This window comes from Salmo salar, chromosome ssa19, assembly GCF_905237065.1.
Source record: "Salmo salar chromosome ssa19, Ssal_v3.1, whole genome shotgun sequence".
Taxonomy (NCBI): Eukaryota; Metazoa; Chordata; class Actinopteri; order Salmoniformes; family Salmonidae; genus Salmo; species Salmo salar.
In genome coordinates, this window is record NC_059460.1 from 53,755,523 (window position 1) to 53,826,936 (window position 71,414).

At 42.8% G+C, this 71,414-nt stretch overlaps 1 protein-coding gene and 1 pseudogene across 4 annotated transcripts; one reads left to right on the forward strand and one right to left on the reverse strand.

Moving 5' to 3' along the window:
- Positions 1-29,021: 29,021 nt before the first annotated feature.
- LOC106579328 (ETS translocation variant 4) lies at positions 29,022-60,507 on the forward strand. 4 transcript variants are annotated; one of them, XM_014159147.2, is made up of 13 exons: positions 29,022-29,248; positions 29,813-29,920; positions 30,573-30,663; positions 30,998-31,045; positions 36,237-36,290; positions 51,701-51,821; positions 52,140-52,340; positions 52,468-52,853; positions 55,510-55,578; positions 56,824-56,871; positions 58,070-58,242; positions 59,736-59,837; positions 60,039-60,507. In XM_014159147.2, exons 2-13 carry the CDS (start codon positions 29,864-29,866, stop codon positions 60,264-60,266), a joined length of 1,578 nt encoding a protein of 525 aa, XP_014014622.1. In that variant the 5' UTR covers positions 29,022-29,248; positions 29,813-29,863; the 3' UTR covers positions 60,267-60,507. The 4 variants fall into 4 exon arrangements, with proteins under 4 accessions (XP_014014622.1, XP_014014623.1, XP_014014625.1 ...); XM_014159148.2 differs by lacking the exon at positions 29,022-29,248 and adding an exon at positions 29,669-29,693; XM_014159150.2 differs by lacking the exon at positions 29,022-29,248 and adding an exon at positions 30,161-30,292 and having other exon boundaries at positions 29,780-29,920.
- A 3,744-nt stretch (positions 60,508-64,251) lies between these two features.
- LOC106579355 (ATP-dependent RNA helicase DHX8-like) overlaps positions 64,252-71,414 on the reverse strand; it is an 8,566-nt pseudogene continuing 1,403 nt past the window's right edge.

Sequence of the window (71,414 nt, forward strand, 5' to 3'; positions counted from 1 at the left end):
TCGCATGAGAAACAAACTTTTGGCACCGCTTTCTGCCCTAAACCAATAAACCAGGGCTTTGCGGAAGCAACACAAACAAATGCAAAAACGAAGAAATTTGAAAACAAATATCTAAATCCCAAAACTGATCCTAACTTGCATTACATTGGATACATAAGGCACTTCCAGGCATGGAAGGTAGTTGTGTTGAACAAATTCTGGGAAATTGTGATTCTGACTAGCCTAAATAAATCCAAATTCCAATGTGCTATTGGCAATTAAGTTGTTTTCTCAGCATAAGTAATGCTTTTTGTGACTCAATATCTATTTTCGTTAACCAGCCTGTCAAGACGGAGCGATTCAGAGATCAATCTTAAAGCTCGCTGCCAAAGGAAAGGCTCTAAAAGAATTTGGTCTTGCTCTACACAATACACATTGAATTCAAAGCGATAAATAATCGTACTATTTACATCCAGAATGTAATAATTTCCCCCAACATTAATTGATATGTCTTCAGTATATGCCTTGGCACAGTAATATCTGTTGCGGATCAATTAAAACCAAGTGCAACAAAATGTTATGTGCAACAAGTGCAACAAAACATATTGAAAGCAATCCTATAAGGATCTGCCTCTACCCTTGCTTCTTCTGATTTGTGGTGCACCTTGGTTTGACAATGCACCCCAATATGTTAGATGTAGGTATGGTCATGTAGCCTTTGAATTAGCACGTTGGGTGTGATTGGATCTTGTTTAGTACTCTAAAAATGTAATGTATTCATGCTAGATGCTCTTATATGTGCATACTTGTGTGTGTGTGTGTGTGTGTGTGTGTGTGTGTGTGTGTGTGTGTGTGTGTGTGTGTGTGTGTGTGTGTGTGTGTGTGTGTGTGTGTGTGTGTGTTTTCTCTGTTGGCTGACTACCTGTGGGCAGGCAGGGTAGAATAAAGCCGGTTGCAGGGAGTAGAGGGTGAGTCGGGGGACAGAGGGAGGCTGTTTACTCAGCTGTAGGGCTCCCCAGGTCCAGCCAGGGGAAAGAGGCTGTGTTTAGGGCCTCATTAATCATGGCCGCTTCGGAAAAGATAAACAGGCCTAGCCCAGCAGGGATGCTGCCTGCTGCATGAAGGGGGGATAAGACAGAGGGGTGGAGGGTGAATGGAGGGGTGGACTCACACCAGGGGCACACGCCAAAGCACTTGCTGTCCTGTCCACATCTGCATGGTCGCTCATAAATCTGCATTCCCAACTCGTCTGGACAAACGAACAAACTGGACACAGACGGACAGTACTAGCCTGGCCTAATGTAATACATGTTCATACTTCTTGTGGAGTGTTGGATTGCTCTTTTCTTTCATTAGATTATACACAGGCAAATCCAAAACAAATTTACTGAAAGAACTGTCCAGATGCAAAGTTTGGTAACAGAATTACGGTAAAATCTCCCTTAGTTTTTTATGCGACCACGTTTTTCCAAAACTCTCTTACATATCTGCTCCGAATTAAGATTCACAGATGTCTGCAGAAAGAATGGGGTATCAACTATGACATGACATCTTGAGTTTGAAAAAAATCTATTTTGGTTATTGAACTACAGTAAGTGAAGTGGATTTACACCCAGACCTGGTAACAGTATTATGGTAACTAGAGGACATCATGGGTCCCTGATCTGTACTATGCAGAAAAAGTGATGCATAATTATAGAAATGAATGTAATTCTCTTCATGGTGATGTATCCTTAATAGGTATACACAGATAGAAATATGCAATATCCTTCTTTGCATATTTGGGTATTATTCTAATGAACTCCTCCCCCAAACAAGACCAAATGTGGTTGGTCCGGACTGGATCAAATCTGAACCAATCATAGAAGTCTGTGTTTCACAAGTTTGGAATTCACAGTAGAGCACAGTAGAGTAGAGTAGAGTAGAGTAGAGCAGAGTACAGTACAGTACAATACAGTACTCTACTCTATTTTGTCTTTACTGTACTGTACTATACTGTGCTCTACTGTACTGTACTTAACTGTGATGTCCAAACTTGTGAAAGATAGACTTCAATGACTGGTTCAGATCTGAACCAATCATGGACATGTACGTTTGGACAAAATCAAGGCCGGTCTGGACCAGACCAAAAAACAAAATCAAAGCCAGGGCAGACTGACAAAATTTCAACTACTTGTCATGTCAAAGGCCATGGACATCCGGTGTCAGTCGGTGCTCAGTGGGTGAGGATGCTTTTTAGAAAACAGTTATGACAGTTACGATCTGAAGAACAGTATGCCAGTGGAAGGACAGTAGCAGGTGACCCAACTGTGGTTTGTGACTACTATGATTCCCCATTGTAGCCAATTCAATTGCAGTAATTCCATAAAAAATACATCTGTAATTCTGTTACTTATTTGGAAAACAGAATAGAGTTTTATTCACTTAATAATTCATAAATAAAATTAATAGAATTAAAAACACTATAACTAATTGACAGATATACCTTTACTTGTTACTTATGTGAACTTTCATTATCCTCCCTTCTCATGAGGGAGAGATATTTTAAACTATAAAATCAAATCAAATATTTTTTGTCACATGCGCTACTTGTCGTGCGGTAGCAGAGAGAACAGTGTATGACTAGGGTGGCTGGAGTCTTTGCCAATTTTTAGGGCCTTCCTCTGACACCGCCTGGTATAGAGGTCCTGGATATCAGGAAGCTTGGCCCCAGTGATGTACTGGGCCATATGCACTACCATCTGTAGCGCCTTGCAGTTGGAGGCCGAGCAGTTGCCATATCAGGCGGGGATGCAACCAGTCAGGATGCTCTCGATGGTGCGGCTGTAGAACTTCTTGAGAATCTGAGGACCCATGCCAAATCTTTTCAGTCTCCTGCGGGGGAATAGGCATTGTCATGCCCTCTTCATGACTGTCTTGGTGTGTTTGGACCATGATAGTTTGTTCGTGATGAGGACACCAAGGAACTTGAAGGTCTCAACCTGCTCCACTACAGCCCCTTCGATGAGAATGGGGGTGTGCTTGGCCCTCCTTTTCCTGTATTCCACAATCATCTCTTTTATCTTGATCCCGTTGAGGGAGAGTTTGTTATCCTGGCACCACACGGCCAGGTCTCTGACCTCCTCGCTATAGGCAGTCTGATCGTTGTTGGTGATCAGGCCTACCACTGTTATGCCGTCGGAAATCTTAATGATGGTGTTGGAGTCGGGCTTGGCCATGCAGTCATGGGTGAACAGGGAGTACAGGATGGGACTGAGCACACACCTTTCAAGGGCCCCCGTGTTGAGGATCAGCGTGGTAGATGTGTTGTTACCTACCCTTACCACCTGTGGGCGGCCCGTCAGGAAGTCCAGGCTCCAGTTGCAGAGGTATGTGTTTAGTCCCAGGGTCCTTAGCTTCTTGATGAGCTTTGATGTCACTATGGTGTTGAACGCTGAGCTGTCGTCAATTAATAGCATTCTCATGTAGGTGTTCCTTTTGTCCAGGTGGGAAAGAGCAGTGTGGAGTGCAATCATAGCATCATAGCATCATATGTGGATCTGTTGGGGCAGTATGCAAATTGGAGTGGGTCTAGGGTTTCTGGGATGATGGTGTTGATGTGAGCCATGACCAGCCTTTCAAAGCACTTCATGGCTACAGACGTGAGTGCTATGGGTCGGTTGTCATTTAGGCAGGTTACCTTGGTGTTCTTGGGCACAGGGACTATGGTGGTCTACTTGAAACATGTTGGTATTACAGAATCGGTCAGGGGCAGGTTGGAAATGTCAGTGAAAACACTTGCCAGTTGGTCAGTGCATGCACAGAGTACACGTCCTGGTAATCCATCTGGCCCTGCGGCCTTTTGAATGTTGACCTTTTTAAAGGTCTTACTCACATCGGCTACGGAGAGCGTGATCGCACAGTTGTCTGGAACAGCTGGTGCTCTCATGCATGCTTCAGTGTTGCTTGCCTTGAAGCGCACATAGAAGTAATTTAGCTCATCTGGTAGGCTCGTGTCACTGGGCAGCTCTTGGCTGTGCCTCCCTTTGTAGTCCGTAATAGTTTGCAAGCCCTGCCACATCCGACGAGCGTCGGAGCCGGTGTAGTAGGATTCAATCTTAGTCCTGTATTGACGCTTTACTTGTTTGATGGTTCGTCGGAGGGCATAGCAGGATTTCTTATAAGCGTCCGGGTTAGAGTCCCGCTCCTTGAAAACGGCAGCTCTGCCCTTTAGCTCAGTGCGATTGTTGCCTGTAATCCATGGTTTCTGGTTGGGGTATGTACGTACGGTCACTGTGGGGACGACGTCATCGATGCACTTATTGATGAAGCCAGTGACTGACGTAGTGTACTCCTCAATGCCATCGGGAAGAAACCCTCAACATATTCCAGTCTTTGGTAGCAAAACAGTCTTGTAGCTTAGCATCTCAGTCATCTGACCACTGGTAATTCTTGCTTTAGTTTTTGCTTGTAATCAGGAATCAGGAAGATAGAATTATGGTCAGATTTGCTAAATTAAGTGCGAGCTTTGTTATGCGTCTGTGTGTGGTGTAAAGATGGCCTGGAGTTTTTTTTCCTCTGGTTGCACATGTGTCATCCTGGTAGAAATTAGGTCAAATGGATTTAAGTTTGCCTGCATTAAAGTCCCCGGCCATTACATTTACATTTACATTTAAGTCATTTAGCAGACGCTCTTATCCAGAGCGACTTACAAATTGGTGCATTCACCTTATGATATCCAGTGGAACAACCACTTTACAATAGTGCATCTAAATCTTTTAAGGGGGGGGGGTTAGAAGGATTACTTTATCCTATCCTAGGTATTCCTTAAAGAGGTGGGGTTTCAGGTGTCTCCGGAAGGTGGTGATTGACTCCGCTGTCCTGGCGTCGTGAGGGAGCTTGTTCCACCATTGGGGAGCCAGAGCAGCGAACAGTTTTGACTGGGCTGAGCGGGAACAGTGCTTCCTCAGAGGTAGGGAGGCGAGCAGGCCATTAGAGTACCGCCTCAGGATGAGCATTTTGTTGTTTGCTTATGGCCTTATACAGCTCGTTGAGCATGGTCTTACTGCCAGCATCGGTTTGTGGTGGTAAATAGACAGCTATGAAAAATATAGATGAAAACTCTTGATAAATAGTGTCTACAACTAATCATGAAATGTTCTGCCTCAGGCGAACAAAACCTTGAGTCTTCCTTAATATTAGATTATTGACAAATAGACACAGACCGCCACCCCTTGTCTTATCGGAGGCAGCTGTTCTATCTTGCCGATGGACCGAAAACCCAGCCAGTTGTATGTTATCCATGTCGTCATTCAGCCACGACTCGGTGACATAAGATATTACAGTTTTTAATGTCCCGTTGGTAGGATAGTCTTGATCGGAGCTCATCCAGTTTATTATCTAATGATTGTACTTTGGCTAATAGGACGGATGGTAGAGGCGGATTAACCACTCGCCGTCGGATTCTTACAAGGCACCCCGCCCTACGTCGCCTATATCTCTGTTTCTTCTTCATGCGAATGACTGGGATTTGGGCCTTGTCCAGTGTCTGAAGTAAATCCTTTGCGTACAACTAGTTAAAGAAAATATCTTCGTCCAGTACGAGGTGAGTAATCGCTGTTCTGATATCCAGAAGCTCTTTTTGGTCGTAAGAGAAGGTGGCAGAAACATTATGCACAAAATAAGTTACAAATAACATGAAAAAACACACACAATAACACAATTAGTTAGGAGTCCGTAAAACGGCAACCATCTCCTCCGGCGCCATTTCTTAAAGATACGTGGGGTTTTTGTAACAGAATTACAAGACAATGTTTCTTAAAGTTACAGAAGGCAAATAATTCATCCAAAACGAAATATACTGTAAGTGTTTATATTAGTTGTCAGAGGTCTTTACTTCAACATTACTGTGTTTTTTATGCACTTCGAATATCTTTTACTTTTTCTGGTAGATGTTTTCTAAGACCCCTGTTCCATCTGACAAGAAATCAAAGCCTAATTTTGAATATGGAAATAAATAAAAAATGTCTCAATGCCTTCATTTCCCAAAAACATAGACTCTTAGGTTTCATTTGACACCCATTTGATTTACTATGAACTTCATGCATGGAAATGCACACAGGATTTCATGACGATTGGATACCTCAATCGCACATTCAAACGTGAAGATCTTGTGATTTGAATACCTCTTTTTTCAATCTCTCTACACCTTCTTTCTATGTGATCAGTGGACATGATGCACTGAGAACAATATTCATAGACAGTATGTAATTAGTGTCCAATGTTCTTCACAGATCTCCAATAGCTACCTATTTTTTGCCTTTTTGCTGCCACTGATGTACTAAAATTCATCACGGTGTCAACCAATAGATAGGTTTTGCCCCTGTTCAGGTATTTTCAAATTGACAACCAGTTGTGTTCAACGTAATGATTCAATTAAATGTAGCATGCCTAAATCGACCAGACTCCTAAAAACAGGCAGGATGAATAAAAAAAATCAGGTCTACTCTACTCCAAAAGGCTTCCATTATGCTGCTGCAGCCTGTCTCTCCTTCCCCTCCAGACCTCTCCTCTAACAGCCCATGTGTTTCACAACAGGCAGACTTTCAGTCATCTTCCTGCACCATATTTCATCAACGGTGGGAGACGGAACGAGAGAAGGAGGGTGGAGAGGGGAAGAGAGAGAGAGAGGGAAGAGAGAAATGACAATCAGTTTGAGAGACCTGACAGATGCAATAAGAGAAAAGTTTATTTCACTTCTCCCCACTAAATGGGTTTTAAGATATTATATTTCTCTGTTTATTTAAGTGTGTGTGTGTGTGTGTGTGTGTGTGTGTGTGTGTGTGTGTGTGTGTGTGTGTGTGTGTGTGTGTGTGTGTGTGTGTGTGTGTGTGTGTGTGTGTGTGTGTGTGTGTGTGTGTGTGTGTGTGTGCTCCGTAGTGTGGAGAATAAAGTGGATTCATGCCCAATATGTGCCCTGCGGCCTTGCCTGCTGCTCCACACCCTACCAGTACCAACTATCTATCATTGCCCTGTCTAACTAGTAACAGAAATAGGTTACAGTTGTTACTAGGCCAACTACAAAATAATGGACCCATTGCTGCAGGTCCAGCAGGGAAGGTTTACACCACTTACAAGACAAATCAAATTATCAACAAAAAGGCAAATAGTAAGCAAAAAAAACAAATGTGTCTTTTGCCTTCCAATATGCCCGTCATTTGAGTTTGTTTGCTTTTGTTCATCTGCTCTGCCCGATCCATCAAGCAGACCATTTTAGCTGCTTACTCATTATCAGATGTGTATTAAAAATGTTTGAATTCACCGCAAGGAGTTGATGGAGCGTTAGTGTGAAGATAGGTAGGCTGTGTGGCTGTAGTCACAGGCAGGCAGTCGATATTAGAAAATAACTCATGATTATCAGGTTTAGTGATCAGTCAGTTAACAACATCACATTGTAGTTTTGCCACAGCAGATTTTAGGTCTTTACTGCCACCTAGTGTAAACTGAGAGTGACTCAGTACTATGAACAGATGGTTTTCAGCGCTTGAGCTGTACCAAAAATGACCACATGGTGGCGAAGTTGACAACAAAATGGCAATTTGCATTCCTGAAGTGATGTTCTCTGAGTAGAAAAACAACTCACAAGACATAATGAATAATGATCTATGACTCATTATAAACTGGGTGGTTCGACCCCTGAATGCTGATTGGCTGACAGCCGTGGTATATTAGCCATATACCACACCCCATCGTGCCTTATTGCTTAATTATAGTTAATTTGAGCTCACTTTCATGAACACAGTTAAAAGTAGTATCCTGGATTGAACAGCACTGATAAGGACCTATTTCACTTTACTGCATCTCAATGTGTCTAACTAACTCTTAATATGGAGCCATTAGGTGCTTTCCAGCAAATCCCCTTCTAGGTCACCAAAATACTGACCTCCAACAAACACGGGTCCAGATTTGAATTTAATCTATGTCATGTTGCTGAGAGATATCGCCACAAACCTTATCTGCTCCTCTAAGTTCCCCCACTGACCCATCAGTTTAGGGCCACATCCACCTACAGTATATGGACACTCACCGGAAAGAGAAAGACAGAGAGAGAACTGACAATGTGGATATATCTCTATCTATATTCATGTATCCAACCTTTCATTTCCGGAAATGTCCATGAGGTGGCCTGATTTTGCTACACTGGTTTCTATTCGGTTAATATGTGGCATATGATTTACAGTTATGACATCACTGACCATTAAGAAAACAAAGAGGGTCAACGTGATGCACTTTACCAAGAATGCTTGGCCTTTTGGTTTTGGGCTTAGCTGCAATACCAATAGTTTCCTAACAGGCCTACAATAGAATAGTACTGAAATATGAGTTTTACACAATACCCCATAATGTCAAAGTGGAGTTGTGCTTTTCAACATTTTTAAAAGGTGAAATGTCTTGAGTCAATAAGTATTCAACCCCTTTGTAATGACAAGCCTAAATAAGTTCAGGAGTAAAAAGTTTCTTAACAGGTCACATAATAAGTTGCATGGATGTAAGGGCTGTCGTCGTAATAAAACCAAGGTGCAGCGGAGGATGTGTGTTCATTTTGATATTTAATGAAAAAAGGAGAACACTATACAAAAATAAACCAAAGACAGCAAAACAGTCCTGTCAGGAAAACTCTCAACAGAAAGCACTAGACAGAAACAATCACCCACAAAAACCCAAAGGAAAAACAGGCTACGTATGTGTGACTCCCAATCAGCAACAACGAACTACAGCTGTGCCTGATTGGGAGCCACACACACGGCCCAAAACAAAGAAATACAAAAAGGAGAGACACATGAAACGAGGGGTTAATACGGTAATAGGAAGGGAGTTGTAACCTATAACACACCTTATCCTCCTCAGGACTTTGAAGGGCCCTACACACTGCGGCCCCAGCTTCATGACAGTTGTGTTACAGCTTGAATTAAAAATATATTAAATATCGTTTTTGTCTCTCACCTATCTACACTTAATACCCCATAATGACAAAGTGAAAACATGTGCATCGAACATTTTATACAGAAGCATCTCTAAGATGTATCTAAGTCTCTAAGAGCTTTCCACACCAGGATTCTGCAACATTTTCCCATTATTAATGTCAAAATTCTTCTAGCTCTGTCAAATTGGTTGGTAAACATTGCTAGACAACCATTTTCAGGTCTTGCCATACATTTTCAAGTAGATTTAAGTCAAAACTGTAACTTGGCCACTCAGGAACATTCACTGTCTTCTTGGTATGCAACTCCAGTATAGATTTGGCCTTAAGTTGTAGGTTATTGTCCCAGTGTCTGGTGGAAAGCAGACTGAACCAGGTTTTCCTCTAGGATTTTGCCTGTGCTTAGTTCCATTATGTTTATTTTTTATCCTGTAAAACTCCTCAGTCCTTAATGATAACAAGCATACCCATAACATGATGCAGTCACCAGTATACTTGACAATATGTAGAGTTGTACTCAGTAAAGTGTTGTATTTGATTTTCCCCAAACATTTCTTTCCCCAAACAAAAAAGTGAATTACTTTGCCACATTTTTTACAGTATTACTTTAGTGCCTTGTTACAAACAGGATGCATGTTTTGGAATATTTTTATTCTATACAGGCTTCCTTCTTTTCACTTTGTCAATTAGGTTAGTATTGTGGATTAACTACAACGTTGTTGATCCATCCTCAGTTTTCTCCTATCACAGTCATCATTGGCCTCATGGTGAAATCCCTGAGTGGTTTCCTTCCTCTCCAGCAACTGAGTTAGGAAGGACACCAGTATCTTTGTATGACTGGGTGTATTGATACACCATACAATGTGTAATTACTAACTTAATAATGTCTGCTTTTTTATTTTTACCCATCTACCAATAGGTGCCCAGGCTTCCTTCTTTTCACTTTGTCAATTAGGTTAGTATTGTGGAGTAAGATTCTTTGTGGTTGAATCTTACGGATGATTGTATGTGTGGGGTACAGAGAAGAGGTACTCATTCAAAAATGAAACACTATTATTGCACACACATTGAGTCCATTGTAACGCCCTGGCCATAGAGAGGGGTTTTTGTTCTTTATTTTGGTTAGGCCAGGGTGTTACATTGGGTGGGCGTTCTATGTTCATTTTTCTATGTTTTTGTATTTCTTTGTTTTGGGCCGTGTGTGGCTCCCAATCAGGCACAGCTGTAGTTCGTTGTTGCTGATTGGGAGTCACACATAAGTAGCCTGTTTTTACTTTGGGTTTTTGTGGGTGATTGTTTCTGTTTAGTGCTTTCTGTTGAGAGTTGTCCTGACAGGACTGTTTTGCTGTCTTTGGTTTATTTTTGTATAGTGTTCTCCTTTTTTCATTAAATATCAAGATGAACACACATCCTCCGCTGCACCTTGATTTTATTACGACGACAGCCCTTACAGAATCACCCACCAAAAAACGGACCAAGCAGCGGAGGAAGGAGCAGCGCAAGGAGAAGAACCAGGAGAGGAGCTATCTAGAATCGTGGAATTGGGAGGAATTGCTGGACGGTAAAGGACCATGGGCTCAAGCTGGGGAGTATCGCCGCCCGCAGTGGGAGATCGAGGCGGCGATAGCTGAGAGGCGCTGGTATGAGGAAAGGGAGCGCAACAGACATGAGAGGCAGCCACAAAAAATGTTGGGGGGGGCACATGGGGAGATTGGCGGAGTCAGGCGGTAGACCTGAGCCAACTCCCCATGCTTACCGGAAGCAGCGTGGTACTGGTAAGGCACCGTGTTATGCTGTGAAGCGCACTGTGTCTCCAGTGCGCGTTCATAGCCCGGTGCGTTATAGGCCAGCCCCCCGCAAGTGCCATGCGAGTGCAAGCATCGAGCCAGGACGGATTGTGCCAGCTCAGCGCGTCTGGTCTCCAGTGCGCCATTTCGGTCCGGGTTATCCTGCACCGGCTCTGCGCACTGTGTCTCCAGGGCGCTGGGAGGGCCCAGTTCGCCCAATGCCTGTGCTCCGCCCGTGCTGGGCCAAAGTGGGCATTCAGCCTGGAGTGTGGGTAAAGAGCCTACGTACCAGAACTCCAGTGCTCCCCCACAGCCCGGTTTATCCTGTGCCTCCTCCTCGGACCAAGCCTCCAGTGGGTCTCCCCATCCTGGTCAGTCCTGTGCCTCCTCCACGGACCAGGCCTCCAGGGGTCTCCCCATCCTGGTCAAGCCTGTGCCTCCTCCACGGACCAGGCCTCCAGGGGGTCTCCCCATCCTGGTCAAGCCTGTGCCTCCTCCACGGACCAGGCCTCCAGTGGGTCTCCCCATCCTGGTCAGTCCTGTGCCTCCTCCACGGACCAGGCCTCCAGTGGGTCTCCCCAGCCTGGTGAGTCCAGTGCCTGCGCCCAGAGCCAGGCCTCCTTCATGTCTCCCCAGCCTGGTGAGTCCTGGGCCAGAGCCGCCAGAGCCCGCCAGCCGGGCGCAGCCAGGGTCGCCCGCCAGCCGGGCGCAACCAGAATCGCCCTCCAGCCGGGCGCAGTCAGGGTCGCCCTCCAGCCGGGCGCAGTCAGGGTCGCCCACCAGTCCTCCGGCGCGGCCAGGGGCGCCACCTAAGTGGGCGACGCCGAGGGTGGAGCGGAGGCCACGTCCCGCACCTGAGCCGCCGCCGTAAGAAGGCCCACCCGGACCCTCCCCTTCAGAGTCAGGTTTTGCGGCCGGAGTCTGCACCTTTGGGGGGGGGGGTACTGTAACGCCCTGGCCATAGAGAGGGGTTTTTGTTCTTTATTTTGGTTAGGCCAGGGTGTTACATTGGGTGGGCGTGTCTCTCCTCAGGCCGGTGGTAGCTGGTCCCCTGCAGGAAGGTGAGGTGCCAGAGGTCCCTCTGCCCCCTCTGGACATCGGGGGGCCCCCTGCGTACACCATACGGGCCATTCTGGACTCGAGACGCCGGGTGAGGGGCCTGCAGTACCTTGTGGACTGGGAGGGGTACGGCCCGGAGGAGAGGTGCTGGGTACCGGTGGGGGACGTCTTGGACCCATCCCTGTTGAGGGATTTCCATCGCCTCCACCCGGATCGCCCTGCGCCTCGCCCTCCGGGTCGCCCTCGAGGCCGGTGTCGGCGCGCTGCAGGAGCCGCGTGTCGGGGGGGGGTACTGCCACGACTCCTACCGTAGGTAGCTCCCCCTCCTGTTCGGGTGGCGACGGCGGTCGTCGTCGCCGGCCTACTAGCTGCCACTGATTCCCTTTTCCCCCTTTTCGTTTATTGTGTGCACCTGTTTTTGTTTTGGGCTGATTAGCTGGGCTATTTTAGCCAGGAGGCCCGCCTGCTCTGTGTACGGGATTATTTGATCATTGTATAGCTTGTGAATGCACGCTCATTTGTATTTGGAGGTGTGAGTACGTATTTTGCGCCGACCCGTTCTGTCCCATGTGTTTGGGCACTTTGGTTATTCTGTGCGCTCTAGTTCGCTGTTGGGGCGGCTTGTGTTTTGCCGTTGTGTGTTGAATAAATAACACTACCCTGCATTCTCTGCTTCCTGCTCCTAACTCTGCACCCACTACGCCCAAGCGTTACAACAACAAAATGTGGAATAAGTCAAGGGGTATGAATGCTTTCTGAAGGCGCTGTTGATCCTTGCCCAGATAGACTGAGATTGCTGCAGAGAGCTTAAGTAACAAGTGTCTGAAAGTTCCATGTACAACTCAAACATGATTATGCAACGACGTGTTACAGGCTAGCATAGGGGAAATGTTTTCATTCGTCTGGCCAGCCCCAGCCAGATCAGTGCACTGAGCGTCTCACTATAACATTTGAGCCCCGGGGAACAGCAGGTCTCTTCACATGCAAGTCAAAGAGTTGGGGGTTATAAGGGGCTTGATATGGCCAGTTTTTATCTGTGATGCTACTTGCCTAGGCACTTAGCTATATATTCTCTTCAGTGGGTACATGCCTCTTGTCTCAGCCAGGGAGATAGAGAGTGGATCTACGAAGCACCTCCAAGATCGACGGTATCTATGATGTTGACTGCACCACCCTAGCTAGCTAGCTCCCAAGAGAAAGTTGAGAGAAATACAATCTACCTCTCAGCTCATGGCGCCCCTGTATGAGCATGTGGTAGGAATGAGTTGGGACAATAAGTCAACATAACAACATGCGCAAAAACACAAACAATATACCCATACTTAAGAGCCTTGAAGAGTACAGGATGGCATTTAGCATGAAAAGAGAGAAAATTCAAAGGGGAAATGGCCAAATAATGTAAGGTGCAAAATAGATACTGTTATGAGGTCTTTCAAACATTTTCACTATGAAAGTCAAATCTACACTTTCATCCAACTGCTCGTTTACAATTGTATTTTCACTGCTTTACAGTGTGCGTCAGATTTCCTTGCATTCTTTCTGTGGTGTTGTTGTTCGCAGTAAGGTGATTACTGGGCTGTCATTTCCTCTGTGGTGGGAGACCATTTTCTGGGTCAGTGAACCTCACCATAGGATTGATTGAGTCTTAAACGGGGCTCCCTCAAGCATGTGCCCTCTCCCCTGTCCCCTTGTTCCCCAGACAAAGGGCCCATCACACCGGCACCACAATAACACCCTCACAACATCCAGGACACATTACGGCAACATTCAAAAACGTTACACGTGTCTTGTGAGAGTAGCAGGAAGTGAACAAGGTACTATGGAATAACGTTAGATCATTACTAATCTCTATATTCTTTTACCACACCATCTCTCTCACCTCTCTAAGATCAGTGTTGTTGTGGAGGGAGCTGGTTTCCGCTCACCTGCCTGGGTTTATGGGCCTGCTCATGCAACTGTCAGTGGAGGCGGAGAGGAAGGGAGGGATCCATTGCTCCAGTGTAACAAGATTCCAGGATAATCAGTGACTTATCTCTGCCATCAGGACACTCAGGAGGCCGTGTAACCCGGGACGGATGATGTCATGCTGTGATGAGTAAGGTTGTGGGGGAGGGGGTGTGAGTATGTGTGTGGAGGAGGGGTGTGTGTGTGTCATATTGCTTCTGCAGTGAAGGTGAGGGGGTACAGGCAGAAAACCACATGGTAGTGACTAACTGATGGTTATAACCCCAGCCTAGACAATAGGCTACAGGATTAGAGGGGCCTGGTTTGAGAGAGAGAGAGAGAGAGAGAACTGCATGTGCGTATAGGGGTTGGTTGATGAGGGGGAGAAAACATCAGCAGACCTGTGTTGGGCTCATCTAATGATCTCGAGTGAAGTGAAACTGTAGCATCTCGCTGATTGCCAAAGGTGTCCCTTACACACTGGCCCACTCTGCAGTCAATGGAAAAATGATCTCATGACTTCAAATACGACTGACTTCATTCCCTGCCTGACGTTAGGCAGAGAGTGCTGACATCAGTAGGGCCATACCTGAAAAGAGCAAACCTAGCATGGTATTAGCGGGGAGGGTTGTTCTGATACCTTTCATAAAAGCCTAGTATTATGAATGGTGTATTGTTTTCATGTGATATAATATACGACTATACCCTCATTGATGCTTTTGACTTGAGCAGGCACGTGCACAGATAGCAGTTTGCCAGCCATGAGAACATGCCCCTTGGCCCTCCCATTCGCCAAGTGCCCTTAAAGCACGTTGTCAAGTTCGCTACCGATGTCAGTCATGTCTTTAGGAGGCACTGTACTTACCTTGCTTACAAGTTATGATGAATGTGTTGTTGCAGAAATAAATAGGCCTATGCGATTTAAAAAATAATAATTTTGCTACAGAGGCAGTTGGTACAGTATGTTATGAATTTTGAGACATGAATTAAGAAAGTATGTTTTTTTTCTTCATTTTGAGCACTTGCCCTCTGAAACGTCTGTGCACAGCCCTGGACTTGATCCAGTGATAGATGAGGTGGGATAGTGTAATGATGATATGACAAAGTATGATCTTTTGATGCTTTTATCCAACGTATTATGTGGTATAGAGCATTTGGCCCATGCTGGAATTACCAACTCCCAACCAACTGAGCCATCAAAGCCAGATAAATGCAGTGTACAGTCTGCTGCTGTGGTATATTGGCACCCTTGCACTTTCCAATGGAGCAGAATGTTTTGTTTTCTCTTTTCAAAACTGGTTGAATGGCTATTTTTACACTATGGGCACCTACAATTTACACTTCATGACCAAAATGATGTGGAAGCTGCTTGTCGAACATAATGGCCCAACGCCCCATTATATTGTTGTTTCTATTATTTTGGCAGTGACTTGTAGATACAGTGGCTTGCGAAAGTATTCCCCCCCTTGACATTTTTCCTATTTTGTAGCCTTACAACCTGGAATTAAAATTGATTTTTTTGGGGGGGGGGGTTGTATCATTGATTTACACAACATGCCTACCACTTTGAAGATACAAAATCTTTTTTATTGTGAAACAAACAAGAAATAACACAAAAAAACGGAAAACTTGAGCATGCATAACTATTCACCTCCCAAAAGTCAATACGTTGTAGAGCCACCTTTTGCAGCAATTACAGCTGCAAGTCTCTTGGGGTATGTCTCTATAAGCTTGGCACATCTAGCCACTGGGATTTTTGCCCATTCTTCAAGGCAAAACAGCTCCAACTCCTTCAAGTTGGATGGGATCTGCTGTGTACAGCAATCTTTAAGTCATACCACATAATTCTCAATTGGATTAAGGTCTGGGCTTTGACTAGGCTATTCAAGACAATTAAAATGTTTCCCCTTAAACCACTCAAGTGTTGCTTTAGCAGTATGCTTAGGGTCATTGTCCTGCTGGAAGGTGAACCTCCATCCCAGTCTCAAATCTCTGGAAGACTGAAACAGGTTTCCATCAAGAATTTCCCTGTATTTAGTGCCATCCATCATTCGTTCAAGTCTGACCAGTTTCCCAGTCCCTGCAAGATGAAAAACATCTTCACAGCATGATGTTGGCACCACCATGCTTCACTGTGGGGGTGGTGTTCTCGGGGTAATGAGAGGTGTTGGGTTTGCGCCAGACATAGTGTTTGTTTATTTTTTTCTTTAAGCAATAGCTTTTTTTCTGGCCACTCTTCCGTAAAGCCCACCTCTTTGGAGTGTACGGCTTAAAGTGGTCCTATGGACAGATACTCCAATCTCCGCTGTGGAGCTTTGCAGCTCCTTCACGGTTATCTTTGGTCTCTTTGTTGCTTCTCTGGTTAATGCCCTCCTTGCTTGGTCCGTGAGTTTTGGTGGGCGGCCCTCTCTTGGCAGGTTTATTGTGGTGCCATATTCTTTAATTTTTTAATAATGGATTTAATGGTTCTCCGTGGGATGTTCAAAGTTTTATGTTTTTTTATAACCCAACCCTGATCTGTACTTCTCCACAACTTTGTCCCTGACCTGTTTGGAGAGCTCCTTGGTCTTCATGGTGCCGCTTGCTTGGTGGTGCCCCTTGCTTAGTGGTGTTGCAGACTCTGGGGCTTTTCAGAACAGGTGTATATATACTGAGATCATGTGACACTTAGATTGCACACAGGTGGACTTTATTTAACTAATTATGTGACTTATGAAGGTAATTGGTTGCACCAGATCTTATTTAGGATCTTCATAGCAAAGGGGGAGAATATATATGCACGCACCACTTTTCAATTATAATTTTTTTGACACAAGTTATTTTTTTCATTTCACTTCACCAATTTGGACTAGTTTGTGTATGTCCATTACATGAAATCCAAATAAAAATCCATTTCAATTACAGGTTGTAACTCAACAAAGTAGGGGGATGAATACTTTTGCAAGGCACGGTAGACCACTAAACACTTGAACTACTTTATTCAAACCAAACCTATTCAAATATATTTCCTGTTCAAATATATTTCCTGTTCAAATATATTTCCTGTTCAAATCTTGGCTACAGCTACAGCTATGTTAATAGTGGAATACCAGTGAGAGGCCACCACTTTCACTCTTAATAATTCATTAGTTAGAGTCCTCCCATTAACCCACTGGCATTTCCACTCCTGTCCCCTGGGCACTTCTCCTATATCTCCTATGTCTAATGGCAGTAAACGCCTGTCCACACTGCCACTGACCTGCCAGTCCCACATACCCAGTTCATCCCAACGGGAGGTTGTTCACATACCAGGCCTCGCCAATGCCCAGATGGTGAAACGGTCGTCGTATGTAGTAGACCAAGGCGCAGCGGGTTGAGTGCTCATAGTTACTTTATTAGAGACACGTAACAAAAATAAGAAAACAAACGAACGACAAACAGTCTTGCAGGCTACACACAGCAATGCAAAAACAACTAAGTATGACTCCCAATCAGCAACAACGATGTACAGCTGTTCCTGATTTAGAGCCATACCAGGCCAACAAAGAAATACACAACATAGAAAATCATAGAAATACAAAACATAGAACAATACCCAAAAACCCCGGAACACATAAAAAAAACACCCCTCTTACATAAGGACATATCTCAACAAACCCCAAACCACATAAAACAAACACCCCCTGCCACGTCCTGACCAAACTACAATAACAAATAACCCCTTTACTGGTCAGGATGTGACAGATGGCACTGAATGGCTCTAGTGCCAGTGCCCTATCAATCTTCAAAGAGAGAGGTGGAGTGCCAGGCATTCTCCACGTGTGACCTATAAGCCTGGTACACTTACAGGTGCAAAAGGTCACCTCTGTCTTCAGTGTCTGTACAGTGGCGTAGCTCAGTTTTACAAGGTGTGACCAAGACAGACCAAAGTATCAGCTATCACACCATATAAAATAACAACCTCCATATGTACTTTATTTGTTTCAGAAAATGCAACTAACTGGATTCATGTGAACTCCGTCAGACACCGTAAAAGGCATTTCATTTTTACAATTATTGTCCAACAAGTGTATAAGGCCTTGATTGTTTAATTCTAAGATGAGATTATTCAAATATCTAATACAAATCCCCAAACTTATTTTTGTTTTCATTGATAGCACTGTTAAATGCTCCAGGCCAATTTTCTTCAGCATTTTGGCATGCTTTCCAGATTTAGAACACAAAACAACATTTATAAATAAAAAATGATCCCTTAGCACAGCAAATGCTTCAATTGTTTAAGTATATGTTGCAAAAATGTATCTTAAAGGAGATAGCCATCAGAGTTGACAATAGATACTCAAAACAGACATATTTTTGCCTCTAAAAATAAAAGTTCAATACAAATATTTGTTTAATATGGAAAAGACTAATTTGAAAATCTCCAATAAAAACATAACCGTTCTATCAGATCTTTCAGCACTCTGACGGAGTTGACGTTAGACACAAATCTGATGGAGTTTGTGTTTTACAGAGTTCAGAATTACATTTTTCTTCTTCATTCAAGTGGTATTCACAGTAGCAATTTCTTTTTTCTCAGTTGTTTTATGACTTTAAGACCTAATGAAATGTAACATATGTGAACCAAAATTCATATTTTAATGTGGTTGTGTCCATGGTGATTTCAATATTTTGTTTAAGTCTATCAAAAGTGGAGAACCATGAGTGGTCTTGTTGCACTGCATGTTATAAGGACATGAATAAGGGGTCCTTATGGTATAGCTGACCCTGCTCATTCCTGATTAATTTAGGATTTTAGACAAATCGGAAGGAGTTGACCAAATCCCTCTACACATCTATTAGGAATCAAAGTTTTGAGAGAAATATTATTTAAAGTCACAGAGGGCTATTGCAAGAAACTACATTTTTGGGAGAGTTTGAAATTGTGATCCTTTGCTCCAGACAAGGGCATTTCAAGGTATAGAGACAATGTGGAAATGAAAAATATTGAATATATTTCGAAAATTCCCAAAACAAATATTTTCCCTTATAAAATTCCACTAAATGTACATTTTAAAGTCAAATAATGCATCATAATCTTTTTTTTCCAACTTTAAAAATAAACTTTCCCTGCCGGACAAGGATTCTCCCAACTTTTAAGAATCCCTGAGATAATTTCCTACTATTATACACGGTTTGCAATGAGGCTGCGAGAAAATGTTGCAGTTTTAAAGCTAAAAACCTGTCATTCAAAAAAAAAATGATGACGTGTTCATGTGCTATCTGGGAAGCCTGACCTCCGGGGGCCCGAAAGCCAAAAAATACAGAATATAATTAAAATAATATTGTGGAGGTTGATCGTGTGGTCATAAGATTCATAAGAGCATTTAACTGATAGGTCCTCTTTCCATTGTGGTCCTCTGTAATGGCTGTCTGTGGAAGTAGACCAAGGTGCAGTGCAGTTAGTGTTCATCTTTGAATTTTAATAAACGTAAGAACACTATACACACTAAACAAGAAAACCGACAGCCAAACAGTCCTGTCAGGTGCAAAACACTAAACAGAAACAATCCCCCACAAAACACAAAGGAAAAACAGGCTCCTTATGTGTGACTCCCAATCAGCAACAACGAACTACAGCTGTGCCTGATTGGGAGCCACACACGGCCCAAAACAAAGAAATACAAAAACATAGAAAAATTAACATAGAACGCCCACCCAATGTAACACCCTGGCCTAACCAAAATAAATAACAAAAACCCCTCTCTATGGCCAGGGCATTACATCCTCTTTCATGATAGCACTTTGCAAGTTTGATATACACTACATGACCAAAAGTATGCGGACACCTGCTCATCGAACATCTCATTCCAAAACCATGCAAATTAGTATGGAGTTGGTCCCCCAACTCAGCCTCCACTCTTCAGGGAAGGCTTTCCACTAGATGTTGGAACATTGCTGTGGGGACTTGCCTTCCACTAGATGTTGGAAACATTGCTGTGGGGACCCACAAGAGCATTAGTGAGGTTGGGCACTGATATCAAATTAAATCAAATCAAATTGTATTGGTCACATACAAGTATTTAGCAGATGTTATTGTGGGTGTAGCGAAATGCTTGTGCTTCTAGTTCCGACAGTGCGGCAATATCTAACAAGTAATATCTAACAATTCCACAACAGATACCTAATATACACAAATCTAAGTAAAATAATGGAATTAAGAATATATAAATATATGGACGAGCAATGTCAGAGCGGCATAGACTAAGATACAGTTGATAGTATAGAATACAGTATATACATATGAGATGAGTAATGCAAGATATGTAAACATTATTATAGTGAAATTTTAAAAGTGACTAGTGTTCCATTTATTAAAGTGACCAATGATTTCAAGTATGTGTATGTAGGCTGCAGCCTCTCAGTGCTAGTGTTGACTATTTAACAGTCTGATGGCCTTGAGATAGAAGCTGAGAGATTAGGCCTGGTGTTCCAATTCATCCCAAAGGTGTTCAATGGCGTTGAGGTAAAGCCTCTGTGTAGGCCAGTCAAGTTCTTCCACACCAATCTTGACAAACCATTTCTGTATGGACCACGCTTTGTGCACAGGGGGCATTTTCATGCTGAAACAGGAATGGGCCTTCCCCAAGATGTTGCCACAGAGCTGGAAGCACAGAATCTTCTAAAATGTAATAGTATGCTTTAGCGTTAAGATTTGCCTTCACTGGATCTAAGGGGCCTAGCCCCAGACCATTATTCGTCCTCCACCAAACTTTACAGTTGGCACTATGTATTGGGGCAGGCAGCGTTCTCCTGGCATCCAAACCCAGATTCATCCGTCTGACTGCCAAATGGTGAAACGTGATTCAGCACTCCAGATAATGCATTTCCACTGCTCCAGAGTCCAATGGCAGGCTTTACACCACTCCAGCCGACGCTTGGCATTGTGATCTTAGGCTTGTGTTCAGCTGCTCGGCCATGGAAACCCATTTCATGAAGCTTCCGACAAACAGTTCTTGTGCTGACGTTGCTTCCAGAGGCAGTTTGGAACTCAATAGTGAGTGTTGACAGACGATTTTTACTCGCTTCGTGCTTCAGCACTCGGGCATTTCCCTTCTGTGCTTGTGTGGCCTACCACTTCGTGGGCTGAGCCGTTGTTGCTCCTGGGCGTTTCCACCTCACAATAACAGCACTTACAGATGACGGGGCAGCTCTAGCAGGGCAGAAATTTGAAGAACTGACTTTTTGGAAAGGTGGCATCCTATGACGGTGCCACATTGAAAGTCACTGAGCTCTTCAGTAAGGTCATTCTACTGCCAATGTTTGTCAATGGAGATTGCAAGGCTGTGTGGTCGATTTTATACACTTGTCAGCAACAGGTGTGGCTGAAATAGCTGAATCCACTAATTTGAAGGGGTGTCCACATACTTATGGTGATGTCGCTTATGCGGCAGGATCAACAAAAAAAACAGAAGCTAAAATGGAAGGTCAATTTGGTTATTTTGTCATAAATACCCCAAAAGCGTATACATACTATACATAAAGGAACGCTATTTGGTCATCATCAATGGGCTAGGAGGGAATTCTCACAGAGGCACACACTATCCATAAACCAGGATTTCACCTTCCTTTTAAAGCTACACCAAGTGGGAATAGTTTTAACAGACTGAGGCAGACTATTCCACTCAGAGGCTCCTGAATATAAAAACGTATCATTCCCTGAATCTATACACACACACGTTAGCTACAGTGCCTTCAGAAAGTAATCATAAACCTTGACTTATTTCACATTTTGTTGTGTTACAGCTTGAATTCAAAATGGATTAAATAGATGTTTAGATTTTTTAGCAAATTTATTGAAAAATGAAATACAGAAATATCTAAGTATTCACGTCCCTTTGCTATGACACTCCAAATTGAGCTCAGGTGCATCCAATTTTCTTTGATCCTCCTTGTGTCACACCCTGATCTGTTTCACCTGTCTTGTGATTGTCTCAATCCCCTCCAGGTGTCGCTTATTTTCCCCACTGTATTTATCCCTGTGTTTCCTGTCTCTCTGTGCCAGTTCGTCTTGTATGCTTTTCAAGTCAACCAGTGTTTTTCCCGTACTCCTGCTTCTATTCTCTTTTGCTAGTCCTCCCGGTTTTTGACCCTTGCCTGTTTTCTGGACTCCATACCCGACTGCCTGACCATTCTGCCTGCCCTGACCTCAAGCCTGCCTGCCACTCTGTACCTCCTGGACTCTGTACTGGTTTTGATCTTTTGCCTGTCACGACCATTCTCTTGCCTACCCCTTTTGGATTATTTAATAAATATCAAGACTCAAACCATCTGCCTCCCATGTCTGCATCTGGGTCTCGCCTTGTGCCCTTATACCTTGAGATGTCTCTACAACTTGATTGGAGTCCACCTGTAGTCAGTTCAATTGTTTGGATAGAGTGTTGAATGTTTCCAAGAGCACAGTGGTCTCCATCAATGGGAAATTGAAAGAATATGGAACTACATAGACTCTGCCTAGAGCTGGCTGTCTAGCCAAACTGATCAACCAGGAAAGAAGGACCTTGGTCAGAGAGCTGACCAAGAACCCAATGACCACTCTGATAGAACTACAGAGTTCATTGGCTGAGATGAGAGAACCTACCAGAAGGACAACAGAAGCCACTCCTGAATAAAAGGAACATAACAGCACCCTTGGAGTTAGCAAAAAGGCACGTGAAAGACTGAGTGTAAGGCAAAAAAGTATGTGTTCTGATGAGACAAAAATGTCTTACTTTGGCCTGAATGCAAGGTGTCTTGAGAAAACCAGGCACAAGCATGGTGGTGGCAGCATCATGCTATGGGGATGCTTTTCAGCGGCAGGGACTTGGAGACTGGTAAGGCTAGAGGCAACAATGAATCGAGCCAAATGCACGCAAATCCTTGATGAGAACCTGCTTCAAAGTGCAAACGGCCTTAGACTGGGGTGAAGATTTACATTCTAACAAGACGATGAACACAAGCATACAGCCAAAGCAACACTGGAATGGCTTCAGAACAAGAATGTGAAAGTCCTTGAAAGTCCTTGATTGGCTCAGCCAAAGCCCAGACTTCAATCCCATTGACAATATGTGGAAAGACTTGAAGATTGCTGCTCAACACTGCTCCCCATCTAACTTAATAGAGCTTGAGAAAATCTGCAAGGAAGAATGGGAGAAAATCCCCAAATCCAGATGATACAAACATACCCAAGAGGACTCAAAGCTGTAATCACTGCCAAAGGTACTTCTACAAAGTATTGACTCAGGGGTGTGAATACTTATGTAAATGAAATATTTATGTATTTCCTTTCTAATAAATTAGCAAAAATTTCAAAAAGCATGTTTTCACTTTGTGATAATGCGGTATTGTGTGTAGATTTGTAAGTCGATCTGGATAAGAGTGTCTGCTAAATGACTTAAATGTAAATGTAGATTGGTGAGAAATATATTTAATAAATGTTGAATTCAGGCTGTAACAAAATGTGGAATAAGTCAAGGGGTATGAGTTCTTTCTGAAGGCTATGTACATACTGACGTCATACGCATGCATACAGGATGTTAGATTGAGCATAGTTGCTTTGCTTGAGTCCATACCTCTGTTTTCCTAAGAGTGGCTATCTAACAAACATGGGATATCAAGTTGCATAAACATAGAGAATTGAGACAACATGAACTACAGTAAAATATACAGTATGAAGAAACTAAAAACTACCAGCTGCAATAGTCCAAGCCAGAACTATTTCTTGACAATCCAGTTTTATCAACTTTATGAGACTGCTCTGTCGTACATTACATCTTCGGTCAAGCTGAGTGACCTTGTGTTATGAGGTCGGCCTAAACTGGATGAACCAAAACTAAACACTACCGGACAGTTGTTTGGAATCCCAACACAGGCCTGAGTCGTTTTGAGGGGTCTCAGGGCATTGTTTATAATGATCCAAATGAATTACAACAAGGATTTTGACTGAATTAGCGAGGCTCCCTTGTGAAATCAGAGCAATGGAGTGTTGCGAAGCCATGAAACCTCAAATATGTGATTTAGGAAGAGAGAAGAGGTGAGGGTGGGTGAGATGACTGGTTAACTCTGAGACATTGAATTAGTGAGAAGTCTCTTCTCTTACCAGCATGCAATAGCGTAGAGCTTTGATGACTGTCTGAGTAGCGATGAAAGTGGAAAGAGCACAGCAGGGGTTTACTGTACCTTACTAATTTCTTTGCTTTAAAATGTATGATAAACATTCTACAATAACAGAATATGGAAAATATGACCTTGGCATCCTGTAATCCAAACCATCAATTTATATATTTTAAGTTTGTTCACAGACTGTATTTAACACCAAGTAAATGTTTTTACGATGAATTTGACCCCAATTCCCAACTGTTCACTGTGTCCCCCAAATCAGGTAGGGAACATTGCTTCATTTCTTTGCTTTAAAATTCATGATAAACATCCCACATTAACAGAATATGGAAAAATATGACTTTGGCATCCCATCATTCGAACCATCAATTTATACATTTTTAGTTTGTTCCGAGACTGTATTGAACACCAAGGAAAAGTTTTACAATGAAATTGGTCCCAACTCCCAACTGTTTACTGTGTCCCCTAAATCAGGTAGGCACATTCCTTCATGTGATGTGGGAGTGCCGTGCTGTTAAATGCTTCTGGGACAACATTATCAAATTAATTTCCAAGTGCATGAATGTAAATATTCGGTGCTTTGCATCTATTATGTTACTTAACTATGATAGCTCTTTGAATCTCTCAATCAATCAGAGTAGATTACTGCTGGCAGGCAGCACTGCTGCAAAAAAAGTTGGTGGCTCTTAGATGGCAATCACCTCACTCTCTCCCAATTCACCAGTGGATACAGTTACAATTAGAAGTTGTAACGTTAAAATGATTGAATGAATGAATGAATGTGTTAGTCAAGGAACAATTGAGGCCTGGACATATATATATGACTATGTAAAGAATAATCTGTTAAAGCCCAACACACGCAAATAAAGAATCTATGAAGCCCAACACATACACAAAAAAAAAAGATATATGTATCTTTTTTCATATTTTTTACTGACTTTCTTTGTTCAGGTCCATGGGGAAGTGGTGGTTGGGGGAGGGGGGGACTAACAAGCAACTCTAGTTGCTAGGGGGGTGGGAAGGGATGGAAAACATGGTTTCCAGGTGGGGGGGTGGGAGGAAGTCGTCGGATGGGTGGGGTTGGGGAAATGGGGGGAAGGTTGTGGTTGGAGGAAGACGTTGGAATGGGTGGGGTTAGGGAAATGGGTTTTTATTTATTTATTCTATTTAACTTTTATTTAACTAGGCAAGTTAATTAAGAACAAATTCTTATTTTACAATGATGGCCTACCCCAGCAAAACCCTCCCCTAACCCAGACGACGCAGGGCCAATTGTGCGCCACCCAATGGGACTCCCGATCACGGCCGGTTGTGATACAGCCCGGGGTTGAACCAGGATCTGTAGGGTTGGTTGATTGTGGTTGGAGGAAGATGTTGGATGGGTGGGGTTGGGGAAATGGGGTGGGACGTTGTGGGTGGAGCCTCAATTCTTTATTATAATTTTTTTTTACTTACTAAATGTATTGTTACTTTTTGGCTCTGTGTCATGATCATAGTGATCAATGCTTTGTAGTTGTGTTCCTTTTTTAAAAATGTATTCTTCTTTTTGAGTAGCAGCCCATGGGTGGATGCGAGCTAACTATTAAATGATCTACATTTATGTATCGTGCATGTAGCCCACCCCCCCAACAAGACAAAATATATATATATATATATATATATATATTGGTCACCCCCAAAAAATCCACAATACTGAATAGTCCTTCTATCCACATAGCATTTTGATTAGACTGAAACAGTGATGATGAGGCACAGCGCAGGCCCCAAAGCCAAACCATTCGCTTTTCCCCATGCGCCTAGATGATACAGATGGATTACCATAGTAGAAGTACATGGGATTTTGTTTTGTCCCAAAAGTAGCATGGAAATGAAGTGGAAAATGGGATATAAATGAAAATGTGGGCGAGTCGAGTGACAATAGAGTGTTTACACAGTGACAGAGACAGCAACAAGGCTCCTCTATGTCTCCTCATCAGAGCCATCCCACGCTAGAACAAAATAACTTCTCCCAGTCCCAGCTCTTCTCTATGGGCTCCTGATGAACAGTCTTGCGTTGCGGAGAAAACCGGAGCGGGCCGGTCTAAAACTGTATATAAAGGGGGGTTTGCTTTGTGTCTTGTTTGGAGTGTCAGCAGGCCAGTGCAGCTGCATGCAGACTTTCAGGCGGCATCAGAAAAACACCCCCATAAACGAAGAGGCTATTGTGTTCACCCGATTGATCTTTCATAAGGCAGTGGAGGCTAGACAGGCTGACTTTGGTGGGGCATGGATGGTGGGGTTGACAAACAAGCAAGCCAGTGTCTGTGGCAGGGGACTGTGGCTGCAGGTGCTGAGAGCACACTTGGGTTGGCGCGCTAGTCCTCCCTCTGATGCCAATGATGACATTTCCTGGCTGTGCCTATACACAAGGAGGCATCCCAGCAAAGGGGCTATGTCCTGGGAGAATGAATAATAGGCCACCAGAGGGTACAGAGCATGCACGCGCACGCACAGACACACACAGAGTCACACAGCAGTTAAAGATCATCTGTTTTTGTGGGGGAGGCAGGCTGAGCTGAGCCTGTCTGGGGTCTGTGTGAACTGCAGCGCTAGGCATTCCACAGGGGTGGTGGAGGGAAATCCCTTTATGTGTCGCGGGCTAAGCCAGCGACAACCACATGCACCAAGCCCGAGCCAGGGGACGTTAATCAGCCACTGCGTGAACTCATGACTTAAAACTGTTCATATTAGAGAAAGTTTACTGCAAGTAACTCTCACTACCTTCTGGATTTGAGGAAAATCTGTTTATTACTCAGGTGTTTTCAAAACAGGACAAGTGCCTGTCTGATGAAGACAGTTTTATTGAACAGACAGTGGCAGGCAGTGACTCTGCAGACCTGTCTGAGAAAAAGCACAACTCTGAAGGATGTGGGTTAAAAACCCTGATGTGTATGAAATGTTCTGACCTCTTGGCCTTAATTATCAGAATTGGCTCAGCTTTTTCTTGAGTTATTTTCAGGTGTGCATTGTTTGCTGTCCAGGAGGATAGAGGAAGTCCTGGAGTCCTTTCCTGGACTCGGAATAGGCGTAATGGTCTCAGGGCAGTCAGAACATAATGTTTGGGGAGGGCAGCCTGGATCCAAATTTGGCAGCCAGGCAGAAAAAGGATGTGCGATAAGTCAAAGGCCAAATAAGTAACCCGTGTTTTTAGTAGCACACACACACTTCACACACACACTTCCTTTCTCACACACACACTCACCCAGGCCAGGCTGCACCTCTTTTCACACGACCGCTGTTTGGACTGGGAATCATCTTCCAGTTGATATGGCACGTGAGAGCAAGCTGCTCTTCGTCGAAAGCCTGTCCCCACTGCAAACAACCAGGGCTGCCTGTCTTGTCTGGCCTCTGCCCGCTGCCCGAGAGAATATGTCCTGTTTGTTTTAATGGCCATGGAACCATGGATGTCATGCACAGGTCATCTCAATGAATGGGCACCCTCATGTGCATTATGTTATAGATTAACCATTCTAAATGTAGCGTTATTAAATTTGTCACTATTTTTGGGAGAATGAAGATTGAAGAATGAAGGATAGTACATATAAATGGTTAATAATAATCTTCAATTAAATCGTAAATGCTTAGCGTCAACTCTAAAGAATTATGAATGTAAAATGTATAGATATTATGTTTATTATTACACAATAACATAAATGACTCCTTGACATATGATCAAGGAAAAGCAGATATATGGGGTGAGGGGTAAGATATTGTCAGAGATCTCTTGAGTAGCCCACATGGTTTGGTTCTGGCATGGCTCGTCTCTGGTATGGGAACTCATTAGATTCCCAGTGGGGCTAGGGGCAACCTGCCCCACCATGGAGCCACTGATGCGACCCAGGGCAAGCTGTCTCATAGACACAATAGAAATACATGGTCAGGAACTGCTTGAATTAATAAAGATTGGTAAAAAAAAAAATATTAAAAAGGGGAATAAAGGGCAATAAAAATAAACGTTTTACAAGCACACCACTTCAGGACATCATCAGTGCTCTATTGAGCATTTTCAACAGTACTGGTGGGGTTGTGAGCTATTTTCTATTAAAAACAGCAGAAAGGTATACATACTTTTCAGTAATGTGATGTCCGTGGGTCTTCAGGGAGCTTCAGGGGTTTATCAGTCACCATCAGACTTATCAGGACAGAGGAAGGAGGAGGGAGGAGAGGAAGGGCTGATAGAGCTCCAGAAAGAAGACGAGAGGGAGAGAGGGGAGTGGACAGCGGTGTTGGGCACTTCTGCTTCCCCGTCTCTGTTCACAACAAGCACTATTGAAGTACGGGCAGAAAAACAGTCATATTTTATCCTACAAACAAAGCCCCCTTTTATCAAAAAGCACTCTTATCTACCAGGTTCCATCTACTACCTCCTACAGAAAGCTTTATAGCATCTATTTTAGCTCCGTGTAGACTATTCTTAAACCTGCTGAGCCAGCTATTAGACACAGGCAAACATACAGTACATGGCTATTCACTTCTTTTGGAAGTGAAGTAGGTGTACTTTGAGTTAAATGAAACATCTCCATTAGTTTCAGAAATAAACAACCACTTTAATCCACAGAAAGCTTACTTTTCAACCCAGTTCTTTCATTTTAGAGAGCATGTGATAGAATGGAACAGAATAAGATGTAATTTGTTTATCATCATAAAACATAATAACGAGATACCTTTTCCCTCAGTTTGTTTTCTTTAAAAGCTACCTGTGACATTTCATGTAATTTATATTCAAAAGGTGGTTCAAATAGCCAGCCTCTGACTCAGTCAGTGAACAAAGTAATTGCTAGTTGTACATTACATAAAACATGTTATTTAGTCATTATAAGTGAGGAGAAGAAGTGTAAGAAGGTAAACAAACTAACTTATTTGACAGAGTCTGGGCAGGCAGGGAAAAACAAGTTGGGACATTCAAGCTAGGGCAGGTTTTTATGAATGGACGTTTTTTTTTCTAACTTTCCCCCTCTCTGGCTTTGTGAATGAAAAACAACTGGAAAATCTAGTATAAAGACTCTTTGAGTCCAAAACTCTGATTGGCTACTACTTTTCTAACTCCGCCCATGGTTGCTAGGGACCCGAACAGTCTCATAGCGGATTGGTTCAAAGAGGGAGCCTAGATTTCATTCATAAGTCAGGTCATTCATTAAGACAAAGGAAGAAATTCGAGCCCTTGAAAGAGGAAATCCACGAATCAGCAAGTCATTTGGCCAAGCGAGCGTCAGAGAGCAAGAAAAGCAAGTCTACGTAGTCCAAATCAACACTCAAGTCTGGAAAAGAATTGACAACAACAGTGTTTTTTGGGGCATTACTGTCTCATGCTTATAACACACGCATTAAGCTTTCAATGTTCTTATTGTTGACTATTATAAGCAAGGTGAGGTTAAAGCAGTTATTTAGTTGCCCTCTGTAGCCTATACAGTTGAGACGCGACATCTGTTCCTTTTCACATTATCCACGGTTCCATTTTCTCTTTGGGCATTGATGGAGCCTAAATAGAAAGTATAGGCCTATACTTTTTAGTAAGAAAAGCCTATACAATTTGTCTATTGTAGTTTTATAAGTGCATGTCCTATAAAATCACAATTTATTGGTTTGCCTGACGATTTTACAACTGCACATTCTACATGATTACTCTATTTAACCTACATAAAAACCTAGATGGGCCACATTTCAAATAAAATGTTTTAACTATATAAGAGCAAATGGCACATTGCATAGGCTTGTTTATTGAGTTCATTTTTGTGTGGGATCTGATGACTGTCTATCGCGAACCACAGACTACAGTCAGGCTAGCGGTAAAGGTGGCACCAGCCCGCTGGGTAATCGCTCGCCATAGCTTCCCCTCTGCATTTTTTTGTGAATGGAGCTCATTATGTATGCAGCTTTCTCCCAGCTCCATTCACAATTATCGCTCCCCCTTGTCCCTCTCTCCCTGCAGGCTGCGTGGATCACATTCAACTCAGCCTAAATGATCACAAACGGTTAACGGATGGATTATAAAATGGATGGATATTTGGACCAGCAAGTGCCTTACACTTTAGCAAATGTACGTATGTATAAAGTCATGTATTATTTTAATGCTTTACTCAGTTTTAGGACTTGGCTACCGGGCTTTCTCTTTCGATCGCCCGTTGCATGCGATTTGTTTGAAGCAACTATGTGCGCGATGAAAACTATTTTCTGTTCGGTTCTAAACTATCAAAAGGTCTGCACATTTTTTTTTACTAAATAATATAAATTACAGCTTTTATTTTACACTGTTTATTAACATATTTCTTGTCTCTAGACAGGAGATGTTGACAGTGTAACACCGAAAATGGGCTAACATTTTGAGAGGGCAAATGGAACGATAAAGCCGCGTTTGAGTTGCAACACTATTGCAATTCACAGAGACAACCAGCATTGTTGTTCTGTTGTGGTATACATTTTTTTAGTCTGGAATGATAAGAAAAAAATAAAAACACAGAAAGTTACAACTATAATGATAATAATTAGGCTACTGATAATAAGAAAATAATAGCCTTGTAATATCCAAATGATAATGTAATATGTACTTATTTTAGTATTTATAGCCATATTGACTAATTAACTAAACCAATTAGTGACAGTGGGCATGTTCTATGTAGCTTGTGACATCAAAGGGTGTACTACATGTTTGACTGTATTTTCCACTTCTGTAATATTTCTGATGCTTGCAGAAGTCACAAGGAAATGGACCCCTAAATAGACTGTTGATGGCAGCGAAAAGGAAATACATGGACACGGAATTACCCCCTCAGGAATCTGAAGGTAAAGTTAGAACTCCAAAGGAAGCTCGCAATGGCCTAAAGCCCCCTTTGCATGACACCTTTACCTCGTCAATGCTTTGCTTACCAATCCGGCAAGCAGATATATCACTTCTACTTATGGATTGATATATATGTCTTAACTTGTCTTAACCTGAACTAGCTGACATGACATGTGCTTAATGATCTTTGATCTTGTTGTTCTGTTGTATTCATGTGTGTGTGTGTGTGTGTGTGTGTGTGTGTGTGTGTGTGTGTGTGTGTGTGTGTGTGTGTGTGTGTGTGTGTGTGTGTGTGTGTGTGTGTGTGTGTGTGTGTGTGTGTGTGTGTGTTTTTAGACCTCTTTCAGGATTTAAGCCAGCTTCAGGAGACATGGCTCACTGAAGGTAATGTGTTTTTTATTTTTTTATTAATTGTGTATGTTTCAGTGGCATTGGCAATGATGAAAACATATGAGTGGTTTGGCAAAATACCAACATAAACGGGGGAAATGTCAACAATATTTCTACATGCAAGATACTATGTTAAAATATGCATTTGATCTATTGAACATTAGTCGTATTGATACCCTGGTTGGACCAGCCTTGGCCAGACAGATATGAACATGGAAATGGTCCATAACAAAGTCTATTGATATAGTTGTGTGTGTGAGTGGGTTTGATCCCAATTGCTCAGTTAATGACTTCTTGGTTGATGAGAACACTTGGATCAAATACTTAAACTATGCTTATAAATCTGTCATACCACCACTAAGCAGCAATGGCTTCAAACAATTATTGGTCATGATAGAGCTCATTTCTCCAGAAGTATATTTATTCAATTATTCATTCAATTTCGACAGATGTATTAATGTAGAATGGGACTGAAATAATCTACAGTATGATAATTACAATGAATTGGTATATTAGTTATACACCAGGAAAGGCCTAATATTGTGTGCTAGACAGACAGTACACAGGGTAAAGTACCAAGACTTTGTTTCTTAAAGTAAGACGAGGATGTTTAGGAAGTGAAGAAACGCTCGGGGAGTTAAAACATGCTGATGCAATACACATGGCCATTAGTGACAGAAAAAAAAGTCCTTTGTGAACATAGACAGGACATGATTAGCTGTAAACATGCCCTATTTTGGCCATGCTGGCATGTAGTATGCTTGCGTGCCAATACGACCAGCCAATACAAACAAGCAGCATGTTAAGCCTCTGTCCCTCAACACACATAGCGATGAAATGGACCCAGGCAGGCAGCAGCAATTGTCAGCAGTGTGGAGTTTAAAAGTACAACGTGACGTACGCTCTGAAGAAGCAATTATATGTTAAGACGGGACAACAAAACCAAGGAATGACTCACGCTTGTTTGGTAATGTTTGGTAAATCTGGGGCCCAGAAGTGGCAAGGCAATATGTAGTGTGTTAGCAATCTCTAAACCAGAAATGCAGCCGGCTACAAAATGTTTGCCATCTTGAACCAGCCAAATTGATACCCTGTGATTTAGAGCAGACCTGGGTCAAATATATGCTGGAACTGTGCTGGAAAGGTCAACGTGAAAAGAAAATACCCGGGGCAACACAGTATGGTTCGGGTCAGCACGGTAGTGTGAAAAAGGTCAAATGGGCCTCCCTTTTAAGAAAAACTACTGTTTATGAAGCCCGGCAAACAATTCTCTCACTGTATCTCAGCCTAGGTGCCTATTCTCATGCAGCGTCAAACTGGCAAGTTCACACCACCACGCTCCACAGACAAAGACAAAGCCAACACCAATAAAAGGGACAACAATGAGAACCACTCCGAAGTCTGATCCTTTTGATGGACATTTTATTTGAATTCAGTCAGCCATAAAGGTAACATGCATAGCAGTAGATATGGGGTGCTGTTGAACTGCATTAAGAGATTGGCTAGAAGAAGAGGGTCTCTGGGCCAAAGAGAGAATTAAAAAGCCGAGCTGCCTGGGTGGAGGTTGGTGGTGTAACTATCAATGTGTTTTTTAACCCTAAATAATATATTGTTTTGAGCTCTTCTGGCAGAACTCCTCTTTCCTTCTACATTAATTACAGGCCTGTCATTGTGACTGATTGTGGTTACAAGGGATTCACCCGCGTAGCAGGAGGGAGTTTTCTGCTAGAGAGAGCGGGAGAAAGGGAGATGGGAGACAGGAAAGTTGAGCGAGAGCGAGTTCAGGAGCTTGTCTCGTCTTGTCATTTTCCTTTACGTTTATGACTGAAAGTTCTGCGATCTTCTCAGGATCTCCCATTGAGAAAAAAAAGTCATTCAAGGTGTCTGGAAGAAAAAAGGGAAACATGCATCTGTGCTCATATAAACACACTTTCTGTCTTGTGCTGACTTGCATCTCAAAGACTTTTGACGAGGTGTTCCTGGAAGCAAATCGGATACACACGCGCACTCACGCATTCACGCGCACACACACACACACTCTCCCTCTGTCTGCCTAAGCACAGGGGTTGTGCTCTTGTCTACGAGCCAGTCGCACTGACGCTCAGACATCCTTAATGGGGGTTTTTCTCTTCCCTTTCTGAGCTCGATCCAACGTGTTCCATTTTAGACATGTTGAAACTAGTGGAAATGATTTATTGTTTGGTCTGGTGGACTAAATATTGGCCTCTGCTCTTTCTCATAAAACAGCTTTATCCCTCTCCTTAGGGCAAAAGACTGCAAAGTTAAAAGGGGGTAATAGTATTACCGTATAGCAACAAGGCACAGTATTATATAAGAAATCAATGTAATTTATCTGAACATGCTCCAAGACGCCATCATCCGGTTTCCTCCTCACAGGAAGCATGGAAGAAATACGTGAAAGTGGATTTTGAATTCTTATTTTCTCTTTTCACTCCGTTTTGGTTTCCAAGCTAGGTTTTATGGTCTGGTAGCTGGTGGATGAAGTGAGAGGGGACCTTTCGGATAGTTTTGGGTCTTTACATGGCTGGGTGATGTCACAGACGCTGGCACTTACTCACTCTCTCTTTGTGGGTTCTATGGACTTGCTCTGTGTTTGAGGGAAAAAAGTGGAAGTAATTTTTCTTACGCCGTAGTTTCAATTTGAGAGACCTTTTAATGTTCATTGTAAATTAAACTTCAGATTTGGTTTCCTATAATACTATACAATCGCATGTTCCTTATTCTGGTTATGTTAAACAATTTCAGAGTGGAGAGTGGATATGTGCTTGCCATGTGGTGGAAATTTGTTTTCACTGGCCATTATGGACAGATTGTTGTCTCAATATTTAATGATAACCATCAACTTTTCCTAAGTATACCGTTGCGTAAGTGCAAGACCAAAGCAATGGAAAAAGCAGGAACCTTTCAAATTGGACTGATGCTAGTTGTAAGGGTTTCTAGCCCTGGCTGCAGGCGAGGTTTAGGGTTAGGCCATTCAGCCGCATGTAGCGAATCAGATGCCATTGTGCTCATGCATGGCTCACTGGGTAAATTTGACCTTTTCACCCTTTTGGGTGTTGGCAGTCCACTAATCTGGCTTTCCTAACCTGTTTGTGTAGTTCAATGTCCAGTGCTTGGGAAGACAATTGATATCGGAAATGTATTTGGATCTGAACATCTTGGCAAACAGGATAGTACAATACTACCAAGCCCCGTTGCACCTGTACCCAATGGGCTGAATTTGCATAAAGACTATTCAGAATGTTAGGGCCTAGCTGGTAGGATCCGGTTCATTTAAATATAATATAAATTATAAGATTGTAAATTAAACTTACTCCAAGTTAAGATCTAGTATGAATGGATGAATATTTATTTCACCATGTCTAGTTTTTGGATTCATTTGGATAATTTCAGCTTTTTGTGATTTAATTATTCAACAAAACATCACTCATTCTTACTAGATAGTGGCATTGTGACCAAGATCTAACTCTAAATAGTGCTAACCTAAACTTGTTCTCAGCTCCCCCAACTTCTCTCTCAGTTCCTCTTCCTCCTAACACCTCTAGCTTGACCTTTGAACGCACCTCAAAGCAGGTGACAAATTCCAGAACACTTCACTAGCCGCAGAGCATCTATATTGTCCAAGAACATCCTCCAACTCCACAAACTGGGTGTAAGACCGAAAGTCTGATTTCCTTCCTTGTTTAAAATAGCCTGTTTAGTCTGTCTTTGCTCTGTGATGAAAAGCACACACAAACAAGTACACAAAATGCACACAATTTACATGTTACTGACGTCTTCCTGACACAATCACGATCAGGTCAATGAGGGCTAAAGATATCTTTGTGGTTCTTTGGCCAGGGTTTGGACATGGGGGGAGGAAGGGAAGCCAGCTCCACCTCTGTATTTATCCATCTATCACCAGTTTGGTTCGATAGCTAGCCTGTCTCCACTATAAGTGCACCTCTTAAGGTCCTAAATCACCCTGTGCTGCCATCGTTAGGCCTCAAGTCAGAGCATCGTCCATCATACCGAAAGACAGCTTCACAAGCCAGTCTGAAGTTATCAGAAGGAACCCTGAGATGTTCCTGGTCAGCTCATGTGGTCAGGAAAAGCTCCTGACCCTAGTTGAGATCAGTCCAGAGACAGAAGAAGAAGTGAAACACCCCACTCCCTCATTTTTTTCTGGTTACATTAGTTAATGAACTAAGTAGACCAGACCCAGCTGCTATCGCACTGGTGTCTATGGGAGAGCCACATGCTTAAGCAGATCGGCACTTACAATTTTTTCCAATGATAAACGGCCTGAGTAAACTATCTTCCTCTTCCACCATTTTTGATCAGACCAGAATAAAACACAGTCAATAATCACAGTTACGATGTTTGACTGAGGTCAAGGCATGACTTGAGGTTAAACCCTCGCGAGCTGCAGCTCAAAGGGTTAACTAATAAATCAGTGTTTGTGCCGTCAAGACGTTGAATGACACATGAAACAAGGAGCTAAGCTTCATTCCTCCCTTGACTATGTGGTGTTGACAAAATAATGGCACGCTGGAAAGTGTGGAGGTGAAGGTCGCTTGGCTGGACCCCGGTAGTGAGTCAAGTTTCATGGCTAAGGAGAGAGTCTGGCGAGGCCCAGCACCATGACCGCCAAGGCCCATGGACAGGGTGAGCCGAGCTTCCACACTGGCAAGGCTGTCGGACAGCATGAAGCACCAAGACTGGCTCAGTTAATAGGAAAATGCGCAGGAACCTTACCGTGAAATGCTAACTTACAAGCTCTTAGCCAACAATGCAGTTCAAGAAATATAGTTAAGAAAATATTTACTAAATAAATAAAAATAAAATGAAAAGTAGCAAAATAAAATAGCAATAACGAGGCTATATACAGGGGGTACCGAGTCAATGGGCGGGGGTACAGGTTAGTCAAGGTAATTTGTACATGTAGGTAGGGGTAAAGTGACTATGCATAGATAATAAACAGTGAGTAGCAGCAGTGTAAAAACAAAGATGGGGGGGTCAATGTAAATAGTCAGACAGGCTAGCTAGCAGGCTAGTGTAGTGCTCACTGTCTAGGTAAATTGCAGACCACCAAGGCTAGCTATGTTAGGTTAACTGATAGGCTTAGCATTCTGCTCAAACCATGACATGACGCTAACGGTTTCTCTTTCTTTTCTGATTTCAGCTCAAGTGCCTGACAGTGACGAGCAGTTTGTTCCTGATTTTCACACCGAAAACTGTAAGTAAAGATTGCATTAGTCTAAATTCTAAGAATTCTGTGTTTGCGTGTGTGTGTGTGTTTGCGTGTATGTGTGTGTTTGTTTAGTGTGTGTGTGTGTGTTTGCACGTGTGTGTGTGTGTGTGTGTGTGTGTGTGTGTGTGTGTGTGTGTGTGTGTGTGTGTGTGTGTGTGTGTGTGTGTGTGTGTGTGTGTGTGTGTGTGTGTGTGTGTGTGTGTGAGAGAGAGATAGAGAGTGTGTTTGCGTGTATGTGTGTTTGTTTAGTGTGTTTGCACGTGTGTGTGTGTGTGTGTGTGTGTGTGTGTGTGTGTGTGTGTGTGTGTGTGTGTGTGTGTGTGTGTGTGTGTGTGTGTGTGTGTGTGTGTGTGTGTGTGTGTGAGAGATAGAGAGAGAGAACTCCGAAACGGGGTCAGCATTGGGTTGTGAAACTGCTTGAAGCTTGGGTGGAGCTACTGTATTTGTCGAAGTCACATTAATCTTTGCCTGGGAAAAAGCATTTCCGAGACATAAACTTAATACATGACCTACTCATCATGGGTGAATGTGGATGCTACTATTGTCCTCCTCTATCCATTTGCATGGTTTTGAAAAGCTGAATGGATTAGCCCAGGAAACCAGTAAAAGATCATTCAGAGTCCAGGTACAAAGACTCCCTTTTGTGTATGTCTGAGGTGTAAGAGGGGAAAGCAAATTCCTATACTACACAACTGCGCGGCTGCTATTTGAATGGGTTTCCCTTTTTGTTGTGTGTTTAAACAATGACGATTCAGAGTAGGGGAGTGTGCGCTTTGCAAACAGTGTCCTCTGTGCCTTTTTTATTCAAACTCATTCATAGACTTATGGGTGAGTTCATACAATATGACGAATGGGAAATAATATATTTAACAGCAAATTTGACCAAACTTAACATAGCAATTTTGATGGGTTAAGTCTTAACTTGAACATTTTTTGAATATAATTTAAACATGAAAATAAATCAGAAGTTTTATTGTGTGAATTTTAAACTTAGCAATTGAGTTCCCCCTGGCCCCGTTCAAAACCCAACCGCTATTGTGGGTAAACACTGTGCCATTTATCCTCAGTGACAACTCCTTAGTCCCAGTAACACATGCCCAGTGAAACATATTGTTCCTGTCTGTGGGCCAACAATGGTAACGAGGAAGTGGCGATGAACCCTAGACTATGCAAGGGTCATGTCTACTTAAACCCCGGGCCAGCCCAACCAATCGGTGGTCAGCCTGCTGCCCATGGTAGACCTTGGTATGCTCTGTAGGGTCAGTGGGGCTTCACTTTGACAGGTAGCTCACTTATACACAGTAGTCTGAGCCGAGACGGGCTCAGGTTGACAGACAGCGCTCCTGCTAGCACCTGCTGTTCACACTCAATGACCAGAAGACTCTCTACTTGACATGATTTGATGGGAAGCTCCAAGTTGACAGGCTGCCATAGACATAAAGATATTCTTCTACATGTTTGTGGTTGCGATTTGAAGTGAGTCTATTGAAGCCCCCAGCGGGTTCGATGAAGGCCTTATTTATTCCCACACCCGATTTTGCATTATTCCATCAAACTCCTCACTCTTCAGCCTTGTAATATAGTTCTAAACAGGTGACAGGTGTTAGGGAAACTCAGAGTACAGAGCGTAAAGCCGGCAAACAAAGTCCTAATCCCTTGTGGCAAAAAATAATTGAAGCCGTATTGAAAAGGCGCCACAGAAAATCAAACATAGTTGTTTTCTGAGTCAGGTTGTTACCTGTATGGGTGTGGAAAACAGAGGGAGATAGAGGGAAAGAGAGAGAACGAGAGAGAGAGGGATGAGGGAAACAGAGCGCCAGACTTTGGGACACTCTGGAATGCTAGATTAAGGAGATGGGGGGGACAAGAAGTGATTGTGCAATACCTGCACATCTGGTGAATCTATGTAATCTCTTTCCCCTTTCTCTCAATAACAGCTAACAAGCATGCTCTGTCTCCAGAGTTCCACTGAGGGAAGCTTATGTAAACACGTCGTTTGCCTCCTTACCAGTGGTGGGAAAAGTATTCAGTTGTCATACTCGAGTAAAAGTAAAGATACCTTAATAGAAAATGACTCATGTAAAAGTAAAAGTCACCCAGTAAAATATTACTTGAGTAAAAGTCTAAAAGTATCTGGTTTTAAATGTACTCAAGTACAGTGGTGGAAAAAGTACTAAATTGTCATATTTGAGTAAAAGTGCAAAGTTAAAGTAAATACTATACATAAAATTCCTTATGTTAAGCAAACCAGACGGCCCGATTTTCTTTTTTTAAATTTACGGTGAGCCAGGGGCACACTCCAACACTCAGACATAATTTAAAACACAGTATTTGTGTTTAGTGAGTCCTCCAGATCAGAGGCAGTAGGGATGACAACGTGTTTTATTGATAGGTGCGTGAACTGGACCACATTGCTGTCCTATCTGAGCATTTTAAATGTAACGAGTACTTTTTGGTGTCAGGGAAAATGTATGGAGTAAAAAGTACATTATTTTCTTTAGGAATGTAGTGGAGTAAAAGTAAAAGTTGTCAAAAATATAAGTAGTAAAGTACAGATACCCACAAAAGCTACTTAAGTAGTACCTTAAAGTATTTTTACAAAAAAGACTTTACACCACTGCTCTTTATCTCTGACCTATACTGTGTATTTTAGGGAGTTTCAAGCTTTAATACAACACGTTAGTCCCTTAACGTATGATTCACTGAACACCGTTAGGAAATTAAGTCAATGGTAAAATGGGGGGATGACGTTCAGCTCGTGATAGCTAAATGGGAGGGGTAGTGTTGTTGACTTTTGGGGGTTTGACAGAACTTTTGAAGGGGGTATCTGATCTGTAATGAGGCTGTTGGATAATGACAGTCCCTTTTGTTTTCAATCTATCTGCCTGCAGGTAGGGAACTCAGTCAAATGTAAATCAAATCTTCCACGCACTGAAAGTTTTCCCTAGTTTCTACTTTTCTATATTTTTAGAATTGTCTGAGACCAAATATGCCATTGATAAATGGGTTGTTACTGAAATAAAAATAGTGTGGAAAGTAGTTCTTTATGTTCTGTTAGACGGAGAGCAGCCCAAGAGACATGTCCCATTCATATATTTTCTCCTGCAAGTAAGAGGAAGCTTCTCCCCCTCTCTCTTAGTCTTCATTCATAAAAATGTGCTACAGTACTGTTACCCCGTTTTGTGACACCCCCCCCCCCTCTCTTTGAGTGGATTCTCTGACCCCTCCCTCTTCCTGTCTCTGTACAAACTAAGCTGAATTATAACTCTGGACACCCCTAGCCTCTCTCTCTCTCATTTTCACCCTTCTACCATTTTGCTTTCTCTACGTTGAGCGTTCCAAGATGTGAGCTAATCCAACTATTTCAGAGCTGTGTGGGCCGATTGTTTAGTTTTGGACCTTGTAGTAATTATATAGGAAGTCGTGGCTGTAGATGCCGTTCCAGTCCTTTAGAGAGAAAAGGGGCGACGGAGAGAGAGAACGAGAGAGACAGAAAGAGAGACAGAGAGAGAGAGTGCAGTTGAGTGCAAATGCTCACGACAGTTCGTCTCTTCGGTAGGAAGCGTTCTGCCTCGTCATGAATTTATGACCTTCTCTCTTGTTTGTGTTGTTGTGTTCCCCTGCTCACTGGTTCACTCAGAGCTGGTCCAATCAGTCCCCATTTGGAGCAGAGGGACCATGAATTGGCGAGCTCCTACCTCTCTTTGCTCTCTCTCCAGTTGAACAAAAAGAAATATGCAGCCCAGTGTTCTCAACTTTCCAAAATACAGCTGCTATGCAACACGTCTGCTGAAACATCCAAGTGACTGACAGATATGCAGGGGTACCGTTCGCCCCCAGGGAGGACGATTCCTCTTCAATGTGTGTGTGTGTGTGTGTGTGTGTGTGTGCTCTCAAGTTTGTACGTACATGTGAGTACATGACTGAATGGGTAATTTCACTCCAGAAAAGCATGCATCCTGACCACCTACAGCCACACACTATGCACACGCGAACACAAAATGCACACACACACTTCAGCCCCACAGTTTTATGAATGGGCTGGTTGTGAGAGACTGGCTGAGGCAGCACATTGGGTTAAAGGGAGGGAATCTCCATTCATGAATTGGACGGCTGTTATTCTACTACCACCACAAAACAGAGAAGGCGAACACTTCAAATGCCTTCTCTCTCTCCATTTGGTTTCTGCTAATGTTATCTTTCAGTTGAACATTCATCACAAAGGGGTTCCATTTATTTTCCAAAAGTTGTTTTCCCTCTTATAATGCACCCAATGTTATAATATTATACTACTTTTCTAACTTACACAAAAATGGTCTTCCGTGGGTGATCTAAATGTTGTGCGTAGTGTGTTAGGGGAGAAGTGCATTTGCATGTTCAGGGAAAGGAAAGGGGGATTTGAGGAACGGCTGTGCTTTAATGTTCTCCACAGCTGGAACGTTTTCTCTTTCTAAGACAAGAGCAGGGGCAACAGATGCAGGCAGGCAGGCAGGCCTAAAAATAACAGACCAGGTTCCACGTTTAGCAATAATACACAGGAGCACGAGAAACCAGGAGATCACATCAACAAACCAAGCATGCCATCACTAAATAGCGTCAGAGTTAATTACCCTTGGTGACGCTATTGTTATGCTCAAGACCGACAGCGAGGGATATCCCTAGATTCTGTCTCCGTGACATAGCTGGGTCCTGTTCAGTAGGGAGAAAACGTTTTGCTCCGGTGTGTCTTACTAAACATGGCCGTGGTTGGCTCAGTTTTCCAACCGCCACATGTAACCTTAAGAGGGGATCATCGATGGTTGAGGCTGAGGTCTCGCTATTGCCATAGTGACTTGCTGACACAGGACAGGCCGTGTGTGGAGTGAGCCTAGTAGAGCTGTATTGATCCTAGCGAGGGATGGGGAGAGATAGATAGATAAAGATAAAGTGTAGATAAATCAGGAAAGTGGTGGGGGGGTGGGGGGGTCACGCAGCACGCTTGCCTGTGCCTCGGGGCATCATGTTGAGATCCCAATCGCTAAACAGAGAGAGAGAGAGAGAGAGAGAGAGAGGGAAGAAATAGAGAGATTGAAGGTAACGATAGAGTGAGAGGATCTGTGGATGTGGCATGTGCTCTGATGTTTACAGGGAGGAGTTTGACCAGGCTTTCTACTAGGGCTTGATGGGAACTTAGTGCAACATGTGTTATCTATCTCCTTCAGTCAAGATAAGCCTGGTCCGCCCCTATATCTCCCCCCCTCACTCTCTCACATCTCCACTTGATGGATGTTAGCCGGGTCAGTGGGAGCTCTTTATATCATTTCAGTAACAGCGGAGGGGGGAGTGGGGGTCGATTGACACATTAAACATTAAGAGGGGACAGCTATATTGGGGCTGAGGGATTGAGAGTGAAGGGTCAATATTGTGCCACATTAATTACACCCCCCGCTTTCTGCGATGGAACACCCCACTCGCTACCCGTGTCCTGGGATGGGGATGTATTGTATTGTGCCTACTAAATGGCAATGGGGAAGAAAGATTTATAGACGGTCACAGGCCACTTAAAAAATATAACCGCAATGCACTGGGGATGAAATGGACAATAGATAAAGTGTGATTAATAAAAATAAAAAAATATATATATATAAAGAAATGTATATATATATTTATATACACACATACATACAAGTCATGTTTTTTTTGTCAATATACAGGCTACGGTCAACTTTGATTCAACTTTGATTTTAGTGCTGCTACGTGCACTTTGATGCTGTTATTCACCATGCTATAACACATTAATCAAGAATATACTATTCCCATAATCCATAACACGTGACATGCCTGTGTTAGTGCTAAGTGCTGCCTTTGCTAAGTCCTGTGTCCACTCCTCCTTGTCTTGTCCAATGGGATGGCCATTACACAGTCACATGATGTTCACACACCCACACACTTTTTGATTTACAGTAATATCTCCATCTTCACTGTCAAATTGTGAAGTCCTTTACCACATACAGCACACACATGATAGGAAAATGAAAAGGGAATTCCTTACAGTCCAAAAAATTCGACCTGACATCAAATATTCTAGAAGTGAGAAGTGAAACTTGGATGACAGCAATGTGTGACACTCCGTTCTCCGGTCACACTCCATGCTCTGTGTCCGCCACATCCTCGTTTCCAAGACAACATCAAGCTACACCTAATAATATGAAACCAAAATACATGAAGCACTTCTGTTTATCTTAAAGCATCACATAGTTGATCTGTTGTGCTATGTCGCTTTACCGTCCAATCACTTTCTGTTGATACTACAGTGCTCTCTATCAATCTTGTCAGGCTTGTTTGGCAGGTATCTGACAACAATGCTTTAAATATTCAAGGAAGCCAAGTCGCAAAGGCATTAGCCGATCAGAAAGGGTGACCGGTAAATCAGATAGGAGACACTAATGGTTAAATGGACCAAGCGATGATGTTTGTAATAGACATTGAGACCACTCTGGAGCCCAGCGTTGGCTTTTAGAGATCTCCAGTTGTCAGTTCGCCCCTCGCTCTCTCTCTCTGCTCTTCCTGATTGTGCATTGACCTGAGAAGCACAGATGTCCTGCACATGTTTCAGTTCGACAGTGGAATTGCTTCTGGATTGTCTTTCCAGTCTCAATGAGGTGGAACAGATTGAATCGCCGTCGTTGACTCACCATCCCACCGGATTTTCCATTGACCACACTTTTACATTCAGAGCTTTCAATGTGTGGGCCAACATACTTGGAATGAAAATTTCAGCATTTCAATACCACCTAAATGTTTACAGTAAGTGAAACTGAAGGCCTTTCTTCTCTACTTGATAGGGTTGAATGTTACAGCAGTGGCAACAAGCCCTGTTGAAAATAAGAGCTATGAATCACTACAACAGAAAAGGTGGCACAGTGCGGTGTAGATGAAGCGGCATGTGTTTATATACTGTATTTGATCTCCACTATCATGACATATATAAAAAACTATTGTCTATCCCTCATGTACCCTACTTTCTACAGTTGAGCCAGGCCACAGAGACAGAGAGAGGATTGCTATTTGGCATGTCCCAGAAATCAATACGTTCCTTTGAAATCTTTAGAGCCACATAATTGGGCATCCCTGTTGTTTTTATTGAACTGTCTGTCATTGTTGGGATCAATTTGCCAGTGAGGAACCATCTCTCTCTCTCTCTCTCTCTCTCTCTCTCTCTCTCTCTCTCTCTCTCTCTCTCTCTCTCTCTCTCTCTCTCTCTCTCTCTCTCTCTCTCTCTCTCTCTCTCACTCTCACTCTCTCAAGAAACCCTCCATGGGCTCTACTAAAGCTGTTCCAGGGTGTACAGTACATATGTAGTTTATAGAACTCGTGTACTAATACAGGAAACTGTATATCATCTAACATTCAAGGAACAATCATGTGACAGTTGCCCATATTTGAAATGGACTATAGCTACTATGGATGTTTCCTTTAATACATCGCCTTTCATTCTCATGGTTTGCCAATGGCAGATAGCCTAGTGGTTAGAGCGCCAGGCCAGGAACTGAAAGGTTGCTGGTTCAGATACCTGAGCTGACAAGGTGAATAATCTGTTGATGTGCTTTGAGCAAGGCATTTAACCCTCATTTGCTCCAGTGGTCCTGTACTACTATGGCTGACCCTGTAAAACCACATGTTTCACTGCACCTATCTGGTGTACATGACAATAAAACATCTTTATAATACTATTCACCCTATTTGACATTGCAACTGAGATACAGTTAACCAGAATGATAAGTCACTGGGAAGTTCCTTGACTGGCTGGTGGGTACAGAAGCTTACCACCCTGCATCCCACTGCTGGCTTTCCTCTGAAGCTAAGCAGGGTTGGCCCCTGGATGGGAGACCAGATGCTGCTAGAAGTGATGTTGGAGGGCCAGTAGCAGGCACAAAAATACAGTATATATATATCCCAAGGTGCCATCTTTCGGATAAGATGTTAAACGGGGTGTCCTAACTCTCTGTGGTTGCTAATGGCACTTATTGTAAAAGTAGGGGTGTTAACTCCATTGTCCTGGCTAAATTCTCAATCTGGCCCTCATTCCATCACCCCCGGCTTCCAATTGGCTCATTCATTGCCCTCCTCTCCCCTGTAACTATTCTCCAGGTTGTTGCTATAAATGAGAACGTGTTCTCAGTCAACTTACCTGTTAAAATAACGGTAAAAATAAGAAGCTGTCACGTCCTGCAGACTTCCAGAGACTGACTTCCCATCCCAGAGATAAACACCCTAATGTAAAGCTCTCCAGATCCTCTCTCGCTGAGTTCAGGTTTGATTACTCTAGAGAAGAACCTTTAATGGTAGGAAGTGCTCTGTATAAAATAAACTGAGGAGATTACAGAGGGGGTTTCCTACCTGGCATTCAACCCTGGCTGCTACTTGTTTGATCATTGCCATTAGCTACCAAACTATAATTGGAATCCTGTACAAACTTAAGATCACAAGAGGATAGTAAGAAGAGGTACATACCCTTTTTTTAACCTTTATTTAACTAGGCTAGTCAGTTAAGAACAAATTATTATTTTCAATGACGACCTAGGAACAGTGGGTTAACTGCCTTGTTCAGGGGCAGAATGACAGATTTGTACCTTGTCAGCTCGGGGATTCGAACTTGCAACCTTTCGGTTACCTATTTAGGGGTTCACAGCAAAGCTGTGAAACCTATGGTTATTCTTAGATAATTTTTTCCCTTGACATGGTCATATAACTCAAGCATAGATTGGTAACTTTTTTTCTAATTTGGCACACAGAAACTAGAGGCCACGAGTAACTTGGTCAAAAATAATGGCACTGATTGGCCTGTAGGTGGCACTGTTATAAGCAGCCTCACTTAAACCCTCATGTCCTCCGCCCCGTTTGACTTGAAACTTTGTCTGTAGGTGTCTTTACTCATGCTTAACAAATTAGCCTCATGGACCCATAAGGTCTGTCAGGATCAATTTTGCTCCATCTTGGACATTTTTGAAAACCTCAATCTCTTAACTTAGTTTTAGAGAAGCTAAGGGATTGGTTAAGAGATGTCTGAGTTATTGATCAATCAGGAAATAAGATTTTAAGTGTCCATTTAAGTCCTTTGTAAATCCACTTCACAAAGGCCTGGCAACTTGACACTTTTTAGGGTCATCGAAGACATTACCATGATGAACCATGTTAAGTTTGGCATTGATATCTTAAAAAATAAGGAAACTATTCTGCCCTACCAAGCAAAAAGGCAGTAACTGCTCATAGCATGGAACTGAGAAAAGTTGCTTAAATTTACCTTGGTATCACAGTAACTTTATGCAGTTACTGCTAACATGACCCCCATTTTCTCCAAAACACAATACAATAGAGGCAGGATACTTGTTCACACGATTAAGCATGTATTTAATGTAGCTAAAATGAGCAGTTACTGCCTTTTTTCTTGGTAGGGCAGTATTAACAATTCACTTTGTTTTTGTAACGATTACGCTTAAAATAATCATAAAAAATCTTCTTCACATTGACTAAAAGTCAGATTCACTCCAAATGTGGACTCATCACAATAGTCCCTTAAGAGTTTGAGAAAATAACGTTGATGGATTTAAAGATGGGCATACTATACCAGTAGATGCATATTAGCACATATGCTAAAATATGCCAAACAAATACTTCTAAAATGTACCATAGGACCAAATGAAACCACATTTGGAATGTAGGCCCATGGTACAAGGGATTGGTCAAAAGATGGCTGCGTTATTGACAAATCAAAAATCAGATTTTATGTGTCCATTTAAAACCACTCTAACTCCACTCCACAGTGGCCTATCAACGTCAAAAATGGTCATTGATATCATAGACATCCCTAAAATGAACCGCACTGAATTTGGTGTTGATATACATATAAAAAAACAAGTCAAACTATTAACAACTCATTCTTTGCACATGTAACGCTAATGCTCACAATAATCTTCTCCTTATGAAACATGCGTCAGATTCACTCCAGACTTTGTATTTAGACTCATGATTGGCACATAGAGGAAGATTGTTCCTACATGACAGAGTACTTCCTTTGCTATCCAAATTATCTTGTATTCTTTCTGTCATCCTGAACATCGTTTATTGCTGCTCGCAGCTTTATTTTGTAGTCTTCCTTGATGCTTCATGTTTTTAACTTTGTCTCTTGACGTCACAACACTCTGAATCCTGAATTCCTCTTTGCGTTACACAAAGTAGCATGAGATATTTCTTTAGCACTTAAGCTGCAGAAGAATGTCCCATTTCAGACAAGCTTCTGGTGATCCTCAGTCCTGAGGAGTTCCGACTAGTACCTTAACCCAGCCGAGGACACTTTGTGTGGACGAGGATAGGGGTGAGGAGGGTGTTGTTGGGGTCTCAGGTCCTGAGATTTGTTTGTGGTGGGTTTTGACTGAATAGCCTCCCTCCATGATGATCCCTCCACTTCCTAAAGCACTCAACCAAGACCATCACCTTTCACCCTGCATCCTCCCCCAAAGATTCACTATTTACATATATAAAGTCCTCCTGCTCCTCCCTCCAACCCCATCCATAACCTGGATCATCCTGTGATCACAAAGGGAGTGACTGGCAAGACACCAGGGAAAGCAAGATAAATAAAAATAATAAAAAAACAAATCAGGAAGAGGAGCAAACACAAGATGAAAACATTCGACTTTCATAACAAGAAGAAGACTTTCCACATGCCCTATATCCGTCAATTTTGTGGGGAGAATAAGAAAAGCATTTCAGCCATAAACGTCTCTAAAGTTAACAACCCCTACTTTGTTGAGATCATAATTTTACACAAGGTTAGGATGTGTTCACATTTCCAAACCCCCAACACCCATTCCAAATACGAAGAAAGGACACTCTCTCTCTCTCTCTCTCTCTCTCTCTCTCTCTCTCTCTCTCTCTCTCTCTCTCTCTCTCTCTCTCTCTCTCTCTCTCTCTCTCTCTCTCTCTCTCTCTCTCTCTCTCTCTCTCTCTCTGCCTTAACACTGTGTACCTAATGTGTACAGTATCTGTCCAAAAATATCTAAACACTTCTCTCTACCATTATACAATATGTTTAAGTTCACAACACCCCCTCCCCATATTAGAAAAAACTTGAAATATGAGGATCTTGGTGGAGAAAAGTGTAACTACTAACAGAGATGTAGAGAGGGAAACCAGAACCATGTGAGCTGGGGTCAAATGTCCTCTAAATAAAACCAATAGGGAAGAGCTCTCCAAACTCTGTTTATGTGACTGCCACTACTTTATAAACTTTGGAGGCAAATTTTATGTCATTTGGATTTACCTTGATAATGTCACTTTTTTCAAGGATTTGTTAAGCCATTATTTGTTAAATCCTTTTTAAATTGTTCATTTTAAGAATCCCTTTTCCGGTTGAAATAAATCATAATTCAAATCAAATCGTATTAGTCACATGCGCCGAATACAACATGTGTAGACCTTACAGTGAAATGCTTACTTACAAGCCCCTAACCAACAATGCAGTTTTAAAAAATACAGATGAGAATAAGAAACAAAAGTAACAAGTAATTAAAGAGCAGCAGTAAAATAACAATAGCGAGACTATATACAGGGGGGTACCAGTACAGAGTCAATGTGCGGGGGCACCGGTTAGTTGAGGTAATATGTACATGTAGGTAGAGTTATTACAGTGACTATGCATAGATGATAACAACAGAGAGTAGCAGCGGTGTAAAAGAGGGGAGGGGGGGTGCAATGCAAATAGTCTGGGTAGCCATTTGATTAGATGTTTTCTGATTTTATAGTTTACTCTGATCAAATACAACAAACTATTTGTATGCTCAAAATGTTGGGACATTTCTATTAGGATCAAGGGATATCCAATGTGTCCCAACCTCCTTTGATCTTGAGCTTGAGAAATCAGTTGATTCACTAGGGCTTCGTTAACAGGGAAGTCCGCCAACCCCTGCTAATTGGGGAAGCATGCCAGACAACAGCACCAAATCATACACACTCACAGCCGTCCTATGCTCATATACAAGAGTAATTAATATTGTAGATCCTGACACACGAATCTCCACCCACTTACTGTTGAACAGTGCTGTGCTTCATTCTCAAACAGCGGCCAATGCTCTTGACTCGATGCCGTTCACAGAGCAGAACGCAGTGTTCAAAATTAAACAAAACCAGGGCCACGGCAAAAGGCCGTATGTCTGCCAAACGTATTAGCTGCTCCACTTGGGCTGCATTGTGACTGGACTTGTGTACACTCTACACGCCATGGAGTGTGTGTAGTGAGAGGGTCACTGTGTGAGACAAACACATTCCACACTCTCATAGCCATATTGGAAACAAATTCGGTCATGTGCCACCCTGGGTATGATGAGAAAGGAAGAGGGCAGAGGGATTTGGAGGGCTGGAATCCTATTGTGTCTGTGTGGGAAATCTGGGTAAATACTTTTCTAATCCTTTTTGATCGCACTCTAAAGCCAACACTTCCTCACCTGCCCGGGTGTGTCATGGGAAAGAAGAGACTAAAACAATAGGGGTTTTCCCCATTTTCAAGTGTTCAACAAGCTGTCGGTCTGCCTGTCTGCATCTGTCTGTCTGTGTCTGTCACTTTCTCTCTCTCTCTCTTTCTCAGTCTCTTTCGTTCTGTCTTTATTTCCCACTGATTGTCTGTCGTTTTTTTTACTCCCCCCATTCCTCTCGAGCCTTCTTTTTTTTCTTTGTTGCTCTGTTTGACTAGCTGTAGACGTTCCTTTCTCTGCCATTTACAGTAAGTCGCTGCATTTTCTCTCCTCCCTTTTTGTGAATGGGATACAGACAGTATGCAATTACCTGGTCTTGGGTTTCAGTGTGGCCTGTTCCGTCAGCTCCACACCCACTGCAGACACACATGTGCGCGCGCACACACACACACACGTATACACACAGTCGTCCCCAGCTGAAAGTGCACAGCTGCTGCTGTTTACCCTCTCAGGCCCAGAAAAACATCCTGTGCTGTACAGTCAGTCAGTGAGAACCTCCCCTCACATAATAAACACAGCCTCAGCAGTTTGAAGCTCCACTTTGGGTGGTTTGTGTGGCCTTCAAGGCAAAGGTCCCCACCAAGGGAAGAGCTTGATAGAAAGTAGATGTCTTCTGTAGAGTTTGGATTGAAAACGGGGGAAGAATATAGGCTGTGCAGAAGGAGGAAGATCTAGTAAACATGCTCAGAATGTTCATGCAGATGAAGAACGAATCCAAGACAGGAAATGTTAGGAATTGAAAACCAGTCAAGGTGTGGAGAAATGCGAGAAACAAAATACAAGATGAACAACTTCTACATTTAAAGGTTTAATAGACAGAAATAGACAGACGTATACATATGGGAAGACAGACACGTTCCTCTAAGAGGTTCGCAGAAAATCTCTCGTCCTCCGGCGGGGAGGCCAGACCTTATACTCCTCTTTATCTGTTCATTGTCTCATCCTTCCCTGCCCTGGATCAAAACATTAAATTAAGGCTGAGACCTAGGGGTTGAAACATTTGAAACATCTTCATTGCGTAAGGACAACCATGGCCGGTTTTATGGCTCAAGGGCTAGATATCACTTACTAAGACCTGTTTTATGGTGACCTCTGGCCTTAGAGAGGGTACCTGGAGGCCAAATTCCAATAGGGAATAATCATCAGAATATTGTTCTTAACAAGTAACATGACCTTGTGAGGTCAAATGTAAAATGTTTCTCTGGCCGTCTCCTTTTGGAAAATAAAGTTATTAACTGAAATACCCAAAATTATATAACATTGTTTGCCAAGGAAATGAAGAATGTATTATGTTTCACTCAAACATCATACTGACCAAAGTGTTGCATTGCCTTTTGCAACAAGCTCTCACAATCTCACTGCAGAACTAGACGTTTATCCATGTTTTTCCAAAACGTCACATTTCAAAGTTGCTCCAAATGTCAAAATTCAAAGGGTTTTTGACACCCTGGGTTGCTCCTCCTGCTCAGTATAGTTCAGTTGCACCAAACGTGTCACGTCCTGACCCTGGTATGAGGTCCTTTTTCCCTAGTAGATTGGTCAGGGCGTGACAGGGGGGTGTTTCGTCTATGTGTTTTGGGTTTTCTGTTTTCTATGTGGGTTGTCTAGAGTTTCATTCTATGTTGTCATTTTCTATGTTGTGGCCAGGTGTAGTTTCCAATCAGAGGCAGCTGTCTATTGTTGCCTCTGATTGGAAGCCATACTTATGCAGCCTGTTTTCATGGGGTTTTGTGGGTGGTTGTTTCCGTTTAGTCTAGAGTACCTGACGGGACTGTTGTTGGTCGTTTTATTGTTTTGTTGTTGGAGTGTTCTCATTAAAAATCTAAGAATGAGCACTATACACGCTGCGCCTTGGTCTCCATTCAACGACCCCATGACAAAACGTTGAATTTAGAAGGTTAAGGGTTCGACTAGGATTGATCACTCAACCTTCTGTTCCAGAGTCACATAAAATTTAGGCACTCATGGTTAAGGTAAAGGTTAAGGTTTGGGATAGTGTCAAAAAATATATACATAAATCAAATCAAATTTTATTTGTCACATAGTCATGGTTAGCAGATGTTAATGCGAGTGTAGCAAAATGCTTGTGCTTCTAGTTCCGACTATGCAGTATTATCCAACAAGTAATCTAACCTAACAATTTCACAACAATTACCTTATACACACAAGTGTAAAGGAATGAATAAGAATATGTACATAAAAACATATATGAATGAGTGATGGTATAGAACGGCATAGGCAAGATGCAGTGGATGGTATAGAGTACAGTATCTACATATGAGATGAGTAATGTAGGATATGTAAACATATAAATGAGTGTCCACCACTGGGATTGAACACGCAACCTTCTGATCCACCACCCCCATCCACAATGCCCTAGCACAATCCAAGCCTACTTGATGGTAATAGTATTCACTGTTGCCCCTAGTGGCCAGTTTTGAAGGCATTTCCCGACAACATCAGGACATGGATAGACGTCCAATTTCGAAGTCACTCTTGAGCGATCTGCCCGGCCTTTTGTTCATCGAAAGACAGTTTCTTGGCCAGTGCCGTTGTTTAGGTTTGGGTATACTTTGTGTTGGGTGCATAGGAAGTTATGGCTTGTGTTGTGTCTGGAAGAGAGGAGAAAAAGTTGGCGAGGTTAACAATGGCTTCCAAATGAACTGCAGGATGGTGTCTATGCACATGTATGTTTAGGTGTGTTTAGATGTGTCTGTCTGCGTCCCTTGTTTTCAACTGACTGTCACTGAAGCGGTCTGGCACATGTTAGGGATTCCTGTGCGGACGAAAGTGTTTGCTTCGCCTTTGAACTTGATGACATCATAGAGGGTAAAACAAAACTATCCATGTTTGCCAACCTGCTCTTATGTCTCTGTTCTTCTACAGCAGTGGCATTCCACAGCCCGCCAGTCACCATCAAGAAGGAACCACCGAGCCCTGGGTCCGACCCCAGCCAATCCTGTAGCCACAAGCAGATCCCCAATGGAGAGCAGTGCCTTTATGCCAGGTACACATGTCAACAAGTACAGTACTCAGCTTATTATGGCCCGTATACAAACATTCTCAACTTACGGAGTCAGAGGATCCATAGCAGGTCACTAGTTAACCAATTCCAGTCAATTCTCATACATAAGGCAGTGCATCAAAGAGAGTGACCAGACAAGCTACTGAACACAACGTGAGTCACTACAAAACACCCATCCCCCATAAGCCCACTTTGGCTTACTGACCTGTTTTACTAATGTTAGGGCCTACTACTGATGCCATGGTAATACTCATCAACCAAATTGCGATTCATAAAGCATGTAATGTGTGTGTTTTCCAGTGCCTACGAGCCGAAGAGGGCTGCAGGACCCAATAAGAGCTCCTGCCCCCAAGGGACGCCCATGTCTCCCATGCAGCATCATTACTCCCCCAAGCCTGCCGGGAGCGCTGGTGGACGGCCTGATAACACGGCCTACAACATGAACTCCCCTGCCGCCTCTCAGCCGCTGCCCAACCACAACAACTACCCCATGAACCCCAGGTATTAACCCCTGTACTGTACGAAATCCTTAAAATTTTGTCACAAATCGATACGCCTTTGGTTGGGGACATAATAATATTCTGTCGGCACTGATAGTTTTCATAACCTCTCTTTTCCCTTCTCTTAGTTCCAGGTATCAGGCCCCCTCAGCAGACATGTGCCCCCAGGGGTTCCCCCCTCAAGGGCAGGCCTTCCAGCGCATGCACCCTGCCCCAGCCGGAGGCAGTGGTGGGGGAGGAGGAGGTGGAGGACCAGGTGGAGGTGGTGGCTATCATCGGCAGCACTCAGACCCCTGTCTACCCTACCTGCAGCAGAGCTTCAAGCAAGAGTACCTGGACCCTCTTTACGAGAGGGCCACCCACATGGCAGGACCCGGGCATGGATCAGGACATGGGCCTCACCCACCTCACCAACACCAACAACCCCACCCGCACTCTCACCACCATCCGCACAGGTTCCCTCCTGCCCACATGATGGTAAAGCAGGAGCCAACCGACTACACCTATGAGCCTGGTGAGTGATTAAAATACTGAGGGTCCAAGGGAAGAATGACAGAGATACAACATGAGTCTGTTTTGAATGGCAACCCCCGTTTAATATAAAGAATCTATACTGAATGGCTCATGGTTTTAGGAGGGAAGCTAATCTCTCACGGAGGTCACAGAGCGTCTTTCCTCTCTAACAAATCACAACACACTGACCCACGGAATACTGCAAAACATACCCTAACTAATCCCATATCACTCATGTAGACCTATTCACCTTCTGTAGGAGGTAGGATGTATACAATTACATACACATTGAAATGTTACGTGCATATTGCCTTGTGGCTTTTGCTCTCTGTCCTACAAAAGTTCCTTTGAAAAAAAAGTTGCTTTGCGTCATCCTGGTTTGTATGGATAACATTAGAACAAAATGTCCAAACGCAGACACTTCAATGTCTGCTAGAGACCTTGCCCTACCCTCTCCCTACCTCCAAACTCCTCCTTTCAACTCCCTGGCACTTTGCAAAAAAAGGTATTGACTCTTGACTGTAATACAGTTTCTTTCCTCCTCTACACTCCTCCCTGCTCCGTCTCTCCACACTTGTCTTACTGAAAGGGAGGCAGAGGAATTTCATTGAGAAAATGGAGGGCACTGGAAAGACTAGAGTCCCCAGTGGAGCACTCTGGGGTGTCGGGTTGCAACAGCGGCTCCCTTTTCTGCAGGCAGATGAACTCATAATGGAAAAATGAGCGTGGCCGCAGTAACTCGAACACTCACTGTGGAGGGAGAGAGGAGGGGTGAGGAGAGGGTGGGGTGGCCAGGGGCCTTGGCAGCCATACCTCCACAGTGCAGCAGCACAGCCCCAAAGCCCTGGCTGTTCCCTTTAAAGGAAAACTATCTTTTGCTATTTGTTTTATTAGTCCATTGTTGATATAGTCAAAAATGTTATGCATATCAGAAATCAAGTTTTCAAGATATATAACTTTCAAAATACAGAAATACATATGATGCAAAATGCATCATACCGGCTGTATTTATATATTTTGAAAGTGATAGGAGGAGTTGAAGAGGCTGGTGGGCCTGCCTGAGACGTGTGCCGCAGATAAAAGCTGGCAGCTGTTTTTCTCGCTCCGAAATGCTATCACAAGGACCTCATTGTCATACTTGAGTAAAAGTATAGATACCTTATTAGAAAATGACTCAAGTAAAAGTGAAAGTCATCCAGTAAAATACGACTTGAGTAAAAGTCTGAAAGTATTTGGTTTTAAATATACTTAAGTATCAAAAATAAATGGAATTGCTAAAAAAAATATACTTAAGTATCAAAAGTTAAAGTATGAATCATTTCAAATTCCTTATATTAAGCAAACCAGGTGGCACAATTACATTTTTCTATTGTTTATTTACAGATAGCCAGGGGCACACTCCAACACTCAGACATAATTTACAAGCAAAGCATTTATGTTTAGTGAGTCTGCCTGATCAGAGACAGTAGTCATGACCGGGGATGTTTTCTTCATAAATGCGTGAATTGGACCATTTTCCTGTCAAAATGTAACAAGTACTTTTGGGTGTCAGGAAAAATGTATGGAGTAAAAGTAGGATTGTAGAGAAGTAAAAGTAAAAGTTGGCAAAAATATAAATAGTAAAGTAAAGTACAGATACCCCAAAAAACGACTTAAGTAGTACTTTAAGGTAGTTTTACTGAAGTACTTTACACCACTGCTGAAATGTGACCAAAATTATAGATAAGCGCACCACTAGCACATAGGCAGTTTATGCGGATCAGGCTTGTGAATAAAGTTAACTTTTTCATATTCAAATGTCCATCTAGTAAACTAATGTGTGCCATTGTGTTGTGTGAAAGACACAAAATGGCTATGAAAGCTGGCGACACCAGCCAGCACACAATTGACCCTGGTGCTCTCGTCCCAAATCTTCCCATCACTCCCCAGTGGCAGTCTTCCCTGGCTGGCAGTGATATTATTTACAGTGTGATAGAGTGCTGGCCCGGAATGGAGGGTCTGATATACCCCAGTGACATCCTATCACAGCCACAGCACTGCAACTGCACTCTCCAGGAGTGAGTCACCAGGCTAACCACACCACTGAGAGGCAGAAGAAGCAGCAGACTAGAGCTGCTGCACCTTTCACCCACTCTGGCTTCCTCTTGCCATTCATGCACTCACTCACACAGGCACTCATACAGTACACTGTATAGGCGATAAGAGCAGTTTGTCACCAACCGGAGGGCAGCCGTTAGTAAAAGGCAGAAACATCTGAGGTTTTCAATGAATAAAACTTTAGGAAATGGACATTTGATTGGGAATTTGTTTTGGGATTGATAGAAGTATGAAGAGCCCATCCATTTGCAGTGTGGGATGGTTGAGTCAGGTAGAGGGGTGTACAGGTGAATGGACAGAGTGCTGACAATGCAGACTCACATTCTCTACCAATACACTAAACTATACTGCTGCTCCTCCCTAGGAGCTAACTCAAATGAAGGTTTTGTCCTTGCGATTAAAACAAAATATGCACATTAATGCTCTTTGTCCCCATGGATATTGGCCTAGTATATATAGACTGAGGAAGGAAATCCATCTGTACACTGAAAACTATTTTATTGATTGTTTTGATACACTGCATTGACCAATAGGTGTATGCTTGTGTTTCTGCCCTATAGATGTGCCTCGATGTCCTTCCATGTACCACCACAACGAGGGGTACCCCAACCCCCAGCACAACAATGAAGGTAAGCAAAACCGTGTCTGGTGTAATTCATTATTACCTGTTTTATGCATGTATAAGCCCGTCGTAGATACTACAGACATTTATGACAAGTGTTATAATGCATTATGACTGCATAATCATGTTGTTGTTATTTACATGCATTCCTTATTACCAAAAGTCTGTGCCAAAGGTTCATGGCACTGAAGATAGGATGGGGGATGCTACGTGTACTGAATCTCCCTCTCCTATTCTTCATTTAAATGAGGCCTGGTTACTGGCTGTAGCTTTGCGGTCATTGGCTAACCAGCCCAGAGTGTCCGTATTTCCATTGGCTAACCGGCAGTGTGTCTATGTTTCCATTGGCATAGGCTCTGGCCTCTCCCATGCCCCAAGAATCCCTGGATAAATATTACTCCTGGAAAAAGCCAGAGTATTCTTCCTTGAGAAAAGAAAAACAATCCTCCTCTTCACTCCCTTTGTTTGTCACACCATTTTGGGTCATTCTAGTTCTTGTCCAGCATAATTTCCTAAATAAGTGAGAATTCAGGAATTGCTCTTGAACAGCCAATCACAAAACAGATTGTATTATTATACAGGCATTCTGCAGTTGCTTCATCCATTTTAGCCTTTAAAATGAATGATATATACCCATTGATTCTTGAAGAATATAACTTATAGATGCCTCCTTTAAAAATAAATTGTTTTATTTAACCTTTATTTAACCTTCAGTTAAGAACAAATTCTTATTTACAATGACGGCCTACTCATGAGCTTAGTTTAACTGTCGTACTCCATCAGAACCCAAAATATAAACTTGTTTTACATGTAAACAAATGTAAACAAACACTGTACAGTCTCAAAACAAAACTAGAATGTTGATATCATGGATGGTCAGTCCTTGTATCCATAGCTCTGTCTATGCGTTTGAGAGTGGTTAAAGATCTCCAGACCCATCCCTCAGCCTTTTACCAAATCAGTGTTGAGGTGCCCCCTTTAAGAATCACAAGAGTATTAGACACTTCAAATCAAAAGTATTATTAAAACAAAAGTAAGAGGGAAGATGGAGTCCTTTTGAGATATTTAGTGTGCGGAATCCAACCATTCTCACTAAGTGCTCTACACATTCTTGTTGAAGTGTAAGAGATACATGAACCCAATATAGTCATTCATTTTGTGAAAATGTGATCTGAGATATGGCATGGTGAACAAGCTATAGCAACACAAGACCACTTTAAACACTAATAACAACCCTTGTCTTTTCTTACAGGCTATCTCTTTGAAAACGACTCCCGTGTCGTTCCTGAGAAATTAGAAGGTGAGTCTTACAACTCCTTGCACACTCCAATCCACTCCAATAGGTGTCACTGAGATCAGATAATGGTTATTGATGATGGCACTGAGGGTGTCCACTGTCAGTTCTCCATAGGAGAGACATAGAATCCACTCAATCACACCACCTGGCTCTCCGTTTGGGATCGAATACCTATCGCTCACAATAATCTTCCCCAGTACGTGTATCGGTATCAGCACTATATCACTGCCAATAGTATCAGATAAAGTATAGCTGAACAATAAGCTTTAGAGTTATTTTTTGGGCGTAACAGGCTCCTGGTTGGAGCTGAGTTAGTGGGTTTTGTTTCCCGTGCTTGAGGTAGGGACCGGGCTCCTGTGTCATGGAGAGCAAGGTGATAGTCAGTTTCCCATGGTGCACTGGGGTGACTGATGTGAGCGGAGAGCCTGAGGGCTCCTGCACAGGTTAAACTGGCGAAACACACTGGGTTAGAGGGACAGCTACTTACAGTGACAGTCCCCATGTTCCCACACTCATAGTACTGTATATTGGCACCATTCCCTGCTTCTCAAGATAATGAACCAATCAACTGTCACTCACAATGTTGCAGTTACTACAGTATCTTAAGCCTGTCAAGGCAGCTATTGATTGTACTCAACCAAAATTACAGTCTTATCCTTATCCTATTAGGAATGTTAAACAAGCTTTGACCACATTGCCATACCTGTCATTAGCTGTCCTATGTCAATGGTAGGGCTGTGACGGTCAGTCAAATGATCACGTGCGGTCACTGTGATAATCGTTTGAATAGCAAAATGAATAACTCATTCTAATAGATGTATTTATTTATTATTAAGATGTACATTTTCTCCTCCACTCCTGACTACATGTGCTGCAGCTGCAGGGAGGGGGGCGTTGCCTAGGCAATCAAAGACTTGTTTGCTACAACACCTTGCTTGTTTCAGCAAGGAGCAACAAAGTTTCATCACGTTGTAAAAAATCCATGTTACCGCAGAAACAGACTCAACCGCACTAATTCCCAGAATTGTTTTTGTTTTGTTAAGGTCGGTTATTTTATTTTCATGAAGGTCTTCATCTATAATTGTCTGTTACACGATTATACAGTAATTGTACCATCCCTAGTCAATGGTAGCTGCATACTTCCTCAAACAGTCTGAGCCTCCAGCCTAGTCCAACCTCCAGCATCCCTGTTCCTCTCCAGGTGAGGTGAAGCAGGAGGGTGGTAGCGTGTTCCGTGAGGGGGCCCCCTACCAGCGCCGGGGATCCCTTCAGCTCTGGCAGTTCCTGGTGGCCCTGCTGGACGACCCTGGCAACGCACACTTCATCGCCTGGACTGGCCGCGGCATGGAGTTCAAACTCATCGAACCCGAGGAGGTAAGGCCCAACCTACAGTAACTAGATCTACAGTTACGTCATATTGTCAGTCCATTTGGGATCTTTGCTCTATGTTGAAAAAAGCAAGAAGTAGAGTTCAAACTCATCGAGCCAGAGGGGGTAAGGCCCAACCTTAACCCTAATCCTAACCCAACCAGGGTCTAGACTAGTAAATTTACAGCATTTCTGTTACGTTTCCGTTAAGTCCATTTTGGGATCTTTGGCCATTGTTTAGAAACGTTAGAAGTAGCTTAAATTCGCTTGCTATACGCTGCAGGGTCAGTCAGACAGACGTAAGAGGCCTTTAATGCTGATCGTGTATTGTCGAGAATAACGTTTCAATGTTTGAGATTGTTCCTCCCTCCCCCTCCCTACTTCTATACAATCCCTCTTGGGCCATGCACTGATCTAAACTGCCAGTCGCCCATTAGCCTCCATCCATTATTTACCAATCGTAACAGTAGATACACACACAAAATGGAGGAAGAGCTTCATCACCTAATATTCACTCCTTACATCACATTACCCATAAGTCAATGAAGTGTATGAGAGGCGCTTTTGAAGTTGAGGGCTGTTGACTTAGAAATTCATTTACCTGTTTGAATAAACTTCTAAGACGTTTATTTATAAGACATTCTGATACAATGATACTTCCATTATCTGGTAGCTGTACGTAAATAATTAATACTGCAAGGTTTTTACAAGAGCAATTAAGGTTGAGTGTGCACTCAGGATCAAAGAGAGGAATCTGCTCTGGGACACTAGCGTTCCCTTAAAACTCAGAGTCAGGAGTCTAATATGCCTCTTCTACACTGAACTCTTCCTAGTGACCAGAATGTTTGTCAACAACACAAAGCTCATACACACTGGTTTCACTTCACACTCGCTTGGAGATGTGAGACTTTTCATAGGTATTGGAATTAACAGGCTGTTCAACGGAAGGTTGAGACAAATTTCACGACGCCGCCTCAATGAGAACCAGGCACCAGACTCTTATTTCACTGCGCACATTGTGGGACTCTGTTTGCATTCAAGTGGTGATGGGTTACATAAAAAGGAAGTGAATCCACATGTGGGGACTCGCCCTGCTTTTGACATGATGAGTCAGTTAGCTCAGAGAGGAAGAGCATTTCAACTGGTCACTGAGGACCCCTAGTGGTGGCAGTAAAACATTGCAGGCTGAAGCAAGAAAAATGGTGTTGTTCCTTCTAGGGCAAATGATTTGGAATTCATTCATATTGGTTCCTGAGTCCTTACTCCATCTAAACTCAATCTATATAATAAAGTATAATAGGAATGTCCTTTGACAGATACTAAAAACATTGTCTCCTTTAATGTGTGTTCATTCACCTGTGAAGAGCAGAAGAGCAGAGCTCCATTGGAGCTGAACAGACCCAGATGCATAACCACCTCTCTCTCTTCTCCCTATGTTCCCTCCCTCCTCTTGCTTTCTCTTATCCCTCCCTCCTCTCTCGTTCCCTCTCTCCTCTCAGGTGGCCAGGCTGTGGGGCATGCAGAAGAACCGTCCAGCCATGAACTACGACAAGCTCAGTCGCTCTCTGCGATATTACTACGAGAAGGGAATTATGCAGAAGGTACAAATTAAGGCTTTACTCGGCAGTTCCGATATGCCTCTGAGAGTGGAGAGACTGCCTATCAGTTTGTTGGCTCTTCAATTCAATTTGGAAGCAATGTTTTTATATGAAATGGCTTATTTGTTCCGTACTTGCATTAGTATAACAACACCAACGACTGAACATGTCTAACAGAGAAATCCATTTCCTCTGTGTTTGCAGGTGGCAGGGGAGCGCTACGTTTACAAGTTTGTGTGCGAGCCCGAGGCCCTCATCTCCCTGGCCTTCCCCGACAGTCATCGGCCCGGCCTGAAGGCCGAGTTTGAGCGCTACGTCAACGAGGAGGACACCGTGCCCCTGTCCCACATGGACGAGGGGGCCACCTACCCCCAAGAACAAGCCCCACCAAACATGGGCGCCCAACCCTACTCCAAAGGCTACATGTACTAATGCTACGGCCCCATCCTCCAGATTATCTATGTAATATCCCATAATACCCACCTATTGCACATGCCCACCCCATTCACTTGTATATAAGGCTATGGTGTTTTTTTGTTTTTGTTTAAATTAATCTCATTAGGGATTTTTGAGTTTTTAAGAGCTGCATTCCTCTCACTTCTGAGGCCTATTCAATCCATACACATGACTGTGGTTAAAGAGATTGCTTAATAAAGACACAATATTACTACTACTTTATGTGCCAAGACGTTGTTTTACTCCTCTGATAACATTGTGGCAGATTGGGAATGGCTACACAGAGGGAGAATGGGTGTTATCTCAAGGTACGGAGTCATTTCTAAATCATGGACATCAAAATCAATTAACCAAACTGAAGTCAAAGTCGGTGACAAAAGAGCACAAGTATTTCCTACCTGCCATTTCCTTTTCTGACGTTATCAGTGGTCACACCTTATGTCAACTAGGAAACATGATTACTACAAAGGTTCTCAAAGGTCAGACTGTTCCTCTTCTAATATATGCACACACAGCATGCTCCAGCTGCAATGGGACACCTGAAAATTCATAAATTAAAACAATCAGTTGAAATGTAAATTTGACATTTAAGTCATTTAGCAGACGCTCTTATCCAGAGTGACTTTTTATTGCGCCTTTATTTTATCAGGGAGTCATACTGAGACCAAGGTCTCTTTACAGATGAGCCCTGAATGACAGAAAATACACACATCAAACTATAAATACAAAATGCAGGCAGAAAGAAAGAAAACCACGGTCATAAGAAACAAACACATTCATCAGTAATAAGGTCCTCAATCAGCTTTCTGAATTGCCCTAGAGGCACCAAGACATCACATTAAGAACATTTTGAAGATTGTTCCACAAGTAAGGTACATGAAAACTAAAAGCTGATTTACCTAACTCAGTAGAGACCGTGGGAATTTCCAGGGTTAACCAGCCCTGAGACCATGGGTCTCAGTTTAGTGTCTAAAGTTTAGTAATGATGTTAGGTACAGTGGGACTTTTTTTGTAAAAGGGCTTTATAAATGAAAACATAGCAACGTATCAACCTACGTGACATCAAAGAGGGCCAACCAACTTTCTGGTAGAGAATGCAGTAGTGAGTACTAAACTGCATGAGTACAAAGCGTTTTTAATGAAGAGGAAGCTGCGTTCATACTAGAGGATGTTGCCATAGTCTAGGACTGTCGATTGAATAATCTGCTTTCTACTATTTAGCAAGAGGCAGGACCTATTTCTATAGAAGCCCTTTTTTATTCTCAGCTTCTTCACTCATCAACATTTTTCATCTATCCAGATGCCCAGATATTTGTAAGCAGGGACACAATCAACATGGAAAGCATTCAAAGTAAATCATCAGAGTTATTTTTATGTACTCCAGAGAACAACATATACTTAGTTTTATCTACATTCAACACGAATTTCAGGTCAATAACGTTTTTCTGTAATACAATGAATGCAGACTGCAGTTCAGATAGAGCCTGGTCAACCGTGGGGGAAATAGCACACACAACAGTATCATCGGCAAACAAGTGCACATTATCATTTTTTACAGACAAGTAAACAATAAAAAGCACAGGACCCAGAATCGACCCCTGCGTGACATCATTGACAATATCCAGGAAACCTGATTTAACACCATCAGTAGATACACATTGAGTTCTATCCGTCAAGTAATTGTTAAACCAGTTACATGCAGCCTGGTCTAGGCCAATTGAGGAAAGCCTCTGAATTAGCAGTGAGTGATCAATAGTATCGAAGGCCTTTGATAGGTCAATGAAGAGGGCAGCATAATGTTGCCTTTTATCCATACAGTTAACCACATCATTTATAACTAGGGATGCAGCAGAGATAGTGCTATGACCTGGTCTAAAACCAGACTGATGTACATTTAGAATTCATTTCAAAGATAAGAAAGATCTTAGATGAGAATTATTCAAGGATTTTAATATTTTAGCTAGTCAAGAAAGTTTAGAAAAAGGGCAATCATTATATAAAGGTCACCACCTTTGTGAATGGGGAGTACATGGACGCCTTCCAAACCTTGAGGATTGAACCAGATATAATAGTCAGGTAAAAAATATTGATTCATGATTCAGCAATTCGGGGGGCAGAGAGTTGCAGCAAATATGGATCAAGCATATCAGCCTCATTGGATTTTTTCACATCAATCTTAAGCAAGGCATCTGGCACATCACAGACAATAGATTGTTGAAATGAAAACAAAGATTCACTAGAAGTTGACGGGTTAACCGTCGAGTCAGCTAGAGGCTGACAGGAGGAAGAGCAGTCGATTGACTCACCAGCAGTCATAGATAGAGCTTAAAAAGTTGCTTGATTTAGCCTTCTTAATCGAGATAGTACATCTGTTTTTCAATTGAAAGATTGCAAGTCCACTACAGAGTCAGTTTTCCTTGCTTTGGCCCAGTCCTGATTTCTCCTCTGAATGAGCTCAGATAGCTCAGAAGAAAACCAAGGGTTAGCTCCATCTTTGACTCTGAATTGTTTAAAAGGGGCGTGCCTATTTGCCAGATGAATAAATATGGAGGAGAAATTAGGGTTAAGTGCCTTGCTCAAGGGCACATCGAAAGATATTTCACCTAGTTGGCTCGGGGACTCAAACCAGCGACCTTTCGGTTACTGGCCCAACACTCTTAATCGCTAGGCTACCTGCAAACTTTTGATGGTAGTTCTGCAAGGGCCGATTCTGTAACTGGTCTGCTCTATACTTTCCATTTATATCATTGGCGGATCATGACAGTTTAATTATAATATAACAGCAACAAGAAAAAACGAACAGTCATGAGACCATCAAATATTTTATGAGGTTTATGGTCATTTCGAGAAAAAAACGGCATTTCACTGGCGATTACAGTAAAGGACTTACTCATAATTTCAGTCTGATTACATTTCCGTCGTCTTAATGAAACGACAGATCTGGCAATTACTGACCTACAATCAAAGTCCCATCCATTTCCCTTGATATAAACTATTTACATGAGATCACTAGACTAATCGAACTCTGAGCACTGTGTCCTCAAAAACAGACAGACTTCCACTGGCTGATCAGATTACTGCCCTTCCCTTCCTATCCACTTAATAGTTATTTATTTAAGGGAATCCCTGATGTTTGGTTTTAAGGTGATTTATACATTGGACATCTTCAGTAAAACTAACTTTTGATTTCTGTCTGAGGGGTGTAAGTTAACTGACATTGAACCATGAAACCAAATGACTCTAGGAACACAGAGAAGAACAATGGCCTGGTATGTATCAACCAGTCAATGACGGTCTCCCTCTCTCTCTCTTGCTGTGGTGTGAGCCTGTGTGTAAGGGTAAAGGGATACACATCTACTTCCTGCAGAAGAATCGGAAGATTCTCTATACGTTGGGCTCTTCGTAGTGGTTATAGAGGGGCTCGAGGCACTGCTGCTTCTTCTGTTTGATGCATGAACTCATTCGTTGTCAGCAGCAACTCATACACCAACCTGCTGATATTTAACTAGGCAAGTCAGTTAAGAACAAATTCTTACTTACAATGACGGCCTACCCCGGCCAAAACCGAACAACACTTGGCCAACTGTGCGCCGCCCTATGGGACTCCCAATCACGGCCGGATGTGATACAGCCTGGATTCGAACCAGGGACTGTAGTGACGCCTCTTGCACTGAGATGCAGTGCCTTAGACCGCGATAAAGGGATGAAAGGAGTGGGGAAAATTAGGGTATAGAAGAGTATGTTTTTAATCTTTCTGGAACTCTGTTCCCTGATTATATATATTAAAAAGTAGCACAGTCTATACACTTACACTCTTTACTTCCAAAAATGGATGGCCAACACGGAAAAGTGGTGCCTTTCAAACATCTATGGTATATACAATGATTATATTACATAGAGGCAACACAAGCCCCAGTAAAAGTGGCTCGTGACTATGCTTAGAGTCCCAATGGTTATAGACTCATAACTCAGGCTGGATGTTGAACAGAGAACTGGAGAGTTGGATTTACACCACCTGCTGATCAATGAGAGTACAGTAGCCTTCCTAGGGATCCTCTTTAGCTGCATTCCAGAAGAAACCACTGCAGATTACCCTTTGTATGTGCACTGTGGCCTTTCCACGTGGCACAGGTCAAAGTAACACTCCAAAAATTCGCCCTATGTCCAAAATATTGATACAAGTAGGCATATAGATTTTCTATGAAATCCATAAATGGGAAGTAGATTAAGTTAAATTTAGGCCCCAGAGACTGTGTCTTTGAGTCACAGGATTAATAAGATGCACAAGTAATACTACCAGTTGAGAATGTTACCGGATATAGAATGAATTAGAAATTCTTATGATGAATGTCCTACCTGTCCATGATGCCCAGCATCTGTTTGCATAAACTGTTTGCATAAATGCAGGGCTCTGCGCAAGGAGCGAGCCTGGATAAAGTTCTCGAAGCACCAAGGGTTGGTGAACATGTTCTTCCATCCAGGAGTTATAGACATCCAGCAGGGTAAGGTGGGCTCCCTCGGCTTGGTGGAACTTGGCCTTCTTCTGGTCAGCCAGGGCCTGCTTGTCCTGGGGCGGCACAGAATAAAATTACAAAAGTGATGACTGGCCATCAACTGATAAACACCAATCACATTAGGCTACAACTGTCTCATTATGGTCTGAGGTTTCCACCAATATATGACAAGTTAGGGAACTCAGTCAACCATAATTCACCACCATCAACAAATGTGAAAGCTACGATAGCAGTTGATTCTGGTTGTAAACCCATAATAACCCGCCCTGCACAAGGATATCCAAATACTACAGAGGGCACATGTGCACAACGACTCGAGCATTTGCGCGCAAAGTTGTACACTCGACCGCGCATTTCAATAGAGAAAACAATTCACATTTTAGTAAGCTAGTTAACCTACTATCTACAGTTGAAGTCGGAAGTTTACATACACTTATGTTGGAGTCATTAAAACTCGTTTTTCAACCACTCCACAAATTTCTTGTTAACAAACTATAGTTTTGGCAAGTCGGTTAGGACATCTACTTTGTTCATGACACAAGTAATTTTTCCAACAATTGTTTACAGATAGATTATTTCACTAATAATTCACTGTATCACAATTCCAGTGGGTCAGAAGTTTACATACACTAAGTTGACTGTGCCTTTAAACAGCTTGGAAAATTCCAGAAAATGATGTCATGGCTTTAGAAGCTTTTGATAGGCTAATTGACATAATTTGAGTCAACTGGAAGTGTACCTGTGGATGTATTTCAAGGCCTACCTTCAAACTCAGTGCCTCTTTGCTTGACATCATGGGAAAATCAAAAGAAATCAGCCAAGACCTCAGAAAGAAAAATTTGTAGACCCCCACAAGTCTGATTCATCCTTGGGAGCAATTTCCAAACGCCTGAAAGTACCACATTCATCTGTACAAACAATAGTACGCAAGTATAAACACCATGGGACCACGCAGCCATCATACCGCTCAGGAAGGAGACACGTTCTGTCTCCTAGAAATGAAGTACTTTGGTGCGAAAAGTGCAAATCAATCCCAAAACAACAGCAAAAGACCTTGTGAAGATGCTGGAGGAAACAGGTACAAAATTATCTATATCCACAGTAAAACGAGTTCTATATCGACATAACCTAAAAGGCCGCTCAGCAAGGAAGAAGCCACTGCTCCAAAACTTCCATAAAACAGCCAGACTACAGTTTGCAACTGCACATGGGGACAAAGGTTGTACTTTTTGGAGAAATGTCCTCTGGTCTGATGAAACAAAAATAGAACTGTTTAGCCATAATTACCATCGTTATGTTTGGAGGAAAAAGTGTGAGGCTTGCAAGCCGAGGAACACCATCCCAGCCGATAAATACAGGGGTGGTAGCATCATGTTGTGGGGATGCTTTACTGCAGGAAGGACTGGTGCAGTTCACAAAATAGATGGCATCATGAGGGAGGAAAATTATGTGGATATATTGAAGCAACATGTCAAGACATCAGTCAGGAAGTTAAAGCTGGGTCGCAAATGGGTCTTCCAAATGGACAATGACCCCAAGCACACTTCCAAAGTTGTGGCAAAATGGCTTAAATTCAAAATTCACCCAACTTATTGTGGGAAGCTTGTGGAAGGCTACCCGAAACATTGGACCCAAGTTAAACAATTTAAAGGCAATGCTACCAAATACAATTGAGTGTATGTAAACTTCTGACCCACTGGGAATGTGATGAAAGAAATAAAAGCTGAAATAAATAATGCTCTCTACAGTTATTCTGACATTTCATATTCTTAAAATAAAGTGGTGATCCTAACTGACCTAAGACGGAATTTTTACTAGGATTAAACGTTAGGAATTGTGAAAAACTGAGTTTAAATTTATTTGGCTAAGGTGTATGTAAACTTCTGACTTCAACTGTATGTCTACAAGTAGTAATATTATATTTTGTTAGCCAACGAGACAAGAAATAACAGTTTTTTCCAACTGCAGTGAGTTACATTTTCCTTTGATGCTAGCTTGTCTTCTGCTAGCTAGCTCCCTAACATCTGTAGATATTAGCTAATATGTTTGCTGTATAACAAAGTTGAGATGTGCACATTTGAAACCAATTCGAGAGACATCAGGCAATTTAAGTAATGTATCAATACATTTATTATCAGCCAAAACTAGTAGAATGTGGGGCTGACATTCAGGTAATTCTGATAGCTAGCTACCTCGGAAGCTAACAACATTGAATCAAATCAAATCAAAATCAAATTTATTTATATAGCCCTTCGTACATCAGCTGATATCTCAAAGTGCTGTACAGAAACCCAGCCTAAAACCCCAAACAGCAAGCAATGCATGTGAAAGAAGCACGGTGGCTAGGAAAAACTCCCTAGGAAAAACTCCCTAGAAAGGCCAAAAACCTAGGAAGAAACCTAGAGAGGAACCAGGCTATGAGGGGTGGCCAGCCCTCTTCTGGCTGTGCCGGGTGGATATTATAACAGAACATGGTCAAGATGTTAAAATGTTCATAAATGACCAGCATGGTCAAATAATAATAATCATAGTAGTTGTCGAGGGTGCAACAAGCACGTCCGGTGAACAGGTCAGGGTTCCATAGCCGCAGGCAGAACAGTTGAAACTGGAGCAGCAGCACGGCCAGGTGGACTGGGGACAGCAAGGAGTCATCATGCCAGGTAGTCCTGAGGCATGGTCCTAGGGCTCAGGTCCTCCGAGAGAAAGAAAGAAAGAGAGAATTAGAGAGAGCATATTTAAATTCACACAGGACACAGGATAAGACAAGAGAAATACTCCAGATGTAACAGACTGACCCTAGCCCCCCGACACATAAACTACTGCAGCATAAATACTGGAGGCTGAGACAGGAGGGATCATTGAACATGATGTTGACGCCAATATTTTATGACAAAACAGTATTTGCAGACACAGCAGATACATTTATTCTAATTTGAATAGCTTTCACCATTGTAAAGCTCCAGAAGTGTATTTATTTTAACCGTGCATGTTTTTTCTGTGATTTTCACTCACACCACTCACTGGCCTGGAGGACATTAAAAATAGCCATGGTTACACAGTATTTATGGACTTATGATCTGAGGTTTCTTGGGCCTGGGGAAGACGTTCTGCACAGGCAGCATGGACACAACGGTGAGCATTTCCTTACTGCAGCCCAGGTGGACGGACATGATCGGCTTCTTACACAGCATGGGCTCCAGAGGGAACTCGGTCCTCTGACACAAACAAAGAGACAGACAGAGGGAGAGGAGTGGGGAAGAGTGTATAACATTTAATCACATTCATTACTAAAATATTATGGTTGGGATCAAGGCAATTTTAACTCAGACAAGTCACTGACCATAAACTGACCAATTTTAAGTTAGCTTGTTGTTCCATACTCCATTTTATCCAGCGTCCAAGGTGAGAGTAAACCTTCGTCAATGAAATGAAATTGTATTTGTCACACGTGCTGAATTCAACAGGTGTAGACCTTACAGTGAAATGCTTACTTAAACGGATTTAACCAACAATGCAGTTTTAAGAAAATACCTAATAAAAGTAACAAATTAAAGTAACAAATAATTACAGAGCAGCAGTAAGATAACAATAGCGAGGTTATATACAGGGGATACCGGTACAGAGTCAATGTGCGGGGGCACCAGTTAGTCAAGGTAATTGAGGTAATATGTACATGTGGGTAGAGTTATTAGAGTGACTATGCATAGATAATAACAGAGAGTAGAAGCAGCGTAGAAGGGGGGGGGGGGCAATGCAAATAGTCTGGGTAGCCATTTGATTAGATGTTCAGGAGTCTTATGGCTTTGGGGTAGAAGCTATTTAAAAGCCTCGTGAACCTAGACTTGGCGCTCCGGTACCGCTTGCCGTGCGGTAGCAGAGAGATCAGTCTATGACTAGGATGGCTGGAGTCTTTGACAATTTTCAGGGCCTTCCTCTGACACCTCCTGGAAAGAGGTCCTGGATGGCAGGAAGCTTGGCCCCGGTGATGTACTGGGCCGTACACACTACCCTCTGTAGTGCCTTGCGGTCGGAGGCCGAACAGTTGCAATACCAGGCAGTGATGCAACCTGTCAGGATGCTCTCGATGGTGCAGCTGTAGAACCTTTTGAGGATCTGAGGACCCATGCCAAATCTTTTCAGTCTCCTGAGGGGGAATAGGTTTTGCCGTGCCCTCTTCACGACTGTCTTGGTGTGCATGGACCATGTTAGTTTGTTGGTGATGTGGACACCAAGGAATTTGAAGCTCTCAACCTGCTCCACTACAGCCCCTTAGATGAGAATGGGGGTGTGCTCAGCCCTCCTTTTCCTGTATTCCACAATCATCTCCTTTATCTTGATCCCGTTGAGGGAGAGGTTGTTATCCTGGCACGACACAGCCAGGTCCCTGACCTCCTCGCTATAGGCTGTTTCATCGTTGTTGGTGATCAGGCCTACCAATGTTGTGTCATCAGCAAACTAATGATGGTGTTGGAGTCGTGCCTGGCCGTGCTGTCATGAGTGAACAGAGAGTACAGGAGGGGACTGAGCACACACCCCTGGGGAGCCCCCGTGTTGAGGATCAGTGTGGCGGATGTGTTGTAACCTGCCCTTACTACCATTGGCGGCCCGTCATGAAGTCCAGGATCCAGTTGCAGAGGGAGGGGTTTAGTCCCAGAGTCCTTAGCTTAGCGATGAGCTTTGAGGGCACTATGGTGTTGAACACTGAACTGTCGTCAATGAATAGCATTCTCACATAGGTGTTCCTTTTGTCCAGGTGTGAAAGAGCAGTGTGGAGTGCAATAGAGATAGCATCATCTGTGGATCTGTTGGGGCAGTATGCAAATTGGAGTGGGTCTAGGGTTTCTGGGATAATGGTGTTGATGTGAGCCATGATCAGCCTTTCAAAGCACTTCATGGTTACAGACGTGAGTGCTATGGGTCGGTAGTCATTTACCTTAGTGTTATTGGGCACAGGGACTATGGTGGTCTGCTTGAAACATTTTGGTATTACAGACTCAGACAGGGAGAGGTTGAAAATGTCAGTGAAGACACTTGCCAGTTGGTCAGAGCATAGTCAGAGTACATGTCCTAGTAGTCCATCTGGACCTGCGGCCTTGTGAATGTTGACCTGTTTAAAGGTCTTGCTCACATCGGCTGCGGAGAGCGTGATCACACAGTCGTCCGGAACAGCTGATGCTCTGATGCATGTTTCTGTGTTACTTGCTTCAAAGCATGCATAGAAGTTATTTAGCTCATCTGGTAAGCTCGTGTCACTGGGCAGCTCACGGCTGTGCTTCCCTTTGTAGTCTGTAATAGTTTGCAAGCCCTGCACATCCGACGAGCGTAGGAGCCGGTGTAGTATGATTCGATCTTAGTCCTGTATTGACGCTTTGCTTGTTTGATGGTTTGTCGGCATAGCGGGATTTCTTATAAGCTTTCAGGTTAGAGTCCCGCTCCTTGAAAGCGGCAGTTCTACCCTTTAGCTCAATGCGGATGTTGCCTGTAATCCATGGCTTCTGGTTGGGGTATATACGTACAGTCACTGTGGGGACGACATCATCGATGCACTTATTGATGAAGCCAGTGACTGATGTGGTCTACTCCTCACTGCCATCGGAAGAATCCCGGAACATATTCCAGTCTGTGGTAGCAAAACAGTCCTGTAGTTTAGCATCTGCGTCATCTAACCACTTTTTTATTGACTGAGTCACTGGTGCTTCCTGCTTCAGTGTTTGCTTGTAAGAAGGAATCAGGAGGATAGAATTATGGTCAGATTTGCCAAATGGATGGCAAGGGAAAGCTTTGTACGTGTCTCTGTGTGTGGAGTAAAGGTGGTCTAGAGTTTTTTTCCCTCTGGTTGCACATTTAACATGCTGATAGAAATTTTGTATAACGGATTTAAGTTTCCCTGCATTAAAGTCAACGATCACTAGGAGTGCCGCCTCTGGATGAGCGTTTTCCTGTTTGCTTATGGCGGTATACAGCTCATTGAGTGTGGTCTTAGTGCCAGCATCGGTCTGTGGTTATATGTAGACAGCTAGGAAAAATACAGATGAAAACTCTCTAGGTAGATAGTGTGGTCTACAGCTTATCATGAGATACTCTACCTCAGGCGGGCAAAACCTTGAGACTTCCTTAGATATCGTGCACCAGCTGTTATTTAAAAATATACACAGACTGTCACCCCTTGTCTTACCAGAGGCTGCTGTTCTATGCTGCCGATAGAGTGTATAACCCACCAGCTGTATGTTATTCATGTAGTTATTCAGCCACAACTCGGCGAAACATAAGATATTACATTTTTAATGTCCTGTTTGTAGGATATACATGCTTTTAGTTCGTCCCATTTATTTTCCAGTGATTGTACATTGGCTAATAATACAGATGGCAAAGGCAGATTAGCCACTCGTCGCCTGATCCTCCTTCCGCGAAATCTGTCTCTTTCTCCTGTGAATGATGGGATGAGGGCCTGTTCGGGTGTCTGGAGTAAATCCCTCTTATCCGACTTATTAAAGAAAAATTCTTCATCCAATTCAGTGTGAGTAATCGCTGTTCTGATGTTCAGAAGCTCTTTTCGGTCATAAGAGACGGAAGCAGCAACATTTCGTACAAAATAAATTACAACCAATGT

What these genes read in the sequence shown, in the direction of transcription:
- LOC106579328 (XM_014159147.2), top strand. Translation starts at nt 29,864, where the DNA reads ATGGATTATAAAATGGATGGATATTTGGACCAGCAAGTGCCTTACACT. An exon ending in CGACTACACCTATGAGCCTG is followed by an intron (nt 52,854 to 55,509) that starts GTGAGTGATTAA and finishes TCTGCCCTATAG; the next exon opens with ATGTGCCTCGATGTCCTTCC. An exon ending in AGAAGGGAATTATGCAGAAG is followed by an intron (nt 59,838 to 60,038) that starts GTACAAATTAAG and finishes CTGTGTTTGCAG; the next exon opens with GTGGCAGGGGAGCGCTACGT.